This window comes from Glycine soja, chromosome 6 (genome assembly GCF_004193775.1).
Source record: "Glycine soja cultivar W05 chromosome 6, ASM419377v2, whole genome shotgun sequence".
Lineage (NCBI taxonomy): Eukaryota > Viridiplantae > Streptophyta > Magnoliopsida > Fabales > Fabaceae > Glycine > Glycine soja.
In genome coordinates, this window is record NC_041007.1 from 34,755,106 (window position 1) to 34,827,194 (window position 72,089).

General features: G+C 34.4%; 2 protein-coding genes across 3 annotated transcripts; one reads left to right on the forward strand and one right to left on the reverse strand.

Moving 5' to 3' along the window:
- Nucleotides 1–20,322: 20,322 nt before the first annotated feature.
- On the forward strand, nucleotides 20,323–25,754 carry LOC114414148. Of its 2 annotated transcripts, XR_003667134.1 has the most exons (5): nucleotides 20,323–20,758; nucleotides 20,886–20,973; nucleotides 22,147–22,780; nucleotides 22,894–23,005; nucleotides 25,493–25,754. XR_003667134.1 is itself a non-coding variant. In XM_028378483.1 (4 exons), the coding sequence occupies exons 1-3, from the start codon at nucleotides 22,307–22,309 to the stop codon at nucleotides 22,951–22,953; spliced, it is 303 nt and encodes a 100-aa protein (XP_028234284.1). In that variant the 5' UTR covers nucleotides 21,964–22,306; the 3' UTR covers nucleotides 22,954–23,005; nucleotides 25,493–25,754. The 2 variants fall into 2 exon arrangements, 1 of the variants encoding a protein (XP_028234284.1); XM_028378483.1 differs by lacking the exons at nucleotides 20,323–20,758; nucleotides 20,886–20,973 and having other exon boundaries at nucleotides 21,964–22,375; nucleotides 22,607–22,780.
- Nucleotides 25,755–34,621: 8,867 nt separating this feature from the next.
- Nucleotides 34,622–44,225, reverse strand: LOC114416822 (probable aminotransferase TAT2). Its single transcript, XM_028381849.1, has 7 exons — nucleotides 43,896–44,225; nucleotides 39,846–40,185; nucleotides 37,494–37,712; nucleotides 36,978–37,037; nucleotides 36,396–36,551; nucleotides 36,160–36,253; nucleotides 34,622–35,009 (listed from the first exon to the last, which is right to left on the reverse strand). Exons 1-7 carry the CDS (start codon nucleotides 44,165–44,167, stop codon nucleotides 34,876–34,878), a joined length of 1,275 nt encoding a protein of 424 aa, XP_028237650.1. The 5' UTR covers nucleotides 44,168–44,225; the 3' UTR covers nucleotides 34,622–34,875.
- Nucleotides 44,226–72,089: the final 27,864 nt, after the last annotated feature.

A 72,089-nucleotide genomic window follows, 5' to 3' on the forward strand; every position in this document is an offset into this window, starting at 1 on the left:
CAAAAGATCCACTTAAAGATGTTACAAGCTATTTTAAATAGATATGAAATTGTATTATTTTTTTCTGCCTCATCAAACTTTTGTTGTAGTGAGTACACTACTCACTACAACGAAACTTCATCAGTTACAAGAGACACTTCACTTGATTCTTTATGCTTCTTACCCATTGTCAATGTGGCAAGATTTATACTCGTTGTGACGAGTTCTTGCTCAAATCATGGTCTCCATCCTTTAGATTCACTATGACTATGTGAGCTTTGCTATGGGGAATCTTCACATTCTCCCACTTGATCATTGGTCCTCTTTTGTTGTGGCAAGCTTTAGTCTGCAACTCATTATTCCTTTAATCTAAAAATTGCCTTGTAACATTAAAACTTCACAAAATCATTAAAAATTATCTTTTTTATTTTTTAAACTGATTTAATACAAGTTATTTACAAAAAATAACAATTTGTTCACATAAATCCTAGAAAAACTATTCACAAAAATAAGGTGTGAGAAGCAATTATAAGTATCCATTTTAGTATATTCTATTAAATCATTTACTTAAGCTTTCTAAGTCTGCCTATATGGACCAGTCAAGAGGGTAAATAGTCACTTTTGTCCTTGAATGTGTAATTCGCTGACAAATTCAAAATTCCCTGAAAGATGAAAATACAAAATTTAGACCCCGAAAATGTAAAAAGTGCGACAAATATATCCAACCATTAATTTTCGTCTATCACCATTAATAAAATAGCCTACATGGTACAAAGGGACGAATTTGTTACTAAAATGATTGTCGATGTGGCTATCTATAATTTTCAACATAGGAGCATATTTGTCATATAATATTTTCTTCACCTTTTGTCTTCCCACTCTCTGGGAATAGGAATGGGTAAATAATTAATTTTGTCCCTGAATACGTAATTCATTGACAAATGTGTCCCTGAAAAATGAAAATATAAAATTTAGTCCCCGAATGCGTAAAAAGTGCGACAAATATATCCGACTGTTAGCTTTCGTCCTTCACCATTAATAAAATAGCTAAGATTCAAAGAAGTGAAATATGGAATATACTTATTTTTTTATTTATAGTAGATTATGACTAATTATTATAATTTGAAAAAATTTGTAATGATTGGTACACTAGTACAATGTTTATTTTGGATAATTTCTGTTGTGACAGACAAATTATGGTTGATAATTAATATTATCGTTATTATTATGTTTGTTTTAAATTATGTTTACCAATATATTTTTTTAAGTGATTATTATAATGTTATGCTTGTAACGATAAAAAATGATGAAAATTTATCCTAAAATTATATTTTATCCTTATATGAAATGAAATTCCGAATCTAACAAATTAGTCCAATAGAAACGTACTAATATTTAGGTCCAATAAAAAAATTACTGACATTTTCATCCAATAGTGATAATTTATTGACATTTTAGTCCAATGGAACGTACCGACATTTATGTAAAAAAAAAATACTAACATTTTCCTCCAATAAAAAAATATTGACATTTTCGTCTAACAAAAAATTACTGACATTTACGTCCAAAAATGGTATCTTACTGATATTTTTGTCCAATCTAGTCAGCATAGCTACGTTGGTAATCATTTCAGTGACAAATTTGTCCCTCTATGCCATGTAGGCTATTTTATTAACGGTGACAGATAAAAGTTAACGACTCAATATATTTGTCACACTTTTTACACTTTTGGGGACTAAATTTTGTATTTTTATCTTTCAAGGAAACATTTTTATCGAATTACATATTTAGGGATAAAAACAATTATTTACCCAATATTAGAACTGAGTAAACCAGTCGATTTCTGAGACTAAACAATCTATATCCCTAACTTTTTAAGGGATGACTATACTTGGAACGCAGAGTACCCATAGACCAAATAAACTTAGTTATCTGACTAAACGAACTGAGTTATTTGGTTAACTAAACACCAAATAATCTACGATATTCGGCTAAAGGAACTAAGTTATTTGGCTAAATGCATACCAAAGGAAACTAAGTCATTTGGCTAGCCATAAACCAAACAAATCTCATTCATCCTTAAGTAGGATCTTGAGCCTTGAGAGTTTGGTGTGAGCCTTTTCGAAATCGTTAATTAACCAAAATTTGACATTTCCCAAAAGATCGTGCTTCAAACAATTGCATCCATAGAAGCCCTAGGACCAACATCCCTCAACAAGTCCCGATCAGCTTAGCTAAGCATGATGCAATCCTACCCCCAAGGGTATCGGATAGAAGACTCCATGAAGATTGGGCCAGAGATGCAAGAGAAGGCCCTAGGGTTTGTAGAAGCAAAGCTTCATGGTGAATCAAAGGTGATTCAAAGGTGTTTTGATGATAACAATGATGATAACAAAAGATGATGACAAAGGTAATGACAAAAAGCTCAAAGATAAATCAAAGAACAACTAAAGTGAATCAAAGATCAATCAAAGAACAACTCAAGTAAATCAAGAACAAGTCAAGAGTTCAAGATAAGAATCAAGAAGAATTCAAGACTCAAGAATAAATTCTAGAGTCAAGAATCAAGATTCAAGGTTCAAGATCTCAAGAATCAAGATCAAGATTCAAGACTCAAGATTCAAGAATGAAGATAAGACTCAATCAAGATAAGTATTAAAAAGTTTTTCAAAACTTTGAATAGCACATGAGTTTTTGACAAAACCTTTTACCAAAGAGTTTTTACTCTTTGGTAATCGATTACCAGATTGTTGTAATCGATTACAAGTAGCAAAATTGTTTTGAAAAAGTTTTCAAATTGAATTTACAACGTTCCAATTATTTTCAAAAAGCTGTAATCGTTTACAATGTTTAGGTAATCAATTACCTGATGCAATCCTATCCCGCAAGGGCATTGGGTAGAAGACTCCAAGTAGATTGGGCTAGAGATCCAAGGGAAGGTTCTAGGGTTCTCATGAGCCTTAGGGTAGATTTCGAGCCCATGAGCTAAGCATGAGCCCCCTTATTTTTGTAAATATTAGAATAGGTTTTTCCTTCGTTTGGGCCTTGTATTTTGGCCATTCTAGTAGTATAGAGTTTTAGCCTTGTATTTCGAGGCATTTTGAGTAGTCTTTGTAGTAAGGACTTTTTTTGTATTTTCATGTTTTTTATCATGGGGGTGAGCTTAGCTATTATAGGGGGTGTGTAGCTAAGCTCTAGCTTCTCATCTCAAGGAGGTGAGCTTAGCTATTAGAGAGGTATGTGTAGCTAAGCTCTAGCTTCTTTAGGAATCTTCTTAAGAAAGCTTCTCAAGGAGGTGAGCTTAGTTATGAGAGGGGTGTGTGTAGCTAAGCTCTAGCTTCTCAAGGAAGTTTTCTCAAAGAAGCTTCTCAAGGAAGTTTTCTCAAGAAAACTTCTCAAGGAAGCTACCTAGTCTATAAATAGAAACATGTGTAACACTTGTGGTAACTTTGATGAATGAGAGTCTTGTGAGACATACTTTAAAGTTCCACTTCTCTCCCTCTTTTATTCCTTCAATTTCGTGCTCCCCCCCCCCCCCCCTCTCTCTTTCTCTCCCTCTTTCTTTTCCTCCATTGAAGCATCCTTCCAAGATTCTTATCCAAGGCTTATCTTGGTGGTGAAGCTCCTTCTTCCATGGCTTATTCCCTAGTGGATGGCGCCTCCTCTCACCTCTTCTCCTTTGTCTTCCGTTGCATCTCCATGGTGGAAAATCACCATTAAAGGACCTCATTTAAGCTCAAAGATCCAGCCTCCATAGAAGTCCCACAAGCAAGCTTCCATCAAGTGGTAATCAGAGCACAAGAGCTTCAAGTAGGTGCTCCTTAAACCTCCATTAATTTTTTGCTTTACCTTCTCTTCCACTGTTGTTTCTTCATTTTTTTTCTCCATGTATCTCCTCACATGTCTTGTGCTAAATGTTTTTAACATGATTCTTTAGAGTTTCCACCGATTAAACTTGCTATAGAAGCTAGATTTGATTTTCTATGGTTCAAATTTCTTGTTCTTGTTCTTGAACAATGAATTGTGTTGATTTTAGGTTCCTTTGAGTTTTGTCTTGTTATTTTTTGTGGCTGAAACCTAAACCATAAAATTCTTACAAAAATATTAAAGTATAAGAAAACCTCAAAAATCTAGAGTGACTTGTTCACCTATTATAGTTTTGTCATAGAAGTCATGTCTAGTCATGAAACTTGTCACATAAGATTTCTTATGTTGTGCTGAATTTTATTTTTCTTGTTTCTTTGTCTAACTCATTTGTTCATGAGTGTATGAAATTCTCTTAGCCTATTATTTGATTTGAGTCAAATCTTTCATGTTAACTAGTCCTTAACATGTTCATGCAAAATTCTTAGAGAGTCTTTGATTGTGAACCTTTTCTTGAACTTTTAGGTTTCCTTATGATTGTGTCTATTGTGAATTTGAGTTTTGGTGATTGAATTGCTGGCTGAAATGTTGATCCTAAGTGAATATTGAACTCCTAAAACTTTGGTAAACAATACTAGTGAGTTCAACATACATAGGAAGGTTGAAAGTAAGCCCAAGGCAATCAATATATCATGCTTAAAAAAAAAAACAAAATCGCTGGTGCTAGCAGCTTGGACATACAAACTTGTAAAAGTTATTGAGAATTGGTTACTTCGAATTTTGAGCTGAAATTTTTTCTGAATTTTCTAGACATCTGGAAAAAAGTTAGAAAAAAAGAAACAAGTGATTTGGATAAAATAAAAAAATACTAAAAATCACACAAGTTGGCAGGAAATTTAGTATCTAGAAAAAAAAAAGGTGAAAGGTAAGTGTGCTTGTTGTTTTGGCTCAAAATTTATTCTATAATTGGAAATTTCAATTTAAAATTAGTGTGAAGACAAGTGCCAAAGCTAGAGGTTTGTTGAGTCTTTTTTTTTAGTTTTTTTTTACTCTACTCTAGAGCCATTCTAAGTTTCTCTTTTAGTCCTAGCTTGCTTCTATGTCCTTTTCATTGCTTTAATTGTTGAATAATCCTTGAAAAATTGTCTTGTTAAAACTCCATTGATTTAGCTTTCATTTCATTTTTTTTTTGGTCTTTGGTTATTGCTTGTCTCTTTGTTTCCTTGTTTGTGAGTTGCCATATAGGGAATTGGAAAGGAGGATTGGTGTCATCCCTTGAAGAATTTGAGTCAAGAAGCAAGGGGCCAACCACCTTAAGAGCTATTGGACTAAGAAGTACTCCAAATTGAGTGAATCACCAAAGAGAGAACAACCACCAAAATTGCGGACATTTTGTAATTTTTTAATTTGCAATTTACTTACCTTCATTGCTTTCAAGTTTTGTAACAAAAGGCCTTTCATTGGAAGTGTGTTGGGAGCCTCCAATAGGTTACCAAACTTCCAATTGTGTGTAATAATTTTAGGCAATTTTTCCTTAGGATAGTGAGTGTTTTGTTGGGAACCTTGAATGTGGTCATCCAAACACTCTTACGATTCACCTAGTTTACTTTTCTTGCTTACTTTCATAGCTTATTTCCTTTACCTTCCATTGTCCAACCGCCTAGATAGCTTGCATTTTACCAATTAGTTTTTTCCCTTATCTTTCACACCTCTTTTAGTGTTTATTTTGGCTAGTTTCAACCATAGTTTCTTTTACCATTTGTTTTCAAACCTCCAACAAGAAAGAACCACAACTTAGGAACCAACATGAGTCATCATTCATCTAGTGTTAATGGCGAGGGTACTAGTCATAAAGACCCTTTATCTAGAATCTTAGATGAGTTGAGTTCCCTCAAGTTATGGAAAGAAAAACAAGAGAGAAAAGAAAAAGGAAAAAAAAGAGTGGAAGAAATAAGTCAAGATGAAAGAAAGAAAATAAAATAGGAAGAAAGAAGAAAAATAATGAAAGAAATGAAAAGAGAAAAACATGCCTCCTATAGTAGTCATAACTCTTGCAAAAGCCTAAGTGAAGAACTTCGTGGCTATTATGAAGGAAGACATAGGTCACATCTTAGACCTCACTCCCATAGAAGAGAAAAGGAAAGAAAGCCTCAAGAGGCTAACATTAAACTCTCATACTTCCATGGGAAGGACAATGTAGAGGCTAACTTAGATTGGGAAATAAGGGTAGAGCAACAACTTAAAAAGAAGTCTACTTCAAAATCTTATGGCTCTCACTCTTATCCAAAGAAAGACCAAGGTCAAGGCATCTTAGGGGTGACACCTTCTAAGCCCAAAGATGATAAGGGGAAGACAATAGAAAAGCAAGCCCCTAAGGCTAGTATGCAAGAGAAAACTAGCTCTATAAAGTGCTTTAAATGTCTTGGAAGAGGACACATTACTTCTCAATGCCCCACCACAAAAACCATGATTATGAGGGGCCAAGACATTTATAGTAGCCAAGATGAGGCTACTACTTCACCTTCCTCTAGTGAAAGTGAAAAAGCAAAAGGGGAAGAATCTAGTGAAGAAATCTACCCCCAAGAAGAAGGACAACCATTAGTGGTTAAAGAGAAGTGTAAGGAGGTAAGTGTCTCCTCCAAGAGTTTAGCTAAGAAGGAAACTCATTTTACAATAAAGACAAACATTAAAGAAACTTTCCCTCTTAGACAACCTCCACATTTTCTCTTTTGTAAAAAGGCACTTGCTAGCATTGCCACACCTCTTGGGCTTGAGTTTATTCCTCAAGTAAAGAAGTTGTTGGATGAGGGTTTGGTTCGCAAGAGCTTAAATCCTTGTGCTTTGTTGGTGCCCAAAATAGGTATTATTAGACACCAAGTCCCTAAAATAGGTGGTATGATGAATGTTTTGAGTGGTGCATCCCTCTTTTGTAAAATCACTCGTACACCTAACATCTTCATGGTGTGTGTACATAAGGACCCATTAGGTAGGTTTGTTCTTATTTTTAGTTTCAATACAAACTTAGGTACTCATATGGGACACCTTAGGTTTGTCATACTTTTTGGTAGGAATAATCAACATGAAAATACAGAAAAAGGTATGTTTTATTGCGTTACTTTTCTTAATTTTTCAAATAGTGATCAAGGGGTTCCCATGAACCCTAAGAGAATAAAGGTCATTCCAGAGTGGCCCACTCCACCAAGTATAAGAAAAATTTGGGGCTTCCATGACTTAACAAACTTTTACAAAAGGTTTGTCCCATATTTTTCTATATTTGTAGCACCACTCATTGAGTTGGTGAGAAACCATGTTCCTTCATGGGAAGATGCCCAGGAAATGGGTTTTCAGACCTCACCTTACTTCAACATACCAAACACCACTAATACATATGTTTTTGTTCTTTTTACAGGTGTTGAGGGAAGGAGCCCAAAGTATGAAGAACCTCGGGATTTGAGGTCAAATCCTTTCCAAGGTGGAGGGAATCATGCAATCCTATCCCGCTAGGGCATTGGGTAGAAGACTCCAAGTAGATTGGGCTAGAGATCCAAGGGAAGGTCCTAGGGTTCTCATGAGCCTTAGGGTAGATTTCGAGCCCATGGGCTAAGCATGAGCCCGCTTATCTTTGTAAATATTAGAATAGGTTTTTCCTTCGTTTGGGCCTTGTATTTTGGCCATTCTAGTAGTATAGGGTTTTAGCCTTGTATTTCGGGGCATTTTGAGTAGTCTTTGTAGTAAGGACTTTTTTTTTTTGTATTTTCATGTTTTTTGTCATGGGGGTGAGCTTAGCTATTATAGGGGGTGTGTAGCTAAGCTCTAGCTTCTCATCTCAAGGAGGTGAGCTTAGCTATTAGAGAGGTATGTGTAGCTAAGCTCTAGCTTCTTTAGGAATCTTCTTAAGGAAGCTTCTCAAGGAGGTGAGCTTAGTTATGAGAGGGGTGTGTGTAGCTAAGCTCTAGCTTCTCAAGGAAGTTTTCTCAAAGAAGCTTCTCAAGGAATTTTTCTCAAGAAAGCTTCTCAAGGAAGCTACCTAGTCTATAAATAGAAGAATGTGTAACACTTGTGGTAACTTTGATCAATGAGAGTCTTGTGAGACATACTTCAAAGTTCCACTTCTCTCCCTCATTTATTCCTTCAATTTCCTGCTCCCCCCCCCCTTCTCTCTTTCTCTCCCTCTTTCTTTTCCTCCATTGAAGCATCCTTCCAAGCTTCTTATCCAAGGCTCATCTTGGTGGTGAAGCTCCTTCTTCCATGGCTTATTCCCTAGTGGATGGCGCCTCCTCTCACCTCTTCTCCTTTGTCTTCCGCTGCATCTCCATGGTGGAAAATCACCATTAAAGGACCTCATTGAAGCTCAAAGATCCAGCCTCCATCGAAGCCCCACAAGCAAGCTTCCATCATTACCAGTACCTTTGAATGTTGAAATTCAAATTCAAATGTGAAGAGTCACATCTTTTCACATAAAAGCTTTGTCTAATCGATTACACTTATTTGGTAATCGATTACCAGTGACTGTTTCTGAATAAATCAAAAGATGTAACTCTTCAAAAGGTTTTTGACTTTTTCAAATTGGTTTTAAGTTTTTGTAAAAGTTATAACTCTTCTAAATGGTTGTCTTGACCAGACATGAAGAGTCTATAAAAGCAAGGCTTTGTTTTGCGTTTTAAATCGATTCATTATTTTCACACTTTTACTTTTCCAATCAATCCTTTACAAGCCTTGAATCTCTTTGAACTTCTTCTTCTTCTTAGTACCAAAAGCTTTCTGAAGTTTTCTGGTTTTCTAAACCTTGAAAACTTGTGCTATTCATCTTCTTCATTCCCTTCTCCCTTTGCCAAAAAGAATTCGCCAAGGACTCACCGCCTGAATTCTTTTTGTGTCTCTCTTCTCCCTTTTCCAAAAGAACAAAGGACTAACCGCCTGAATTCTTTTGTGTCTCCCTTCTCCCTTGTCAAAGAATTCAAAACGACACAGTCTGAGAATTCTTTTGATTCTTCCCTTTCCCTAATACAAAAGTGTTCAAAGGACTAACCGCTTGAGAATTCTTTTGTATCCCAATTCACAAAGTATCAAAGGTTTAACAGCCTGAGATCTTTGTCTTAACACATTGGAGGGTACATCCTTTGTGGTACAAGTAGAGGGTACAACTACTTGGGTTTGACTGAGAACAAGAGAGGGTAGATCTCTTGTGGATCAGTTCTAGTGAAGGGTACATCCAGTAGGTTCAAAGAGAACAAGGGAGGGTACATCCCTTGTGGATCTTTGCTTGTAAAAGTATTTTTACAAGGTTGAAAGAAATCTCAAGGACCGCAGGTCGCTTGGGGACTGGATGTAGGCACGGGTTGTTGCCGAACCAGTATAAAAACTCTTGTGTGTTTGTTTCCTTCTTCCCTACTCTTTTACTTTCCGCTGTGCATTTAATTTCCGCTTTTACTTTCTGATAAGTTTTTCTTCTACTCCTCATTCTCTTAACAATTTAGTAAAAGCCTTAGAAGAGTAATTTTTAATTAGTAAAGGTTTAGGAATAATTAATTCAACCCCCCTTCTTAATTAATCTGAGGCCACTCGATCCAACAGGGTTCTCATGAGCGTTAGGGTAGATTTTGGGTCAATGGGCTAAGTATGAACCCACTTATCTTTATACATATTAGATTAGGATTTCATTATTTTTGGGCCTTGCATTTAGGGCTCCATAGTGTATGAAAGGTATTCTAGTAATGTAAGATTTTTCAGCCCTTATATTTTAGGGCACCTAGACTAGTTTTTGTATGAGAGGTAGTTTTGTAATTTCACATGCATTAAGTTTGCTATTTGATGTGTGTTGGGAGAGAAATTTAATTGAATTGGGAGAAGCTCAATCCAATTAAATTTTGGTCTAGCCTAAGGGAGAGGTGAGCATTTGCTTGCTACACCCCATTACCACATCATATAGTCACACTTTGTGCATGTCCCTCATGCTTTACATGCCTCATGACACCTAAGCACACTTAGTGGAGAATCTTGGACTTGATCTTGGATTAGTCGACTGAACCATAGCTAAAATTTACTAATCATAATTAGTGAAATTTTGGCTACAAATTTGGCTCCACAAATTCAAATTCAAATTCAAGTGAAATTTGAATAGAAATTCAAATTTCCTCCAATTTTGTGTGACACTTAGGTTATAAATAGAGGCCTTGTGTGTGTATTTTTTCAACTTTGATCATTTGAGAATTACACTTCAAAGTTCAGACCTCATTTGAGGTATAAAATTTCGTGCTCCTTATCTCCTTCTCCCTCCATTCATCTTCTCCTACCTTCAAGCTCTTATCCATGGCTTCCTATGGTTGTGAGTTTGTTCTTGACTCATCTTTTCCTTGAAGTGGCGTCTCTAATCATCTTTCTTCCTTCTCCTTTCCACTGCCATTGATCTTCAAGAACCAAAGGACTCCATTGATGAAGAAGATCCAAGGCCTACAAGCTCCACATGAAGCTACATCAAAGCATGCCGCCACTAATAAGAGCCTGGGGGTTGAAGTCCTTGCACAAAAGACAAGACTTCCTTCCTTCATAGAAAGGAAAGTCGGATGCTTGTTAATGGATGAAGGAGTAACCACTTGAGTAAGAAGGGAAACCCTTGTTCTTTTTCCTAGCAAATTTTTAGTTTCTAGGGCACTATACGAACTAAAATCTTTTCTCTTTGGAAGTAATAGGAGGCAGAGGGGTATGAAGAGGATTGACTTGATTGTTCTCAGTCACTTAGTCCTTATTCTTCTTCTTCTCGGTTTGGGCCTTCTTGACATTCTTGTAGTCATATTTCCCAATGATCCTTGAAAGAGAAAATACCAAAGTCAGTAAAATTAGCACTAAAAAAAATAAACAAGAAACCAGAAGTATCAGAAAAGCACATGAGCCTAATTCTCCCTTTAAGTTTAGGAGAAAGGAATTTCTAGGATAGTCTTGCAGTGCAACTGCTGTGGAAATTTTTATACAAACACCTTGTCCTCTTGATTACTAGGGTACATGTCTACTACCTAACCCCGAATATGATTATTTAGTGTCTGAGTCCTACAGCAAAGGAACAATGAAAGTTCTCTTAAGGTGAAGAATTTTGGCATGGCTTCCTGACCAAGCTAAACTCCGAAGAAACCACCCTTAAAGTCCTTATGTATAGGAAATGGTGTATGAGCTCAATATAGATCTCTTGGGTATACCAATAAGAGAAACCAAACACCCATTTTTTCCTTTGTTTTACATTATAGTGATGTAGAAATGTAGGGATATAGGGGTTAATAAAGAACTTGTTGCACAAATAGTCAGTGCCTCAACATTCGGGTGCAACTGGGTAGGGGCAAAGTTTAACTCTTGAAGAATATCGACCTCAAATTTGTCGAAAGGGACGATAAGCCCAAGAATGGAAAAAAAAGCCTCATGCATATAAATGAATCAAGACTAACATGGAAGAGCTCACACAAAAACATGGTCACTCGAACTACACAACTCGACCTAAACAACATATGGTCGATGGGCATGACAAAACTCAATTCTCCAAAAGGAAAGACTTGTCAATTTGATATGGGGAAAAGTAGGCATTGACCTCACCATGAGCCATGGAATATTCCAGATTGATGATGGGAGGAAAAGCTTTAGACATTTTCGTCATTGGAGGTGGGGGAACGCAGGCCGAACAGGAAGAGAAACCAAAGGTTGTACGGTAGTGGCCTCAAAATCCTTTAGATTAATCACACACTTGAACATGAATATTAAAGGGTTACTCGACCTCTTGTTCAATGACAAGGCGAACCACATCGTCTCCCGCAGGCAGTGATATGATTGGCGTGTTTTGCAAACGCGTTGTTGTTGACATCATCAAAATGGCCATGGTGGTGGGAGGGTTCATCATAAAAAAATTTCTAATAGTCTGAATCTTTAGTGAAAGCATTCTGCCACCACCAAAATGCCTAGAACCTTTACAAGAAAGACATTATGAGAAATAGGTGAAGAACATACTTGGACTTTTGGAGAAGAAGACCGAAAGAAAAAAAAAAGGCAGGGAGGATTAGAGAAGGAAAGCTTTCTCACCAGAAAAAGAAGTGGGAAAGAGAGAAAATGAAAGAAGAAAGAGGTTCAACCCCTTTTATAAACCTCTAGGATCCCTTGGAAACCAAGGGATGCACCAATCAAGGCATTTGGAAATACATGACCCTCGAGTATCCCAAGAACGTTTTGTAATGAAAAGACACAATCAATGTGTTACCCTTGAAAATGCCAAAAAAACATTTTCATGTGTCTGAACAAGTGTAACTATTGACTAGATGCCTCTTTGAGTGCTCATCCACTTAGACTCGACACCAACGATCCCCATTCGCCTTGGCGCTTCCACCTAGACTAGACAAAATGGATATGGATTCGGCTAGTGAAAGTCGCATAGTAATCTAAACTCTCTATAAAGCTCCTACAACCAACTTTAGAGTTTAGGGAGCATAGGTGTGCTACACAGACTCAGGAAACTTCTGTACTCGATAGTGGAGCGAGTAGGTCTCTTATTCTAGTCCATGAAACCCACCTAACATTAATCAGAAAATATGGAAAGTATATCTTTATTGATTTATATGGAGAAATATCAAGATCACTTATAGATCCAAAACATAATTATCACATAAGATAAGACTATATCTTATTACTCACATAATCTAATTAGGGAAATTAAGCCTATGAGGAGAGCAAAGAAAAGTAACATCATAATAATACTATATCTTATGGACTTAATTTCACTATTATAAAAGGGATCACAAGAGATTTCATGTAACTAATTCAATTCTGATCTACTATTGATACATGATTCATATTTATGCACTTTTAACTTGAGGGTCAAGAGTGTCTTCATAAATACACTTTACCATTATACTAGGAGGAGAGCAAAGAAAAGTAACATCATAATAAGATTTTGCCAAACCTAATTGTAATAATGATAATAATAGTAAGAAACAAACATTGTGGCAATCACTACTATAAAACAGTGCTACTACGACATTGTATCAAGGAAGGTCCTAGAAAAACCATCATCTTCAAAGATGAGATGGTAATTTTGTAAATAATCATAATTTTTTAAAGACGATTTTACAATAATCGTCTATCTTTGAAATATCTTTTCAAATACGGTTTTTGTCAAAACCGTCTTTAAAATAAGACATTCCAAGTTGGTCTTGAAAAGGAACTCTTGTAGGCCATTTTTTTCATTTACACTCAGCGCTTATTCCTCTCCACATTGCGTCCCTTCCCATCCTCTCGAGTTTACATAGCAATGGTCTGCAACATGTTCTTCCTCATTCCCCTTCTTCTTCTCAAACCCTAACTTCTGCAATCTCTTCCCCTAAATGTGTTGTTTCGTGAACCACAATAGATGTGTGCCCCCATCGTAAGAAACCTATGGACCCTCAACAACTTCTTCCGCTCGAAGTTGTTAACTCGCAAACGCAACACCAATGTTGCCCCTTTCACAAAACCTTCTCCTGAATCCGAAGACGAAATGCACCTCTCCTCAGAACCTGACCTCGCTCATGACACTTCCGAAGGTGTTCCTTTTTTCAAGTTTCAATTTTTATGCCTACCCATGTTTTCATTTACGTTTTTGTAGAGGTGCCTTGTTGCATTAATGGGTTTTGGTTTCTGGAGCTAAATGAGTTAGAAGAGTGTTGGGCTTTGTGCTGGCAAATGCTGGTTTCAGTTGTTTTGTTTTGTTTCCTTGGTGGCTACTTTGGTGTCTTGTTGGGGTATTTGGGTGTGTAATCATGTTGTCTTTTCAACATTTTGGTGTAGGGGATTCGGTTGACGAAAATGAGGATAGGAATGAGCATTCTGATATATTGTGTTGTAAGTGTTTGTTAAAATTACTATGTGTTGAATATCCTTGTAGTTTAGCCATTTGTAGTAACTTAGTTGGTAGCCTTTTTCAGAGGGCAACAGTGCATTGTCACTGTCATAGCCTCTCTCTTCTCTCTCTCTCTTTTGTACTCTATATATATGTACTATTTTGAATTCAATAAAGTAAGGAAGAAAGCTTTTATTCTGGTCTCCTTCAACTTGGCATTAGAGCGGGTTGCCGCCGTCCACCACCGCGCCGTCCACCGTCTGCCGTCGTCGGCCGCCATCAACTCCGGCGGTTTTCTCCAGCGAGACCAGGGTTCGGATCACCTCGAAAAGCACGACCCACCCCTGGAACTCGCGTCGTCGTAGGCTGCCGCATGCGCCGCCTCTCCTTCGCGCGATTTCCAACTCGTGCAGCTCACACGCCGCCGTGCCGGCGTCGGGAGCTGTCCCATCCGGTCCCGGCAGCTTCATCGTCACCTCCTGGACCTGTTTCAGGCTTCAAGTCCCGCTTCCGGCAAGCCTTTTGGTCAGCCCTTGTGTGTTTGCCTCTCTTGTGTGTTAGGGTTTGCTGTTTTTTCCTCTTAAATGGCCTCCTCTGGACCTGTTTTTTCCTTTTCCGAGACCCCAACCATCATCACCACTGCCAAGCTGAACTGGAAAAACTACCCTTCATGGTCTGCTTCCGTGGGGTTGTGGTTCCTTGGTCAAGGACACCATGACCACTTGGAAAAAACCTCCGATTCTGTTTCAGATGATAAAAGACCTGAATGGGAGAAGCTTGACTATCAACTATGTGTCGTGTTATGGCAATCAGTTGAGCCGGATATCTTGGAGATCCTCCGATCATTTAAATCATGCCGTTCTTTTTGGAAGAAAGCCCAGGAAATCTTTGCCAATGATATTCAAAGCTTGTTTGATGCAACTATTAAAGTTACAGCCCTCAAGCAAACCGGTCATGACATGATCGCTCATGTGGGTAAGGCTCGGGCTGCCATGGAAGAACTAAGAAAGTTCCTTGTAGCTGATTCATTGGAAGAAGTGAATAGGAAACTTGACAAGTTCTACATGGTTCTTATTTTGAGGAGCTTACATTCAGACTTTGATCATGTGCGTGATCAAGTGCTTGTTGGGGACCAGATTCCATCAATGGACTCTCTCATCACCAGACTTCTCTGTGTGCCTCATTTATTGAAGGATGAGAATCCTACTGATGGAGTGGAGACGTCAGCCATGGTTGCGTCTAGAGGGAGAGGAAGCGGCCGCAATAGTAGAGGAGGTCGCAGTGGAAGGGGTGGACATCCTCATTGCACCTATTCCAAGAGGATAGGTCACACCCAAGAGACTTGCTATTCATTACATGGGTTTCCTGACAAGGTCGCACAGGTTTCTAAATCAGAGAAAGCAGAGTCCAGATTCTCTGATGAGGAGTATCAGGAGTATTTGAAGCTCAAATCCGAGAAGCCCAACAACCAAGCTCAACCCTCGTCTATACCATGTTTTTCAACAGCGTGTATCTCTCAATCCATTGAAGGTCACAGCCCTTGGATACTCAACTCCGGTGCCTCTGATCATATTTCTGGTAATAAGTCCTCCTTCTCATCCTTTTCTCTTCCAAAAATTCCTCACCTCGTTACTGTAGCAAATGGCTCCAAGGTAGCTTCTCAAGGAAGTGGTCAAGTTTCATTGTCTCCCTCTATGAAATTAAATTCTATTTTATTTCTTCCTCAGTGTCCCTATAATCTAATCTCATTAAGTCAATTAACTCATTCGTTAAATTGTTCAATAACCTTTACTGCCAATTCTTTTGTTATTCAGGAACATGGGACAGGGCGACTGATTGGAGAAGGACATGAATCACGAGGGCTTTATTACTTTGAATCCAGTCCACCTGGGTCTTGTTTTGCTATCTCGAGACCCAAACTTTTGCATGATCGTCTGGGTCACCCAAGTTTACCAAAATTGAAGATTATGGTTCCTGGTCTTAAGAATCTTCGGGTCTTAGATTGTGAGTCTTGTCAACTAGGAAAACATGTCAGGTCATCATTTCCTCAAACTGTACAAAGATGTGACTCGGCTTTTTCTACCATTCATTCTGATATTTGGGGACCAAGTCATGTCACATCTTTTGGTTTTCGATATTTTGTAACCTTTATTGATGAATTCTCCATATGTACTTGGGTTTATTTAATGAAAGACAGATCTGAACTTTTGCCTATATTCGTGTCATTCTACAATGAAATTGAGAATCAATTTGGAAAAACAATCAAAATTTTCAGAAGTGATAATGCTAAAGAGTATTTCTCTCATGATCTTTCTTCTTTTTTGTCTTCCAAAGGTATTATACATTAGTCCACATGTCCACACACACCACAACAAAATGGTATAGCAGAAAGGAAGAATCGACATCTTCTTGAAACTGTTTGTTCCCTAATGCTAAATTCGAATGTTCCTACACATCATTAGGGAGACGCGGTGCTTACTGCTTGTTTCCTAATCAATAGGATGCCCTCTTCTTCCCTTGAAAATCAAATCCCTCACTCAATTGTCTTTCCTCATGATCCACTTTTTCATGTCTCTCCTAAAGTGTTTAGTTGTACCTGCTTTGTTCATGATTTGTCTCCTGGTTTAGACAAGCTTTTTGCTAGGTCAGTCAAATGTGTCTTTTTGGGTTGTTCTCGTCTTCAAAAAGGTTACAAATGCTACTCTCCCACCATGAGACGGTACTATATGTCGGTAGATGTCACCTTTTTTGAAGACACACCCTTCTTCTCATCCTCTATGGACTACTCTTCGTCTCTCCAGGAGGTTCTTCCTATCTCTTCTCCTTGTCCTTTAGATAACTCATACCATAATGTTAGTGTTGTCCCATCTCCCTCACCAACTTCACCTGACGTTATCTCTCCACCTCTGGTTACCGATCAACCCAGGACAAGGTAGATTGGATCTCCAGTACCTGAAGCCTCTCCTAGTGATTCTCGTTCTTCTTCAACCAGTCCTCCACTCATGGATCCTTCCTTTTCTCCTACTCATTCTGACTCACATTGGCCCATTGCCATCAGGAAAGGTACTCGTTCTACTCGTAATCCTCATCCTATTTATAATTTCTTAAGTTATCACCGTTTGTCTCCTTCATATAGTTCTTTTGTTTTCTCCTTCTCTTCCCTCACTGTTCCTTCCACTGTTCGTGAGGCACTTGATCGTCCTGGCTGGAGACAAGCAATGGTTGATGAAATTCAGGCTCTTGAAAATAATGGTACTTGGGAGCTCATTCCTCTCCCTCCTGGTAAGACGACTGTGGGTTGCAGATGGGTCTACACTGTTAAAGTTGGGCCCAATGGTAAGGTTGATCGGCTTAAGGCTCGCTTGGTAGCTAAGGGCTACACACAGGTATATGGCATTGATTACTGTGATACTTTCTCTCCTGTAGCCAAGCTCACCACTGTTCGTTTGTTTCTTGCTATGGCGGCCATCCGTCACTGGCCCCTTCATCAGCTTGATATTAAGAATGCCTTCCTCCATGGTGATCTTGAGGAGGATATTTATATGAAGCAACCTCCTGGGTTTGTTGCTCAGGGGGAGTATGGCCTTGTGTGCAAGCTTCGTCGGTCTCTTTAAGGGTTGAAACAATCTCCTCGAGCATGGTTTGGTAAATTTAGTCATGTTGTTCAAATATTTAGACTAAAACGAAGTGAAGCTGATCACTCTGTATTTTATTATCATACATCTCCTGGAAAATGTGTCTATCTAATGTGTCTATCAATGGATTCCTTTGCTTCTTGGAAGATGAATGGCAGCAGAATGGAGAAAGGAAGAGAGAGAGGAGACGCCACTTCAAGGAGAAGATGAGTCTAGAAGAAGCTCACCACCATAGGAGGCCATGGATAAGAGCTTGGAGGAAGAAGGAGATGAATGAAGGGAGAGGGAGAGAAGAGCACGAAATTTTGTGCTCTAAATGAGCTTTGAAATCTGAAGTTTAATATTCAAATAATCAAAGTTGAAAAAAATGCACACACATGACCTCTATTTATAGCCTAAGTGTCACACAAAATTAGAGGGAAATTCAAATTTCACTTGAATTTGAAATTGAATTTGTGGAGCCAAACTTTGGAGCCAAAATTTCACTAATTATGATTAGTGAATTTTAGTTATGGTTCAGCCCACTAAACCAAGATCAATTCCAAGATTCTCCACTAAGTGTGCTTAGGTGTCATGAGGCATGAAAAGCATGAAGGACATGCACAAAGTGTGACTATATGATGTGGCAATGGGGTGTAGTAAGCAAATGCTCACCTCCCCCTCTAAAATTTAATTGGATTGGGCTTCTACCAATTCAATTAAATTTATTTCCAACCACACACATCAAACATCCACTTAGTGCATGTGAAATTACAAAACTACCCCTAATACAAAAACTAGTCTAGGTGTCCTAAAATACAAGGGCTGAAAAATCCTATATTTCTATGGTACCCTACCTACATTATGGAGCCTTAAATACAAGGCCCAAAAATAATGAAACCTTAATCTAATATTTACAAAGATAAGTGGGCTCGTACTTAGCCCATGGGCCCAAAATCTACCCTAAGGCTCATAAGAACCCTAGGGCCTTCTCTTGTATCTCTGGCCCAATCTATTTGGAGTTTTCTATCCAATGCCCTTGCGGGGTAGGATTGCATCATTGATGATATAGTGATTACAGGGAATGATACTACTAAGATTGTCCAGTTGAAAGAGCACTTATTCAGTCATTTCCAGACCAAAGATCTGGGATCTTTGAAGTATTTCCTTGGTATTGAAGTGGCTCAATCAAGAAATGATATTGCGATCTCTCAGAGGAAGTATGCTCTTGATATTTTAGAAGAAACAGGTATGCAAAACTGTAGACCTGTTGAAAGCCCTATGGATCCTAATCTGAAGCTCATGACAGATCAAAGTGAAGCTTATCCTGACCCCGAGAGATATAGGAGGCTTGTGGGAAAACTCATTTACCTTACTATCACTAGACCTGATATCTCTTTTTTTGTGGGAGTGGTTAGCCAATTTATGCAGAATCCTCATTTGGACCATTGGAATGTTGTCATGCGTATTTTGAGGTATGTTAAGAGAGCCCTGGACAAGGGTTGTTGTATGAAGACAAGGGTAGTACGCAACTATCAGGATATTGTGATGCTGATTGGGCTGAATGTCCCATGGATAGGAGATCTACATCAGGTTATTGTGTCTTCATTAGAGGAAATCTTATCTCTTGGAAAAGCAAGAAACAGACTGTTGTCGCTCGATCCAGCGCATAAGCTGAGTATCGATCTATGGCTATGGTTACGTGTGAGCTCATATGGATCAAACAACTTCTTCAAGAATTGAGGTTTTGTGAAGAGTTGCAAATGAAGTTGTATTGTGATAATCAGGCTGCTCTTCATATTGCCTCAAACCCAGTCTTCCATGAGAGAACCAAGCATATAGAGATTGATTGTCATTTCATTCAAGAGAAGCTTCTGTCCAAGGAGATTGTCACTGAGTTCATTGGTTCTAATGATCAGCCAGCGGATATTTTGACTAAGTCCTTAAGAGGACCCAGAATTCAGACTATATGTACCAAGCTTGGTGCATATGATCTATATGCTCTAACTTTAGCGGGAGTGTTGAATATCCTTGTAGTTTAGCCATTTGTAGTAACTTAGTTTGTAGCCTTTTTCAGAGGGCAACAGTGCATTGTCACTGTCATAGCCTCTCTCTTCTCTCTCTCTTTTGTACTCTATATATATGTACTATTTTGAATTCAATAAAGTAAGGAAGAAAGCTTTTATTCTGGTCTCCTTCAACTCTATGAAAGTACAAGTCTTGTGTTTTTCTTTGGATGATGTGGAGGAGACTAAGGAATTGAAATGTGCCGTCTTGGCTTATGTTGTTGTCTTATATCAATGTTGAGTATGTGCTGTTTTATCTTTTGGCAGCTAAAGAGGACATGAGGTGTGCTTTAAAGGAAATTGATGTTGATGAGGAAAAGAGGAAACAGGTCATTCTTTTTCCAGGAACTAAATATTGAGCTGAAACAGGTCATTCTTATACATGCTTGCAGGTGACATGTTTGTTATTTTCCTTAAGTTTGAATCACCAACCAGTTTTAATAATCTCTGTAGGGTTTCAAGTCAAGAGTTGAAGATGTTAGGGAAGAAATATTAAGGAAACGTAGAGCTAGGAAATTATCACCAACCAGTTTTAATAATCTCCTGCATCTTTTTATTAATATTTTGGCAATTTATTTCATGTTTCTTTGAAATCAATTAATTCTTTGAAACCAATTTAATTTATGATGTTGGGTGTCATTGTTTTTGTCTTCGTAGAAAAAGATTCTGGTAAAGAAATTGGTGTTGAAGCTGAAATTAAAGATGTAGATTGAGTCTTCACAGCTATAACATGTTGGTAAGTGTGAAGTAATTAGCAAATTTTGAGTTGAATACAGTTAATTAAGCCTCTCATGATCTCTTTGGTATTGTAAAATATTAAATATAAACACTTAATTAGAGGTATTTGTGAAAAAAATATTTTTTCATAAATTTTTCAGGGCATTTATTTGTCTTACTTGTATAGTTGTATATAGGTTCTTGCTATTTTCTTTTAACTGCATATGTAGTGATTTGCAGATGCATTTGGGTTGGGGTTCCTGGTGATTATTGCCTGTGCTGTTTTTCTTTGGATGAGAACGAGTTATAATAATCACTGTGAATCTGGGCATTCTGGATGACAAGGGTTCTGCAAATGAGTGTTGATGGCGACAACAAAGAATTGAAAGAACTGAATCGACGCTTATTTGAGATGGGAAGAAGATTGCTGGTGGGGAGAGTGGTTTATGCGAGGAAGTGAAATGTAATGGAGTTGCTGAAGAAGTTAAGGTTGAACAAGGGGGGGACTGTGGAGTCCTCCTCTGTCCAGCAGCATATACCACAGTCTCAAGGGGTAATAATTTGTTGGGAGAGGTTTTTGCATATTAGATCCCTTAAGGTCTTGCTTGTGGAGATTGATGACTCTACCCCGTCATGTTGTCACTGCACAGATTGCAATTTTAGTTATGAAGGTTAGTTATTCTCCATTTATAATGGAATTACTTATTTGTTTGGTTAGGTCTGGACACTAACCTTTTAATAATTACTGTTTGCATTGTCAAATTTTATGTTGCTTACCTCCTTTTGTATGTTGGTTAGCTATACATACCAGTGCATGCCCAAGATGATAGGTGTATTTTTCAAGAGGTAAACAATTGAGACTCCACCTCCATTACCAACTTTTAAGGTACTGCAGTAATATATTCTATTTTCCATTATCAAAGCTTTTTTTAATATATATATATATACATATATATATATATATATGAGACTGGTTAACTTTCATTTATAATATAACTTTTAAGGTACTGTAGTAATATATTCTTTTTTTTTAATTTATGAATTTATGTTTCATAATTAATCAGAGACAAAGGTTTGCAAGTGAAGAAGAATAAGCAGCCTTGAATTTTTATTTTTTGTTTGTATAGTTTTTTGTGTTTTCTGCCTTCTGTGTGTGCTATGACTGATTTACTTACCTATCACTGGTTTAATTCTATCATTATTATTAGTACATAATATTTGTGTTAATTAACTCTTGAGCTATTTAATTTGCAGTTTAGTGTTCTGCAATTCAAGTTAATGTCCTCTTTGTAGTGCATCGTTAAGTGAGATACGATCTTTTGGGAGATGCTTTTAAGTGAACAACTTGACATGATGATGATTTCTTAAACTTTATTTCCTTGCAAATGATGAAAATTTTGGATTAAATTGAGAGCAATGTGTTGAGTTCTTCTGCCCTGTTATGTGGTTCTAACTCTAATGCGAATTAAAACTGATGAATTGATGATTATATTATCATGGAGACTGACTTCAGTTATCTACACATGTTGTCTACAATCCATGCATCCGACAAACTACTTCCATTCTTTTAAAATGCTGTTAAGAAAATCATGCATTGTTGCTCTGGTACAACCTATAATGGAAAATAGGGTTTATTTCTAATGTAGTGTTCACTTCAGCCTTTTTGGGCTTGTCTTCTCCTTAAAAGGAAAAATTAGCCCAAACAATTTTTTAAGGTCTTAAAAATAAAAATATATTTTTTAGCGACTAAAAAGAAAGAAAAAAAAAATAGACCTTCAATAGAAAGCTAACTGGAGGAGTTTTATCTTTAAAGAGAAGAAATGCTTAAAAAATAATGACTTGGACCCAATGTTAGCACATACAGTTTTATGGTTTTACGGAGGCATAAGCTGATCAGTCTCCTACTTTTCCATCTTTGATCATTTATTTAAACATGCTCTTAATTGCTTATGCTTACAAGTTCAAGAAATCTCTATTTTATTTTCCTTTCCTTGTGAAAATGATATTGTGGAAACCCTCAGCCTTGCAACTTTGATAATATATATCTGTGTGTGTGTAGGGTGGTTCAAAGTCAGGAGGAGAAAGCACTTATTCAGGTCTTTCTAGCAAAACTGAGCAGGAAGCAAGAATCTCCCATAAGTAAAAAGGCATATTCTTCGGATCATCATCAGGATTTTGATCAGCAACATCTGCACCATAGACAACAACTTCAACAGGAGATGGCCAGGAATGCCCCAAGAGCAGCCTCTTCACAGAATCAATCAGCAGGAAAATCACCTCAAGAAAAGGTCTCACTCTCTTTGACGGTCTTTTCCTTTTAAGTTTTATTTATGTCTCACACAAGTAATTTTTTCAAACACAAGTTTTTATTCAAAGATTAAATGTGAACACTTCTCTCACTATCAGTCTAAACATTAATTCACCATATTGTGCAAGACTAGTCTCTTCTAGTAGAAGCATTTGAGTTGGGGTTCCTGGTGATTATTGCATGTGCTATTTTCTTTTAACTGCATATGTAGAGCTCTTTCACCTTTCCGTTAGCCCAAAAATCGAAAGCTGGGAATGCACGAAATGCCATAGAGTCTCAAAAAGCACCAAGAGCCGTTTCACCTTCCCGCTTCCCCAAAAATGGTACCGGTCACAACATGAAGCCTGAAAATTGTCAAAGACCCATGGATGATAGAAGCTTTGAGGTTATTGCATGGTTATAAAAACTTTAATGATAAATTTGTGTAAAATTATATTAGGAAATTGTATCACAATGAAGTGTAATTTGTACTCTCTAAATCTGAAATTATATTTACAGGCTAAAACTTGGCCAAGAAATGACCATGGAGGCACCTCGGAAAAACGATTCTTTATTTGACAGGTGTAGCTCTGAAATTGGGAAATTAACAACTTGTTATGATGATTTCACGGTAAGTGAAACTAACTTTTTGTATTCATTTGACTTCAGATTGTACTCGATTTTAAAACAGATATTGAAATAGTCTTATTTTCAATTTTTGCTGGATAGTTATTTTATTTTTTTTCTTATTTATTTGTTTAATCCATTTTAATTTCTTGTCAATTAAAAGAAGTATAGATTCTTAGTTATATTGGTGAAGATACTATATAGTACCGTGTAGTACATATTGATAAAAAATTGATTGATATTATCATGAAACTTATTGATAAAAAAAATACTTGACAATGAACCTGAGAAATTTGAATTCTAGGACTGTTCTAAGTATTATACTATGCCTATGGACCTGAGAATGTGCTTTACAATTTATATTATCAATAAATTTTAATTTAAAACTAGTAATATTACTATCTTTTTTGTTAGAAATTGGTATATTTTACAAAATTCATTTGTTGCCCAATTTGTTTAGGGAATCTTTTAGTATTTAGCATTTCATTTCAATTAACTACATATCAGAATGATTCAAACATTTATTCTCGAAAATGATAATGAACTTTTATGTTATTTTATTTTTGTTACATTGCTTAAAATTCAATTGAAAGACAAGGTTAGCAAGAAACTATGACATCAGTTATGGCATTGTCTATCTTCCTTTGAAAATGGTTTCCAATTGTTTCTGCACTGGTCTGCAGTTTCACTTCTCTGGAATAATTTTAGATGACTTGAAATCAATAGAGATTCTCAAAGGCTTTAGCACTATTCTCAATTTGCAGTTATTTGGTGTATCTAGTTGGAAAGAAATGCTACAATTTTAACTGGTTGATTGTTGCCTCTTAAGTTCGTTTGGGAGCAACTAGTTCACTTAACTTTTTTGTGGTGTTCTGCTAATGGTCCTTTTTGGGAATGTCTTTGTTAGATATATAGAGATTGACATGTTGTATTACATATTTTGTGTTCATAGTTTTTTTTTTTTTTTGTTTCCTTTCATTCTTGGTGGATTTTCTTTAGGATTGGTTGTCCTCTTGCATTTGCATCTCTCCTTTTCTTTGTAATTTCTTTGTTTATAAACAAAACCATTAATAAAAAAATTAACGTAGAAGGTTGCAGTTACTGGTCCCAACTGTTACATATTGGATAAAATGGTAGGCCAATATGTCACTGAGTTTGAAAGTAATAAGGTATTTGAGTCTTACTAGACTCCTCTGGTTTTCAGGAAAGATTAGGACATGTCTATAGCTTGTAGAATCAATGTTCCTTGTGACTAAAAAACCATTGGCTAAAAGAAAGATATAGTCTTTCTGCTCTTTCTTTTAGCATCAAGAATCTAGCATCCCCATTTCTCCCCATGATAATTATTTTTGTGTTGTGACTGCTTTTGCTTGGATCAACAACAACAAACACCACTGCCACCAAGCCTTATGCTATTTTGTGGGGTAGCTACATAGATCAATTGATGCCACGAGGCTCTATCTATATATGCTAGAATCAAGAATATTTTAAATTAGCCTTATGCCAAGAGGCTTTCATTGCCTTGGATTGGGGCGCCATCCCCTCCTCCTAAATTTTAAGTATAAAAAAAAATATTAGACATGATTAAGCGAAAAGGACTTGTGCTATTGTTTTCATAATGTATCATGTATCTTCTTTTTCCTTATTTGATACATTTGGTGCACTTGTGAATATGATTGTATATCTTGAGGAAAAGCCTACCTAATTTGATGTTATTGGTAGAAATGTTCATAAGTTTCTGTATATTCTATTCTAGGTAAATATTTGAATATGCATATTCAATCATATTTAATTGGCCATCTACAATTTCTTCATTGATCCACTGTCTAATCATTTCATTAGTTAGTAGTTACAATGAATATTCATTGAAATGCATTGTTTTGGTATATCATTTTACACGAAACTCTTAATAATTAGAATCAATGATAAAGAATGAGTAATCAATCCTCCGGTGTACATCCTGTACTTTATATTCAGTATGTATGATTAACTAAAGCTATGGGTTATGACCTGCTGGCATGTGACCTTGGATGTCTATATTACATGGCATCAAATGTTAATGAATGTACTTTTCATGGATGGTCCATGATCCTTGCTATCATATAGTGCATCATGGTTAAATTGCTACAAAGAAACTGAACGTAAAAAAGTTTATGATGAACATTAGTTTGATTGGGAGCACATTTCAATTCAATAGAGACACATTTAGGGCCTATTTAATTTGAGAAAATATTTTCTGCTTTAATTTTTTGTTTTTAATAATAATTACAAATTTGAATATACAATAAATAAAGTGAAAAATAGTGATATTTTTGTAATTATTATTGAAAACAAGAAATGTAAATAGAAAATATTTTCTCGACCAAAATAACTATTTACTTTTCTCATTCTTGTTCAATTATTTTATTCTGTCTTTTGCCATTTACATTATTGATGACTGTGATGTTGAATCATCTAAGCTTCTCTTAACTTGAAGATTATATATTTTCAGTTTTTTATGCTAGTTGCTTAACTGCAAATGTAGTGGAGCGGCTTTGGAATTTTGCTTGGCCTTCTGCCATTGCCTTGATTCATCCAAGCCTTTTGCCCGTTGTTGTGATGGGTTTCTTCACCAAAGTGGCTATAATTGTTGGTTGTCCCTTGGTTGGCAAACTTATGGACCATTTTCCAAGACTGTCTGTATATAAACTATAAATTCAAGAGTGTTTGCATATAATTGCTTAAAACTAGTAATATTACTATAGTTTTTGTTAGAATTGGTATATTTTACAAAATTTATTTCTTGCTCAATTTGTGTTGATTTGACAAGAAATTTTTATTTTAAAATAATATGAAATTTTTATATGTTGTTGTACATGAAATATGAAATATCTTGGTTTAAAAAAATATAAAGAAAATAATATTTATATAATTTTTTAATAATAATTTTTTTATTATTTTAATTTTTTTATTTTTAAAAAAGACATTATAAGACGGTTCTCTGAAAATCGTCTTAGAAGGATACCCTTTTAAGGTGATTATCAGCCAACGACTATCTTAAAAGATTACCCTTCTAAGATAGTTCTTGAAAAACCATCTTAGAATGGTACACTCCTAAGATGATTCGGTTCTTAGCTAAGAGCAGTCTTAGAAAGATACCGTTTTCTAAGATGGTTCTTTAAGGAACTGTTGTCGGAAGTCTTGACTTTAAACGATGTTAGCTTTAAACACGATTCAAATTCGTCTTTGAATGACTTTTATCATTGTCGTTGTTTGTGACTTTTGCAGTAGTGAATAGCTTTCAGCGGCAATAGTTGTCGCATTCAAATTCAAGATTTCAAGGTACAACTGTACAACGGGTCCCAAGTGAGATCCATTGGGTCCAAGCAATGGTTTGGTTTAAAGATTCATGAGAGTGGATAAGTACATGAACATGCATAAGAGACCAACATGCATGGCATAAAGAAAAACATCCTTAATTATATTATACTATGACAGTATTAAATTAATATATGTTAGAAAATTAAAATAAAATAAAATAAATAAATAAGAACAAAATATAAAGCCTTGAATTAAATAACAATAACTGTAGTAAATAATTGGCAGAACATGAATCAACAATGCATTATATCATAAAATAAGTACAAAGAAAAAATAAATTAGAAGAAAAATAATTAGTTTGGGTTGCAGTGCGTAAATGTTATCCTTAGAGAGAAAATGACTCCAGTGCACTCGTAGGAAAATTTGATTGCGCTCCTCTCTCAAGATATGACAACCTGTTGGTTTCGATTGTGTGCAATGAAAGGATTCCGAAACTTCTAAACACCAATGTTCTTGTTCTCAAAAATAAGTTTTTATAAGAAAAAGAGAGAAAAATCTAGAGAGAAAGAAATCAAAATTATTTTTTTGCTTGTGTTTTCTAGAGAGAAAAAAAGATATAAATAAGCATAGAACCCTTATACAACAATAAAAATTTGATCATTGGAAAGTAACTTACAGATATCAAAACAAACGTAACAAATTGTATTAACCCATTAAAGTAAAATCTTAAAAAATATAGGAAATCTAATTTTACGTAACAGATTCTAAAAAAATATTTTATTTTATAAAATAGAATTAATATAAGTAATATATATTTATATATTTAAAATTATAAAACAAATATTTATTAACATTCTCCCACATAATTTAAAATTTTAAAATATTTTTTAAAATATAATTTGTATAGAAACATAAAAGAAAGAAAGAGCATATAATATTGTATTTTAGTATAAGAAATCTTTCAAGTTTGAGTCTTATACCTAGTATTTATGAACTTCCACCCGAGAAAAATGTAGTAACTTAATTGTCTTGAATTACACCTTCTTTAACCGAACTTTAGTACACAATCCCTACAATATTGGCTTTCAATTAGGTTCTAATCAGTGGTAGCACGTTACACAACCTTGCGCATATATCTTGTTTCGTGAGTGTCACTTAGAGATTAACCCATATCTCACAATGGTGGTCCCACCACCACACTCACTAGGTGAATCTTCAAAGAATGGTTTGTGACCCCACCCCTACAATAATTGTCATCGGATTCATTAAGAGGCATTTATTTTTACCAAAAATACACATATATAAATATATCAACCTTAATATTGATACAATTTTATTTTAGTGTACTTTAGTCAACAAGCAATTTCGTTGTTACCCATTGAACTTCATTCATGGGATCACTAATCACACGGAGATGAGTGTCCATTGTTGTAACTAAATAATGGACTCTAGTCTCATTCCCCTCGACGACTCAAGTACTTGTTGACGCGTCAACCATTTTGTAAGCGGATCCGCAATATTATTTTCTGACCTAACAAAGTCAAGATAAATGACAACATGAGAAATCAAATTTCTGATAGACTTATGTCTCACTCTTAAGTGTCTTCTTTTTTCATTAAAATTTTTGCTAGTAACTTTAGATGTAACAACTTGATTATCACAATGCATCAGAATTGGAGCTATAGGCTTATTCAACAATGACAAATCACATAATTTTTTTAAAAAGAAACTCAACCTCATTAGTAGTAGTATTTAAAGCAATAATTTATGCTTTCATGGTAAAACGTGAAATAATAATTTGTTTAGCAAATTTCCATCATATTGTACCACCAGCTAAAGTAAAGACATAATCATTTGTCGATTTTGTTTCATCAAAATCAAAAATTCAATTTTTATTAGTTTTAAGAGAACTAATTTCATCATTAATAGCTTCTTTTCAATAAGGTGCATCAATAGACCTCATGGCCTTACCATAAGTTTTAGGATCATCTTCAAGTAGAAAAGAGCAAAATTCAAAATCAAAAATCCTTAACTTTTTAGATCTTTTACTCCTCCTAGGTTCAAAAATATTGTCCTTATTAACATTACTACAAGATGATAAATTAGAACAAGAAGTATCACAAACAGATTTAGACAATTTATTTTTCCAAGGAAAAACATTTTCAAAGAAAGTGGCATCACTAGATTTCATAATAGTACCATTAGAAATTTCGGATACTTCTAAATTAACAACCAAGAATCTATAAGTAGTATTATGCAAAGAATATCCAACAAAAAGATAATCAACAATTTTTGGTCTCATTTTCCTTTTCTTATTAATAGGGATGTTAACATTTGCAAGACACCCCCACACTTTAAGATATTTCAGATTTTGTTCTTTTTTTCTCCATAGCTCATAAGGGGTTTTTTCAAAAAATTTATAAGGTACTCTTATAAAAATTTGACATGCAGAATATAAAGCTTCACCCCTCATATTACTTGGCAAACCAAAACTTATAAGCACAACCATCACCATATCAAGCAAGGTACGATTTTTTTTCGCGTAATACTATTAGATTGAGGAGCATACGGAGGTGTCACTTCATGAATAATACCATGCATTTCACAAAAATTACTCATGTCTAAAGATGTGTATTCTCCACTTTTATCATAACATAAAATTTTAAATTTTCTTTCTAATGGATTTTCTACTTCTGTTTTATATGCTTTGAACTTATCAAACAACACACTTTTGTGATTAACTAAATACACATAACAATATTTGGAGAAATCATCAATGAAAATAATAAAATATCTCTTACCACCACGTGTTAACACATCATTACTATCACATACATCACTATGAACCAATTCAAGCAGGTTAGTTTCTTTTTCAATACATGTAGTAAAACTCTTTCTAGGTTGCTTTGCTTGAATACATGTTTCACATTTTTGTTTTAAATCAATGAAAGCCTTAGGAATAAGATTAAGAGACATCATTCTTTTGATAAAATTCAAATTCACATGTCCAAGCCTAGCATGCCACATTAGAACATTCAACATTTGCAACAAAAAAAGAAATGGTGAATATTTTATTAATAGAAAGAGACATAAGACTTAATTTAAACAAACCATCACAAATGTAGTCTTTACCAATAAAAACACCATGTCTCATAATAACAACTCTATTGGACTCCAAAACAACCTTGTACCCTTGTTGGACTAACAAAAAAGTACTTATTAAGTTTTTCCTAATATCATAAATATGATAGACTTCATCTAAAACAAGAAAATTCCTTGAAAATAGCTTTAGCTTCACTTGACATTCTTCTAACACATGTGTCATACTCTCATTTCTCATGTTCACAGTACATGTACTTGATTCTTGATATAAAGAAAATAATTTTTTATTAGTACACACATAAACATTAGCCCCGAAGTCTATAAACCAATAATTTGAGTTAAAAACACAATTTAACTCAAGGCTAGTGACATGGTACCTGTCAGATGGGGAATCAGAGGCAGCACTAGTGGTAACAACATTAGCCTAAGGTTTAGGGAAAGACGTAAGTTGGCAATGACGTTGAAAACAATTCTTGGCCAAATGATTAACTTGCCCACAAACAAAGCAAAAAATTTCATTTCCCGAATTTTTATCCTTAGGCTTATTGTTGTTATTAAAAGCATTGTTCTTATTTTTAGAAAAAGAAGGTTTTCTACCAAATTTATTTTTGTTAAACCCATGCTTTTTGAAGGACTTAAAGAAAGGTTTGCTAGAGCTCTCAACAAGATAAGCCTTAGAGTGAGAATCAAATTTTTGCAAGTATTTTTGAGATGAACGATATTTATCCTCAATGCGGAGACAAACAAGCAAATCATCAAAGGTGAAACCTTAACGTTTATGTTTCAGGCTTCGAGCAAAATCAGTCCACAAAGGAGACAATTTTGAAATCATGAAAGCCACAAGCATAATGTCAGGCAAAACAATTCCTTTCAATTTCATGTCATAAACAATGTTTTCAAATTCATGGATTTGATCTGAAATAGATTTTCCATTAATCATTTGAAACTCAATCATTTTTTCACAAGAGTATCGACTTAAACCTTTTTCAGTAGATCTATATTTCAATTCAAGTACTTCCTATAACTCAACAGAAGTTTTAGTATGACAAAAAAATTTATATATGTTATCAGCCAAAACACTTAAAATGCGTCCATGACATAAAATACCTTTATCAAAAACATCATGCTTAGTGGTAGAAGATTTGGTTGCATCAATTTGAACTATATCAATAAAGAAAGTTGAAATTTTTATTTCTCTTTTAGAAATCACAAAGTATAAATCCAATTCAATAAGTCAGAATTTCATTTGTTATTCCCAACAGAAAAAAATTTCACTCGTAAATTTTCCAAGCTTACTGGAAAGGAACTTAATCATATCCATGACAGACATTTTGATAAAATAAAATGCTATCGTAGAAAAGACTATGCAAGAAGAAAGTGAATTTTTTCTCTCTAAGACTGTTAGAAAATGAAAATAAAAAAAATAAGAAGAAAATACAAAGCCTTGAATTAAATACCAAAATAACAGTAGCAAAATAACTTTAATTGGTAGAACATGAATCAACAATGCACTATATCATAATAAGCACAAAGAAAAAGCAAATTAGGAGAAGAAATAATTAGTCCGAGTTGAAGCGCGTAAATAATATCTTTAGAAAGAGAACACCCCCACTTGCTAGAAAGATCTGATCGCGCTCCTCTCTCAAGATACGACATCCTGTTGGTTTTGATTATGTGTAATGAACGGACCTCCGAACCTTCTAAATACCAATGTTGTTCATTAAAAAATAAGTTTTTATAAGAATTATAAGAAAAGGAGAGAAAATCAAGAGAAAAGAAATCAAAATTATTTTTTAGAAGGAAAGAGATATATATAGGTATATACCTCAAACAAACAAAAATCTAACCGTTAAGAAACAATTTACAAATTTTAAAACAAACATAACAAATTATCAATATCAAAACAAATATAATAACTTGCAAATATAAAAATAAACATAACAAATCACATTCCTCCATTAAAATAAAATCTTAAAAATATAAAAAAAATCTAATTTTATATAATAGATTCTAAAACAAATATTTTATTTTATAAAATAGAATTAATATAAATAATATATATTTATAAATTTTAAATTATAAAACAAATAAGAGGACATGGGTGGTCCACGTACCACAAAGAAAGAAAGCAACAAAACTTTTGTTACATGTCGGCTCGACAATAATTAAGCACTGGGTTATTTCATGTGATCATGAAAGGAAAAGAGACAAGGGCACTGATACGAGAAAAAAAGTCTCGAAAGAGAAAGATTTGTTGTAACCGTTTTTTCCTGAATCACCGGCATATTTTCAATGGAGACATTAAAAAAAAAGTTGTGAGTGATTCTGAAAGGAGATGAGTACTCCACGCACAACTTTTTTTTTTAGCCTATTGATATCAACAATCAGGGTTCAAATTTTATATCATTAAGAGACATAAATTATTATTACTTGTATTAATAATTGTTAGTCACACATCTCTTCTAAAATAGAAAAAAATAACTAATTATATGCATAAATTTATTTTATTTTATAAGTAATTAAAAAATAAATTAAAGTGATTATACATTACTATTATAGTATTATTGATATTATTGGATATCTCTAGCCAAATGCCAATATGAAACAAAGCAATGAAAGGTTGAATTTGCTCAACCTCCAGCGTTTAAAATTCAGTGCATGAGAAGTTACCGAGCCAACGTGATCAACACCCCAACTGCAGTTTTTGGTGCCTAGGAGCATTGGCGAATCCAGGAATTTTCTTTAGTGGGACAAAGAAATTATATATACTCTCTTTATCTTTGTTTATAAGAATATTTAAAAAAAATTATAATATTCTTTTCTCGTTGTTTATTGTATTAATTATTTTTCCTTAAAATATCCTTAATTAATTAATAATTTTTTAGTCAAAATAATAATTGCAAGAAATTAAGGAGATGGATTATTTCTCTCTTATTTAGGATCGGAAAAAAAATAATAAGTAGCAATCAGTTAGAAAAAAAAAAGTGGAAAGAGAAAGATGATTAATTTTTTTAAAAATAAAGATAATTTTGAAATAATATAAATTATTGACAAATTTAATTTCACCAATTAAATTAACTAATCTTTTTAAAGGGTGTTAATTAGTTGAAATAATCTTACAAAAAAATTACTGAGGGAGTGACATTTTCATAGAAAAAATATTATAAATTTTTACAATATACATAATGTCATGATAAAAAAAATGTAAAATACTTATATTTTTACAAATTATAATTTTGTCCTTGTACTTTAAAAAAAGTAGTAACAAGAACTAAATTTATTTGTTTTTTAAAGTATAGAGGCTAATTTAATTGATAGATATGAAATTAAAAATACTAAAACCAAGTTTGACTTGTACTACAAAGACTTATCATTTTAATTATTTGGTTATTTCCATTATCAAAATTTAAAAAAGATAAAATGATAAAATTAATACTAATTTATTTTCTCTTTTATTTTATTTTTTTATAATTTTTTACATTCGTTTAAATGGGGCAATATCGATATTTTTATAGGGACAAAAAAATAAAATATATGAAATATATTCAAGTAAAAGAAATTATTGTGGGGACAATTGGCCCGCATAGGAGATTTCGCCTTTGGCAATCTGATGCAGCTCCATTAGAGCTTGTAAGCCTAGGATCTTCTTCATCAATGGATTCCTTTGCTTCTTGGAAGATGAATGGCAGCGGAATGGAGAAAGGGAAAGAGAGAGGAGACGCCACTTCAAGGAGAAGATGAGTCTAGAAGAAGCTCACCACCATAGGAGGCCATGGATAAGAGCTTGGAGGAAGAAGGAGATGAATGAAGGGAGAGGGAGAGAAGAGCACGAAATTTTGTGCTCTAAATGAGCTTTGAAATCTGAAGTTTAATATTCAAATCATCAAAGTTCCAAAAAAATGCACACACATGACCTCTATTTATAGCCTAAGTGTCACACAAAATTGGAGGGAAATTCAAATTTCACTTGAATTTGAAATTGAATTTGTGGAGCCAAACTTTGGAGCCAAAATTTCACTAATTATGATTAGTGAATTTTAGTTATGGTTCAGCCCACTAATCCAAGATCAATTCCAAGATTCTCCACTAAGTGTGCTTAGGTGTCATGAGGCATGAAAAGCATGAAGGACATGCACAAAGTGTGACTATATGATGTGGCAATGGGGTGTAGTAAGCAAATGCTCACCTCCCCCTCTAAAATTTAATTGGATTGGGCTTCTACCAATTCAATTAAATTTATTTCCAACCACACACATCAAATATCCACTTAGTGCATGTGAAATTACAAAACTACCCCTAATACAAAAACTAGTCTAGGTGCCCTAAAATACAAGGGCTGAAAAATCCTATATTTCTAGGGTACCCTACCTACATTATGGAGCCCTAAATACAAGGCCCAAAAATAATGAAACCTTAATCTAATATTTACAAAGATAAGCGGGCTCGTACTTAGCCCATGGGCCCGAAATCTACCCTAAGGCTCATAAGAACCCTAGGGCCTTCTCTTGCATCTCTGGCCCAATCTACTTGGAGTTTTTCTATCCAATGCCCTTGCGGAGTAGGATTGCATCACAATCCCTCAATAGAGGAAGTGAAGTGCAAACAAGCACGAGCAAGAAGCAAGATATTCTCACATTTAGAGAGAAAAATTGTGAGAAAAAAGAGTCTTAGAGAAGAAAATTAGTGAGTTAATTTGTGAGAGAGTTGTATCCACAAACTGAAGATGCATTATTATTGTATTGGGTAAATTATAATTTTGACTTCTCTAATTTTTTAAATCGTTCTTTTGAATTTTAATTGTAATAATTGATTCCTAAATTTATAAATTGATGATTTTGGTTAGATTATTAAAAAATAATTATGATTAATTAAGTTATTAAATTTATTATAAACTAATTAAAGCCATCAATTATTAAAAAATAAAAAAAAATATTAATAATCTCATCTCTCCACGACATTATACTCCTCTTCTCCACAAGCACCTCTTCCACCTTTATCCTTATATGCAACTCCATTAACATCATAGGGCTAATATTCTTTTATTAATTTTTTTTATGATTAATAATTTTTATTTAGTTTATAATTAATTTAATATTTTTAATAATTATTAGTTAATAATTTACAAGGGATTAAAAGTAAATGAACGTAGTTTATTTTCTGACTACAAAAAAAAAAAAGCTAGTGATAAACTAATTGGCTAACAATTATCCATACCTGATTAATATATAGCGTCACAAAATTATTTAAAATATATAATTTTTTAGATACAACAATAAACACAAATACCAATTGATAAACACCTAGATACTTGGAGAATCCTTCCTTAAAAGCTAGTGATAAACTAGAGCTGGCGCAAAAAAAATGGATATTTGAGAACCCAATTATTCGTAAAACGATCCAATTTTGTAAAAATTGGATATTTGAGAAGCTAGGTATTCAATACAAAATAGTAGCCGCCTTAATTTGTGGATTTTATTCTGTAGTCATTGACCACTTTCTTGCATGTCTTTCACAAAAAGATTTTACCCTCTTCAAACCCTCTACAAGAGCAACTGGATCTGTAGCGAAAATAATACGAAGCCAATTATTCAGCCCTACCGCAGTTCCTGCCAAATAAATCAAGGTTCCGATTTGAGTTTAGTATATTTCTTTTAACTTATAAGTATAAGATTGTATTTAACTTATTTTTTTAAAATTTAAGAGCTCTAAACTTAAAATTAAAATACCCTTTAGTAATTTTATATTTTAAAATTAAGAATTACTTTCAAGTTAAAATTTATTACATGATATTTTTTATCTTTGAATTCGAAATAAAAAATAGAAGCTAAAAGCTCTTAAAATTATCCTTTTAAAAGTTTTTAGTTAATTTTTTTCGTCGGAAAACAAATTGTGTTTTTAAATTCTTCTATTCTTCAAATTTTCTCTTGATCAATTTCTCCTTTTAAAGAGACGAATAATTCAAAATAAGTTGTGCCAAATATTATTTAATATTTAAAAAATTGTTTAATTGTTAATAATGTATTCATCACAAAGACTATATTCTAGAACTTCTCCATTTATCTTTCAAAAAAAAAAAAAAACTGCTCCATTTATTAATAGTTATGTATATAAAACCACTATGAGCTTCTTCTTTTTTTATTAAAATGGGGTAATTTGCTTTCAAAGTTTCTAAAATGGTATTTATTTTAAAAAATTATCTTTATTGTATGGATCAGCATCTGAAAGTAGACTTCGTCTTGTTTTTCTACTTTCTGACATGCAAATATTGCCACAAAACTTTCGGAATCATCAGAAATTTCTTCGGCAAAACTAAGTCGACTTTCAGAAATCTGACTTGTATCATATTGGTAAATTTTTAAAACAAAATATAATATTATGGTAATTTTTAAAGCAAACCACCCCATTTTAGTAAAAAGAAAATTCCAACATTTCCCTTCTCCTAGCTTTTGTTCAAAGGTCAGCATTCTTTGTTTTTAGAATTTCCTTTTCTTCCTATTGGATCTTTGGAAGGAGGAATATTTATTGATAGATGAACATCAAAATAGGATCGTCCTTTTTGTTTTAAAGTTGAGTATGTAAAATTTATATGGATAATTTATTTTGAATTATTGAACGTAATTGAGACATATATGACTAAATTAATTAATTTCAGTAAAAAAATTTACATTAAAAAATAAAATTTATGTCACGATCGAGGTATTGATTCCAAAGATGCAAAAAAGTATCTAAAGTGAAACATGATTTATGCAATTGTACCTGGAAGAATGATAACAGATTCCTCCTTAGCAAGCTTGAAACAGAAATCAATATCATCGCTAATATCCTCCAGAAGTGAAAGGTTTAGTTTCACCTACATTTTATTCAAGAATAAATAAAAATAGCCTATAAAGAAATTAATTGAATAAATAATGTTAGAGTTCCTTTGTTAAGACATTTTACTTAATTTTCTTTCTCAAAAGAACCTCAATTGCGATATATCCTTAATTCCTCACCATCATAGCCATGGACCCTTCTGGTTTATAAGGGCAAATAATGTATGGAATATCCTTCAACTCTTTACAACATATATCTGCAACATGCCTCAAATTATCAATGGTTTTCTTGAAGAAAACCTTTTCAGTATGCTCAATTATCTGAGGTACAGCTGCCTGCCAATGCCAATCAAGAAAAGCCATCAATTAGATTAAAAAAATAGTAATAGATGTAAGAAAATTCTTCTTAACCGAGAATTTTGGATGAAATTCTAAAATATATCGGCACCAAACCAAAGTAACTTGGATTTGACAATAGACCTTGCACCAACATATGAATACTAGTCTAGTCTTAATTAAGAATGCTAACTTCTAGTCTATTTCATGTGATATATATGCTTTAAAATGTGACATTTCTTATTATTGTTTTTCATACTTCTCTATTTAACTTCATAATATTTTTTGTTTAAAAACTTTTTTCTTTCATTTTTTTCCTCTCAAACCTTTAATGAAATCAAGTTGTATCGATAATTCGATTAGAACAGATATCCATTTCTGTACGTATTTGAAAATTAATTAGCTTGTAAGAGAAAAATAGAAAACCTGGATGAAGGTGGCTGGACCTCCCAAAAGATCAAAGTACTTTTTAAAGCGCTCATCTACCTGCATAGGGAAACATATGGTTTAAGAAATCACATAATGTGTTGAATAATATGAATAACCATTTAGAATTTAGAAGTAGCAACAAAATTTTTCATTTAAGAAATGATTATATTTTAATGTACCAGTCAACTATTGAAACTTCAGTATAGAATACTACAAAAGAATAAAGCAATCAAATAGGAAAAAAAGGAAGTTCAACACAATAAAATAAGCATTACATATAGAGTGGAAGCCATCAACAAACATACTGAAAAAAAGGTTCATTACCATGTCTAAGAAAATAAATCTCAGATCAGAGATAAGACCAGTCAAGGATCTTCTCTGATTAATTGATGAGCTTCTAATTCCAGTATGATTATTCATGTACCATGGGATCAAATATCAATGATCTGAGACTCAAGATGAAAAATATAAAAGGATTCTAAGTTAGTTAAATAGAGTGGGACGGATTAAGACCTTTGGATTTCTAAAAGTGCCAGATGGATCATTTGTCACAAACCAACCAAGCCTCCATCCAGGAACTATCCATCTCTTAGAAAATGAGCCAAGAGTCAGAACAGGAACAATAGAGCCAAAAACTCCCATTGGCACAAAAGGCTTGCCCGCAAATGCAAGATGGCCATAAACTTCATCAGCAATCACAATTGTTCCAACCCGTTTTGCAGTTTCAGCAATCTAAGTCCAATATGCAAACAATTAAGTTAATTATATTAATGTTGTGAACTTTTAGAAACATATTTTGTCAGAATTAATTAGAGTAAATAATGTATGCACTAATAGTTTAAAGTGTCATCTAATCCTAAATGTATGATAAATGTATTAGCTTTTATAATAATTATTAATTATTTTAAGAATGCGTTTGGATGAAATAATTTAACAAGAAATTCATATTTTAAGGAATTTAAAATGATTGATGATAAAAATAGTTTGTTTGAATAAAATATTTGAAAATGTATTAAAATTTTTGGTATTTAAAATAATTGAAAAAAAATGAAAAAGTGTTTACTCTCACTCATGTTATCACTCACGGCTCTCTCTCTCTATATCGATGCTCACAACTAGGGGTGGCCAAGGTTTTTACTGTTGACATTGACACAAGTTATTTTTCACTAGCTTCATGGTTTTTTCGTGTAGGATTTTTTGTAAGAAGTCAATCAAGGCTATTTTTTTTGTTTCTGATGTTAGTTAGGATTTTTTCAGTTGACATTGGCAGGACTATTTTTTGACTGACGTGGGTCATGGGAATTTTTGTCAACATTGACCAGGGATATTTTTTTGTCGTTGTTGCCCAGACTGTTTTGGTTGACATCGGTCAGTGATGTTTTGGCCAACATCGGCTAGGTTTTTTGTTCGACGTCGGTTAGGACTATTTTTTAACCGATGTTGTCTAGGCATTTTTTTTACAGACCTTGACTAGGATTTTTTTACAGATGTCAACTAGGATTTTTTCAACCAATGTCAACTAAGATTTTTTCAAATGACATTGGCTGAGTTTTTTTGGACGACATTAGCTAGAACTATTTTTTAGATGACGTCAACTATGATTTTTCCAGCCAACATCAGTTAGGGTTTTTCGACCAACATCAACCAGAGCTATTTTTTCGGCCGACATTGGTTAAGTTTTTTTTTGCCAAAGTTGTTTAGGGTTTTTTCAATTAACACTAGCTAGAGTTTTTTTACTGACATTGACAATGACTATTTTTAAACCAATGCTAACTAGAATTTTTTCGATCGATGTTGGCTAGCGAGGATTATTTTTTTGGTCGATTTTAGCCGAAAAACATAACCAACCAACATCTGTAGAAAAACATGGACGACGTCAACCAAAAACTAATCACAAACAACATTGGTTGAAAATTAGCTTCAACCAACCTCAGTTGAAAAATATTCTTGACATACTTTGACAAAATAAACCCTTATCAATGTTGGTAGAAAAATAACTATGGTTGATATCGGCCTAAAAACATCACTGATAGTGGTCGGTCAAAGAAACCTTGGTCAAAATTATTAATATTTGCATTTAAAAATTATTAAATATTTAAAATATTTTTTAATTAAATGTTCCAAAAGTAGATAGTGTTTATTGTCTATAAAGTTTAATTAATATTAAAATTTTATCTATTTAAAATATAAAAGTGAAATTTTACATATAGAGAAAATTAAATTTCCTTATCCAAATAATTTAAAATTTTTAAAAAATTTAATTGATTTATTAAAAAAACACTGAAGTAAATTAAAATTAAACCAATTCAAATTTCAAGCATTTCAAATTTCCTAAAATTTTAAAATTTCTTGTCCAAATATAAGATAAAAGTCATATCCACAATATTTTTTATTGGTTAAAAGTACACTTTTTTTACACTTATAATACATAAAAATTAGATCAAATTAATAAGCAGCTCCTAAACTATTTGATAATATATTTTTTAATTAGGTTCATAAATTATTTTTTTTTCAATATAGTCCATAAACATGTATTTATTTCTAATTAAGTCTCTTTTGGAACCTAATTACAGAGACCTAATTATAAATAAATATAGATTCAAAAACTTAATTGAAAAAAAAAATCATTATTCAAAGATCTATTTAAAAATAACAAATAGATCCTCTAAACTTTCTTTTTATCTATTAGGTCCTAAGTGTGTATTTATTTTTTAATTATGTCCCTGCTAGGATCTAATTTAATAAAAAAAATTGACACCCAATTATAAAAACAGTTCAATAACCTCTAAATTAATTTGACCTAAAAACTAAACACATAGTTATTTAATATGAAGTCACATGCATATTAGGCAACTAAAAACAAACCTTCTCCAAATGATGGTAACTGTACACATTCCCACAAGGATTCCCAGGATTTATAATCACCAAAGCAACAGTGTTCTGATCAGCAAGAGCTTCAACAGCATCTAGATCAACCTCCCAACCTTTCTCTGGAAGCAGATCATAATGCCTCACTTCAACTCCTCTAAATGAAGCGCTAAGTTCATAGAGTGGGAAACCTGGTCTTGGAAGAATGATGTTTGCACCGGGGCGAGCAAGCATCGCCACTGAAACATCAATGGCTTGTGTGCATCCACAAGTGATGTAAACATCATCACTTGATAATTGGTAAGGAAGGTCACGAGACAGGTATTCAGCAATTGCACTGTTGCCAACAGGACAATACTAACATCAGCAACACAACACAAGTGATGTGACAAAGTACGCCATAAACAGTGGGTGGCGAATCTTGCTCCAAAATCTTGGGGGAGCAAATGATTAAATAAATATATTTAAAATTATTTATAGCTTTACTTGTAAAGAAAATTATATGCTTATAAAAGGAAAGAAATTTTTTTGAGGAGGTTATGGCTACTCCGCACCCAAGAAGCTCCGCCACTAACCATATCCCGGAAACAAATAATGTATTTCTACTCAAATTTAAAAGAAAAATTATAGATGGACTCAATATGCCAATAGACAGAAGTGAGTGAGAGATAATACTAAGAAAATATAGGTATTATAAATAATATGATTTGATATAAAAAGGAAATGATAGTTGTTTAATAGCTGTTAAAAAAATATAGATGTTTATGTATCATCACTCAATTTAAAAGAAGAGAGATTAATTCTAATGATACTTTTGGAAAGAAAAATGTTTGATAGACATGTGATATCTAACCCTTAGAAAGAGAATATAAATATAATAAGATTTATGTTATGAGAAATTAAAAAAAAGATGTTTATTATTACTCAATTTAAAGATTCTACTCCAATTAATTTATGAAAACATTCTTTGTACAATAAATTTGTTTCGCATGAATGTGTTATAAAGGAGCTCAGCTTCTTCAATAGTTCTTTTTCAAGTGGCACGCATACAACATATATGGGCTCGGGTTATGGAAAACATCTTTCCCTTTTTATCTTTATTTCAATATTCATCTTCACAAAGTTATGCAATAATGCAACTATGAATAGGACTTACAAGAATCCAACACATTTTCAGAGATTTCAGAAATGTGGAGGCAGTTGGACACGTGAAAGAGAGAAAAAAAAACGTACAAGAGATCATTTTAACTTTTTAATTTGTGTGTAACGGACAAAAAAGTATTCTTTAGTGAGTTACGATTTTTCTTTCTTATTTGTCTCTCTTATATGAGTCCCACACTTTTTTATTTTAATTTAAATATTTTTTTTATTTTTCTTCCACACAACCAATCACACTGGGTCCATAAACAGTGATAGTTATCATATGAAGACTCACCTTAGTTCTGGTGATTTATCTTATCCAAGTCATTGTCTATGAGTCATTAGCTCATTATTCTTCAATAGACACACAGTCAAAGTCTCGAGCTTGCTCGAGAGCTTACGGTTTCATGTTAGATTTTACTTCTCTATGTGATTTTTTTTCAACCTTTCCTCACGGTATTACTTTATTATGTCACTCAGTAATATTTAGAGTAAAAAAATAGAATAAAAATTCAAAATTATGGGAATCACACATCTCTTTCTCTCTACTTTAAGTTAAATATTTTTTTATAATTCTATCTGATTCTTTTTTCTTCCAAAAAACCAAAACCACCCTTAAAACAATTTATGTTTTTCTTCCATAACTGAATGGAACCAAATACCAATTGAACCTTATTGGCTCATATGTACCTTATTTTGTCAAGCTACACGTACAATGAGGTTTTTTTTTTAGATAGTTTTACTCTAGGGTCATGGTGTGATGGAGATGGTTTTGTTTTGTAACTTGTAATGGACATCAAGAAGTTGAAAGCGGTGAAACAATAGCGCTAAATTTATTTTAAAAAGAAAAATAACAACGCATACAATTATCATATATAATAAATTTATTAACTTTTCTACTAATTAACTTAAAATTCTTAAATTATTATTGATTTTATACTGATAATACATAGGAGTAAAGAGAAAATTTAAGTTTTCTGGGTATCTAATTAAATTTGTGAGTGTTAGTTTCCTGATTTTTAGAAATAACATTATCGGGAAATAATATTTTTCAAAAAAAAAAATTGAACCAAGTTTCTCACCAAAATATTTTTATGCGAGAAGATGAATATTTAAGGGTGTGTTTGGTTTGCATTTTCATTTTCTGTTTTCATTTCCTAAAAATTGTTTTCATTTTCAAAAGATTAGAATTCTGAAAATATATTTAGTTTGACTTCTTGTTTTCTGTTTTCAATAAATATAAACACTGAAAATGCGTTTTCAGAAAAAAAAATATATTTTTAAATTTTGCTTAAAATTATTTTCTTGCCACCTGTTTTCATTTCACTAAAATGAGATCCCTGGTTTCAACTGAAAATGAGATTTTATTGTTTCGAATTTTTGGTTCTTTTGAAAAAATATTTTTAATGTTTTCAAAAATTCAATCAAACGCATTTCCATCACCATTTTCTATTTCCAGTGAAAATGAAAACAGAAAACAACAAAATCAAACACTCCCTAAATTTTCCGAGTTATATAAAAACAAGTTTAATTAGAATAAATATCATATTATTCTTATTAAATTATTTAATGAGGTAAATAATTAAATATTATAATAAATGTATTATTTTACTTTTATATTTCCAAAAAATTCATATAATAATATTTATCATCAATCAAATAAAATTAATCATTTTTAAAGTTTCATGATTTTCAAGAATTATTCGATGATTGTGGAACATAAAATAAATTTATTTGTATCAGACATCCTGTTTTTTTTTCTTATATTCTTATATCATATTTCACTTTCATATTTAGCAGGATCTTTAAACATGGACTTTGTCTTAATTACTCACATATTACTAAACTTCTCTAAAATGTTGCATCTAACTGCTGTCTGTCCCGTTCTTTTTTTGGTACAGCAATTATTGTCCTGTTTTGTACAGTGTATATTTTTTTTAAAAAAATATATAATATAATTTTTTCTCTCAATTTAAGGATGTGTTCGTTTGGAGTGAAAGAGAATGATAAAAGAAAAAAAAATAAAGAATAAAATAATATGAAACTCAAACTTTCATGTTATATTTTAGTTTAAAACTTTCACTTCAATTCATTTTTTTTTCATTTTTCTTTATTCTACCAAATGGATCCAAATAATTAGCCGTGGTTTTCTTAATCTGATTTGATAAATACTAAACTTAGAACATCGATACAATCCAAACAACCTATTTTGACTTTTAATTCTCTTATGAATGAGTCCTCACAATGACATCATATATAATTAAACAACTCGTGCACATTTTACTTCAATAATATAGTTTTCATGTGTCTGGTTGGGTCTGCAATGTTTACGGGTTGATTTTTTGGGGGGTTTAGGGAGTTTAAGATCTATAGGGTTGTGTAATGGGGTCTGCACTTGTATTAAAGGTGCATTTAGAGAGTATTGAGGTATGAAAAATGTTAAATGGACATGTTAATATATGCACCTAAAAAGAAAAATAAATAATAATAAAAAGTTATATATGTAATAGTACGTTATTTAATGTAACTTTTCTTATGAATGTACTTTATGCTTCTTTGTACTGTTTCTCATCTTGATGAGACATTTCTGATTGTGGATTACTCTAATAATATCTATTTTGTCGACAAAAGAAGATATTATATTTTTAATTATAAGTAAATATTACTTATAAAAACAAGCAAATAGATCTCCTCTAATACTAAAAAGAAATACACTAAACAATAGTGTTTTAAAATGAACATTAGTTCAGCAACAAGCTTTAAAAATACTTTTAATAGCTTAATAATGAAAAAGTGAGAAGAAAAAGAAATAAAGAAAGGGAGAATTTTATTTTCTGAAAGGAAACAACGTGTATAACATGCAGCACAAGAATATGAAATTCGAGACAGACAGAGAGGAAACTTTACATCCTGGCCTGGGGAAGACCTGCAGTGGGAGCATAGCCACGAAACCTGTGTGACTGAAGTGCTTCAGCAACAGCTTTTTCAGCTACATTTGAGATGGGAAAATAAGTGGTGAGAGTTGGGTCACCCATACCCAGAGAAATAACTCTCTTGCTACCATCACCATTCTCATCTACACTTTTCATTAGAAGGCTCATGAAACCCTTAATGGTAATGGTGGAAGTTGCTTTGGATTCTTGATTTTTGCTATTTACAGCCACACCAACTTTTTCCATGATCTCAGGCTTACTCTCTATTTCTGGGGTGGGTGTGGTGCTTCCTCACCTTCACATCGTTATGCTTATATATAACATTTTAATTACAATGTACCGTTACCGTCACTGTAAGTTTTTTTTTTTAATATATATTTGCAATTTATTTTTTAAATTAGTGCATTAAAATGAAGTTATATATGTAGGTACGTTTTAGGCACTGGCCTTGTACGATTTTCACATGTTTTTTATGTGATACGCAACATACTATGCTTTGTTCAACACGCTGTATTAGGTAGAAGGACAATAATTGGGATGGTTTGAAAATAGTAAAAATACTTTTGTATTGTTTGGTAAAAAAATAATAGAGAAGATATGTTTAAAATTCTTGAAAAAATTTTAAAAACATTAATTTTGTCTTCATAATTTTTTTATTAATATCGTCCCAATAAAAATAAAATATTTTTTTTTGTTAGTCATTGATAATAATTGTATTGATAATAATTTTTTTATTACCTAAGACGCTGTATTAGGTAGAAGGACAATAATTGGGATGGTTTGAAAATAGTAAAAATACTTTTGTATTGTTTGGTAAAAAAAAATAATAGAGAAGATACGTTTAAAATAATTGAAAAAAATTTAAAAACATTAATTTTGTCTTCATAATTTTTTTTATTAATATCGTCCCAATAAAAATAAAATATTTTTTTTGTTAGTCATTGATAATAATTCTATTAGAGGATTATCTGATATAGTTAACGGAAAACAGAGAATCAACTCAGAATCCATATCTCAGTTGGCAGCCGGGCATCACCATCTCCTCCAAAACCATCACCAAACACCAGATCTGGTTTTGGTTTTGAACTGGATGTGCTCGGGTTTGAACGTGGATCTAATTCTTAATTGTGGTTTTTGACATTGCAATGTTTTAGCATTTGAATTTTGATTCTCCTTTTTGTCATTTTTTATTTCATTTGCTGTTGTTAGATCAGAAATTTTGGTTATGGTTTCAGATCTAAATCACAAAAGGCAAATTGCAATTTGGGAGGAGGTTAGCCACCCGAAATTATGTAATTTATTTTAGCAAAGTAATTTATGACAATTTTAACGGTCCGGATATTTACACGTATAAATCATTAGATTATTGTTAACAGAGCAAAAGAGGATCTTAAAATATATTTTATTTTTACATAAATGAAATCAATATAAAAAAATTTATAAGTATCAAATTAATATTTTTTTTTAAATTTAAAGGGACCATAGATATATTTTATAAAAAAAAATATGGATTTAATATATTTTTAGTCTCTTAATTATTAGAGTGTTTGTTTTTTTAATCCTCAAATAGAATTTCATGTTATTTAGTTTCTCAAATTTGAAAAATGCTCATTTTGATCTCATTCCTCAAATGAAACATAAAATTTTATTTGAAAGACTAAAAAAATAGGTCTTATAATTAATTTGAAGAACTAAGAATATAATTAAGTAAAAAATATAAGTAAAACTGAGAAAAAAAATTATATTGAAATTTCTTTTAAACTTATTTTATTTACTGTCACAAAAGAGGAGATAGATGAAATTATTGATGGAAAAGACTGTATTATATAGAAAAATAGGAGGAACTGTGTTACCCCTGTACTAATTTTCAGTAGGTGCATAAATATTACTCTGAACACCAACCATCACCTGAAACTATTAATTATTAATTATTAATTATTAATAATAAAAAAATTAGGCATTAATAATAAAATATGAAAACACAGAAAATGGCTTTTGCTGCTGTGCTGATTCGAGTAGTGTTGTATGACAAAAGCGACGGGCATGGAACAACAACGTATACAGGGAATCAAAAACAAAAACCGATTAGTAAATGGAAGAGAACTGATATGTCCCTCATCATTAGAATCGATTTTGGCTTTGAAAGGATTATTTAGGGAAAGCTTAATAATTTCCTTGATTTTTATAATTTGACAAATTTTACCTTTTAACGGTTATACTTAAAAAGTATTTGGTTCGGTCTATAAAGAACTTTCAGTTTTCTTTTGGTCTTTGTCATTGAAAAAATTTAGGCTAAAATACAAATTCTTTATTTAACTCAATTCATAATTATGATCATCCAATAAAAAAATAGAGACATTTAATTTTTTATTTTTAAAATAAAGAATTTTGGTTCAATCCTCAATTTTAGGGTATTATCATTAATAAAAAATATTGACAACTAAAATTACGGATTGAATAAAATAGTATAACCAAAATTATATTTTAGTCTAAAACTCAACATGTGGTTAATGTGATGTTGACCTGTGTTGCATGTGTTTTACGTTTGATTCTTATACTTATACTATTTTTTTCGTCTCTATACTTGTAGAATCTTTACTTTTAATCCATACACATAGAAACTATTCATTTTAGTTCCTATACTAGATGTTTTTATGTTTTAGTCCCTAATAACACCTCTTCCCTTTTTTCTTCTTTTTCTTCTTCCTCCTTCTTTTCTTTTTGATAATGGTCTTATATCCTTGCATTTTGTAGTAGTTTAGGGAAATTATGTGATACCTTTCATGCTTTTGACCTTTGTTAAGTTCATTTTAGTTGAGTTTTTAATAAAAAATAGCTTTTCTTGGTTAGGATTTTTAGTTTATACCCTTTTACACTTGATCTTTGGGTTGTTTTCTAGTGATTGTAGGAACTTAATTGAAGCCTGGAGTGAGCAACCTAGATGGCTCGAGAGTGATTTGATGAGTTAAGGATTGTTTGGGTTGAAGTCTATAGCCTTGAAGGTCTTGCGTGGACAAAAGATGTTTATGGGAAGTTCGGCGAACTTCGCACACCTTATGCAAGTTCCAATTTGTTGAACGTGAAATGCAAGAATTGCACATCTTGTGCAAAAATTTGTACCCTATGCATTTGACCCTTGTGAGAGTTTCCTTTTTATTTTATTCTTATTATTTGTTTTAAACTATATCTAGCTTATAATTTTAAGGCTTAAATATGTTTTTGGTACATGTAAGCTAGTGCTTTTTCATTTTTGGTCCTTGTAAATTCATTTTTCTAATTTTAGTTCTTGTAAGTTGATGTTTTTCTAATTTTGGTCCATGTAAGATATTTTGCTCTTTTTTAGTCCCTGTAAGTTTGCGTTTTTTCAATTTTGGTCATGTAAAATTCTATTTTTTTTCATTTATAGTCTTCATAAGTTTGCGCTTATAGGGACCAAAATTGGAAAAAAATATAATTTTCTACGCATACCAAGTATTTGACAAAATTCTTCAAAAATTTACTTACTTTTCTCATTTAATTTCGTAGTCTAGAAGTTATACTATCAATTACCCAATTGTCACACAAGTCCATGTGGAAACGATACTTACTTATCACTTTGTGTACTCCCATGATTTGATACTCTTGCTAAAATTCTAAAAAGTTTTTGGCATCGTTGTGAGGGACTTGTGTCTCAGTGATTGGGAAAATGTTTAGTATCTTTTGTGAACTTTAAACATTCTTTTCTTCTATTGCATTTAATTTTTTGTCTCTCACCAAGGAGCACCATCTGCACAGTAGAGCATAAGTCTAGCCTAATTGCTTTCCTTGGCCAACAAGCATTTGCTAGCTTAGCTAATGAAGACCCAGACAACCATTTGCCCACATTTTATATCCTATATGGCACAACAGGGGTGACCTAGACTAAAGAGGAGAATCTTTATGAGTATTTTTCATTTTTCTCTCATAGGAGATGCCTTGAAGTGGTTCAATACTTGTACATCTCATATATACAATAAATTTACCATATACCTACATACACTTTTAGTGGCAATCATTGAAAGTGTGGGTATAAACATCATATACCTAAAGGCATATGATAAACCTAAGGCATAGGTATCATATAGCTACAAGTTTTTTTTATTCCCATCACTACTTATTTGTTTTAGTTATGGATTTGAAACCATGAGTATAACCAACATATAGCTACAATTTTTTATTTATTTCATCACTATTTGATTTAGTGATGGATTTGAAACCATGGGTATTGGTAGCATACAGCTACAAATGTCTTATTCCATCACTATTTGTTTTAGTGATGAATTTTGAACCATGAGTATAGGTAGCATATACCTACAATATATAATTTTGTAACTGTTTGTTTTTTAGATGAATTTGAAACCATTGGTATAAATTATACAAACCTATACTTTTTTTATTAATATTCCTTTTAATGATTGGTCCAAAAATTATAAGGATAAATTATATTTTTTTTGTTGTATTGAAGGGGCAAAAGCCCGAAAGGAAACAAAACCAAAAAACACTGGAAAAACATAAAACTCTACCTTAAACCTATAGAATCAGCCTGGATAGCAAATACTAGAAAGTTAGGTATCTTCAAAAATGACATCAAACTCTTTTCTAAGAAGAGGCCATGTTTTACAAGGATATCTGCAACAATATTACACTCCCTAGTAATGTGATAAAACTTTATTCTCATATTAGGACCAGTGGTTGCCTTAATAGAATCCACTATTACCTTTTCAAGACTTTAGAAGCCTTTAAGCCTCAAACTCTTTGAAAAGCTTCTTCAAAATATGAATGCTCTTACATCGCCATGAAACCAGGCTCCCTAGCCATTTTAATGGCATGAAGAATAGCCCATAACTTTGACTGAACAATAGAGCATGTTTTCAGCCTACATGCAAAAGCTCCTTGTAATTTCCCAACATGATCTCTTATAATCCCTCCACATGTTGCTTTGGGACAAGAACAATCCAAGCTCCATGAGCATTCAGACACACAAAACAAATATTAGGAGGCCTCCATCGCAACATAGAACCTAACATTTGGTGATAATTATATACGCTAGACTTGTATAGGATGGTTCCAAGTAGCAAATTAAGCAATATGCTTCTTATTCCCTCAACAATCCAAAGGATGTTTGAAAAAGATGACGGAACTCACAATCCATGAAGGGGTGAATTGGTTTTGAAATCAAATCAAACTTAAAAACAGAGTTTTGAAAAAAATTCACTTCCAAGGATTGTATTACAAACTTTTTCTTTAAAACCAATATCTAATCAATCACCCTTACACCAAATCTTTTTGTTAAAAAGAAGTTTCTTTAAACTCAACAAGTTGATCAAGAATACAATGAGAGAGAGAGATATAAGATCAAGAGAAGAAGTACACCAATTTATATTAGTTCACTATCTATCTCTAGAGAAGCTACTCTAGTTATCTAATTCAATCTAAATTGGATTTCCACTATGCACTTTGAGTTCTAACAAGCAATCATAATCAATTTCAGTTTCTACCCAGAAAAAGAGACTATGGTACCCAACCCTAGGGTCCTTTGTGAATAAGATTCTAAGAGACACCTACCCTTAGACCATACTAGAAAACCTTATTCTAGAATGCCTTCGGTAAATCATGCATATGCTAACAACATGTAAAAACACATGAAAAAATTGAGTCAAGGAGAGACACAACCTACTCATTCAAATGCAAGAACTAATGCTTGATTGAATGAATGTCTTCTTGATCTCACAAGATGTTAACAACTCACTTTAACCATGAACGCTTCAGAAATAAAGACTAGAATGTGTGAGTCACACAAACTTATTCTAAAACACTTATTCTAATTCATTGAAAGTGAGAAGACAAGGTGATTATATATAGGGAAAACATTTATGATCATCTGTAATTGATTAAATTGTCAATGTAATTGATTATTTCAAAGAAGTAATCGATTAGAAACACATGAAAAAACTGAGTCAAGGAACCTGGTCATTCAAATGCAAGAACCAATGCTTAATTGAATGGATCTCTTATTGATCTCACAAGATGTTAACAACTCACATTTACCATGAATGCTTTAGAAATGAAGACTAGAATGTGAGTCGCACAAACTAATTCTAAAACACTTATTTTGATTCATTGAAAGTGAGAATACAAGATGAGTATATATAGGGAAAACGGTTATAATCGCCTATAATCGATTAAATTGCCAATGTAATCAACTATTTCAAAGAAGTAATCGATTAGATTATCATTTTAATCAATTAAAGTGTTCTTCCTAAACCTAGAAAACATTCAAGAACAATGTAATCGATTAGATTTTTTGATTTAATCGATTAAAATGTTCTTGATCACTTATAGGAACACTTTCAAGAATGAAGTAATCGGTTATGATCAACTGGTAATCGATTAAAGCAGAGACTCATGAAAAACCAGACATGGTCTCAACTTAACTATCTAATCGATCATGAATAGTTAGTAATCAATTTAACCAGAACAAGGATCTCTCTGCAAGGTTCAAAAACTTGTGTAATCGGTTACAAATAGTCTAGTAATCGATTAAAATAAAGAGTTTTATGCACTAAAGAAGTTTCTAACTTTAGAAACAATCTTCCTATCTCTATATGATGATGCATGATGTACATATGGAAAAATAAAGACTAAGATGCAATAATCAATACAAATGTCACTCAATGAGTTAGGCATGTACAAGGACAAAACTTCTTCAAACTTCAAAGCTTAATCTTCATGTTGCTCTTCCTATCTCTAACAATGTTTTCAAAGATGAAAGCGTTCCTCCTTTTCCAAATCAGATCCAAGAAAATGACAAATCTACTTTGCCACTAAAAACATTGCATAGATGAAGAGCTAATATTCTAAATTATCCACTATTCAATTGTGCCTATGTTTGACCAGAATACTTGTTTACTCCCTCTTCCAAATTGATATTACTTGTTTTTATATAGGATTGGTCTTACCGGCAAGTGCATCGGGTCGCCAAGTAAAATAATTAAAACAGAATGAACCGAGTATCGAACACAGGAAACTTGTTCATTTAGCAAAGTTTTGTTAAGTAAGCAGGCATTTGCAAATAGAAATTAATGATTCTGAATTAAAGCAAAAGTATGTTCTATCCTAAGTAAAAGCAATAAACGAGAACAAGTAAGTGTGAAAATAGATATCTAAAGGTGTTGGGTCCTCCTATTGAGTAAGTTGATGCAATTAAAGATGTTCCTGTGTTCTATGCTGAGGACAAAAATATCAAACACCGATTCCTCCAGAGTTTGGACTAATTTAAATCAAACTTCATTCGCCGATCCCTCTTGTTGAACTTAGCCTAATTTAAACAGCATTATACTCGCAGCATAATAAAGAAAACTAAAACCTTGCACACTATCCCTAGCAATGCAGTTATTCAGTCCCTACTCTATCAAGTTCTAAGGAAATAATACATTTCCTAATGCTAAAGTCCCTAACAGCACACACAAATGGGTGATCAAGCCACAAGCATGCATACAATAAGCATAGATAGAAGCAGTGAACACATAAAACAACCTTAATTAGATATGAAAAAGAGTTAACATCAACTACTCAATAAGAATCCCCAACTGAGGGTTTTATCCTTTCATGGCAAGGAAACTCCTTTTACACTGAAGAAGAGGAATCAAGAGAAATTGCTTGCTTACAAAGGAGTAGGGATGTCTCCTCCACCTCTAGGAATCTCACAATCACTCAAAAACTCACTAATCTCCTTAAAAGATGAAAACTTGGCCCATTGCTTTGCTCTACGCTCTCTGAAATCCACACTCTTCAGGCCTTTGAGTAGTGAACAGTTCTCTTGTCTCCCCCCTCAATTCTGTGCAAATCAGGATTAAAAAGGGTTTCCCGATCTCGACGTCGCCCTTAGCGCCATTCTTGTGCTTAGCGCGAGTAAGTGAATTTGAGCTTAGCACCAATCTCGCGCTAAGCCTGGAAAGCGATAGACGACTTGCTTAGCGAGCTGATAACGCGCTAAATGCGTGCTTGCATAGCAGATGTCTTTTCAGATTCCCCTTTACTCGCTAAGCACGCTGGTGCTGAGCTTAGCCATTGATGCGCGCTAAGCGCATTGAGCTCGCTTAGCGCGATGACTCCTTTGACACTTCTTCAAAATAGCTCCTTTTTGCTTGAAATTAAAGAAAATTTAACATTAATTCCATGTAAAGAGGCTTATACTGAGCAAAGATCACAACAAAGCAATTTTATTTACAATCCTACCAAAAAGAACCATAAATTGGGAGATTTATATACATTTTGGAAAAAATTTCTATACAAAAGTTAGTCATAAACGACGACTAACAAACTCCCCGAAATTTATAGTTTTGCTTGTCCTCAAGCAAAGAAAGAACAGTTCACTTGTCCTCAAGTGACAAAAAATTCATAGTGGTTCTTCACAAATGTGTTTATTCCAAAGAATTCAATCACATGACATGAATGGCATTCAATGTTTCCATCAACAACTTCTCACAAGACATGCAGTTTTTCAAAGACATGAACATGATTATTAAGAAACACAACTAAGATAAGTTAGTAGGAATGACGGATATAAAGGAAGGATCATCAACCAAAGCCTCACGGTCACTGTTTCACTCAAGCACAAGTGTTTAGGCTATCCATCAGTCAACAACCAACATAAGTCTCAATCTTTGCACTTCATCTCATACCATATAGTCAAGAACACACAAACTTGAATCCGAAGGACTTTTACTAGGCTTGTAATGAGGCTGGGCTGCAAACAAATCATGGTTTTTCTAGGATGCAAAAGTTTAAGTTCTAGGAGAGCATTCATCCATAGATTAACCTCTTTCTTTTTATTCCAGCTCTATTACTTGCCTTTCCACACTTAGCTTTTCTTTTTCTTGAATAAAAACATACATTTTTATTTTTATTTACTACTTACAATTTTTTTTATTGAACACATTGTTGTGCTTATTAACTTTTGTGCGTGCTATTATTTCTCACTGTTGGAAGCTTTCACCCAATAAACTCCCCCAAATTTGGGGCAAATTGCTTTGAACCAAATTTTTCCTTTCATGAATGATGCTCTCCTAAAACCTAAGACAAGGTAGAAGGAGATAAACTGTACAGGCTCAAGGTTCAATCAAACAATCATACTTTCAGCTCAAACTGGGTGCAAAGGATAAATCATTCATACACAAGGTAAGCTTTTTGGCTAAGTGGCTACTTTCAATTAAAACATGCCCTTCATCATCTTCAAACTCATGCATTCATTCCATATTCAGAGATTCATGCAAAAAACCATTACTTACTGCTAGTCGTTCTCTCACAATTAAAGATCACACTCTTACCGGGTTGTGGCTAACTTGTTGCTTCACAATCAACCTGACAAACCAACTAACATTTTCAGTCATGATCCTAATTCCATGTTCTTTCTCTTCTAATGATTGCATGCTCATTCAAAGCATATGATTTATGCATTTCAATTCACTCACATCATACAATTGATCAATTCAAACCAATCACAAACACTGAATTCCAAAATCAAGAATCAACCACTAGATAATATAAATGCACTGTTTAATCAAGCTTTGTACAAGCTTTCAACCAAAATAAAAATTATAAACTGAAATTTAAAAGTTGAAACATAAAGATAAATATAAAGACTGAAACATAAACATAAATCTAAATTATAAAATGTAGTAAAGACGAGATAATAATAAAATTGTTCAAAAAGTATGGAAATAAAAATCCTGATCCTGTCAATGATCCTATGCATGCTCATTCAGGTCCAGTGCTGGTGCAGATGATGGATCCTAAGAAAGAGGCAGGTCCAACACTGGTGCAGATGGCTTAGGCTCAGGCTGAGGATATGGCTCTAGTAGTACAAGATCCTCCTGAACAATAACTGAATCAGTCTCAAAAATGAAAGACTCTGGTGGAGTGGGCTCTGAGGCCTCTAGAATGTCGTCCTCCTGGTCCTGCTGAGGCTCCTAGGCTGTAGAGGCCTCACCCCCTCCCAAAGGAGAAGGCTGGACTCTTGGCCAGGCCACCTCCTGAAGAAACTCCTCGACACTCATAACTTGCCGCCGCTAGACCACATCTTGCAAACTCTGCATGATTAGGAGTTGGCCCTGATGCAGGCTTTGCAGCATAGACAAGGAAAGCTCTGAGCTCTGAGCAGAGGGACCTGGAAGAATTGGAGCTGGTGGTGGTGGAGGGAGAGGAGAGGTAGAAGGAGCTGATATAGAAGGAGATGAGGTAGGGAGAGCTAAAGTAGATGGTGCCTCAGATCCTCTGGCCCTAGATTTGCGGGTTCCCTGAAAAGTGACCGAAGGGTCATCTAGGTTCCAGCAATTCTTTTTAATATAAGCCAAATTAATGGCTGGGCTCAGGGATTCAAAGGTCAGAGAATCAGATGTAACTCCTCAAACCTTGCATAAAGCAGTAATAAGGGCTGGAAAACCTAGCCTCGAGGAGTCATGTTGTGCTATAAGAGAGATCTGACCTGAGATGAGGGACCCCAATTTAATATCCATCTTCATGACGAGCCCGTATATCAACTTAGCCATATCTAGAGTAATGTCAGAAGTGTGGGATGTTGTGGCTAAGTTTGAAAAGGATAGAACACTCCAGGTCTGGGCCAGAGTAGTCAGATTCTTCCTCAAGATCTTCAGAGGTAGGCCGTCTGCATTCAACTCAAATCCTCTCCCAGGGAGACATAGATGGGCTGCAAGCTCTTCAGGAACAGGCCTCTGATTAGCAAACCTGGAGTAGGCGGGCAAGCTCTCCCCTTCCTCTATGACCACTGGTGTCTTCAAGATGGTGTTGAGGGCGTCAACATCAAATTTAATTAGGTGCCCTCGCACCCTTACCTGCTTAAGCGATTTGTCTTCAGGGTCATAGAGGTTAGCATAAAATTCTTTAACAATAGCAACATCAATGCTTCCCTCTGAGAAGTTGGTGAGCTCCTTATGCCAGTTCCTCCTCTCAACTTCCCTTCTCAATTCATCAAATTCAGCATAGAACAGCTTCACATTCCTTTCCGGAAGGATTTTCCGGCCAAGAATATTGTCTGCATATCTGTCCCAGGCATCTTGTGATGTGAATTTTGATCTATCATATCGTGCCTGGGACACTGAAGCTGGTGACTTCCTTTTACGAGAAGCCATCTGCAAAACAAAAGAATTAAATCACAAGATTAGACAGGAATTATTCAAATTGAAAAACAGAAAATAAAACTGAAATTAAGGTTGGGCGCTTAGCGCGCCTTATGAAATTTACTCATGCGCTAAGCGCGATAGACACGCGCTAAGCGTGTGAACACAAAAAATATTTTTTTTCTACAGAATGGGCTTAGCGAGCAGGCTCGCTAAGCGTAATTCCACAAATTTTTAAAACAAAGAAAGATTAGTGCTTAGTGCAACTACTAAACTAGACAGCACAGGCTTAGCGAGCAAGCTCGCTAAGCCCAATTCTAAGAAATTTAAAAACAGAGACATAATAGCGCTTAGCGTGACATGCACGCTTAGCGCCCAACAAAAACACAAAAACCCTAAGTGTCTGATACACAATACTCGCTTAGCGCACAACCGTGCTTAGTGAGTTCAACAGATAACTCAACAGAGAAGATGAACGCGCTTAGCGCGATAGTTGCGCTTAGCACGTTCATCTAGAAATCCAGAATCTTCAACAGAAGCGATGAACTCGCTTAGCACAGCAAGGCGCTTAGCGCGATCATCGTGATTTCCAAAAAACTAGGGGCTTCTCACCCCTTCTCATAGGCCCCTATTGGGCCATCAAACCCTAATCAAAACAAGCACATTGTGACTATAGTACAACCCTAAAGCTATTCTAACTAACAACTAACCTAACACTAAGAATAAACAAAAATTCTACCTAACAATCACTAAGTTATCTATCCTAAGGTTGAAAACTTAGAATGAAAATGAAGTAAAGTAAAGAAACTTGGATTGTGTAGATGAATGCAAAGAATAGCAAAGGTGCAGGAATGCAGGGAGATGAAGCAAAGTGAGGGCAGATGTAGTGAATGGCCTTAATGCACAATAAGAGTGAAATGGTAACTGCCTAAGGCAGTTACCTTATAATTTTTGGCATTTTTGTATGGTGCGCTTAGCGCACAGTTGCGCTTATCGTGTCCATATGACGTTTGAGTTTTAAAAGCCCTTGCGCTTAGCGCATCTGCTCGCTAAGACCAATTCAAAATGTTAAAATTCCAAACAAGCTTTTGGGCTTAGCGCGCAAGGTCGCGCTTAGCGGGTACTGCAGCTTTGATTGGTCCTACAACTTGCGCTTAGCCGCCAAAGGCTGCACTTATTGAATTAATGCTCATTAAATGCAATAATGGCCCATGCTTAGCATGTCGCTTGCGCTTAGCGCAATTCTAATAATTGTAATTCGAGAGAAGGAATTGTGCTTAGTGAGCGTTCACGATAAGCCCAATTCGAAAGAATTAAAATCCATAGAGGTTTTTAGGCTTAGCGCTAAGCACTCGCTTAGCGGGACCATCCAGCCAATGATCAGGGATCAAGTCGCTTAGTGCGAACAACAGCTCACTTAGCGCGTGAAGGAAATGGCGCTTAGCGTAAGGGTTGTGCTTAGCGCGTGGACCATAGAAATAAAGTAAAAGGATTGCTTGGATAGTCTTTTGTGGTGGTGAAGAGTCCCCAAATACCTCCTCTAGTATATCTTCTGGCAACTAAGCTCTTAGGCTATATGATCTTTGATGGACCAATGCACATTCTATGAGAAGAAGACACATGTTTTCTTCTAACTAACTATTTGCCCTGAGGTTTGACAAAAGAGATCTATTTACATATTAATATCCTTTGTTTTCTCCACTCTAGCCTCTGCGGATAAAAAGAGATCGATGTGAAAGTCCAATGAGAAAAAGATGGGTCATCTTTAGAAAGCTTAATAGGCTACCATAGCTTTTGGTCCATTTCCTTAGAAATTAGGTGAAATGGTCTCTCAAAGCATAACACCAAAAGCTAACAAGAGATTAGGTCCCCTTGCCTACTACCTCGAGAAGAGACAAAATGATCCAACATCTCTCCATTACCAACATCTTCATCTTGGGCGAAGAAATACCATGGAAAATATGATCGACAAAACAATTGGCCAATTCAATATCCTAAAAGGTATCACTAATGAACTCCCTTTTAAGAAGGTTATATGCCTTTTCCGAATTAAATATAATTGTCATTCCCCATACTCTTCCTTTTTATTTATCATGGAATGAATAGCTTCTTGCACGATAGTAATATTATCACAACTATTTCTGTTTGGTATGAAACTACTTTGGCACAATTGCATGACTAAGATTTTGGTGAAATTTATGTAGGACACATTACAAAGAGTAATCAACCTAAATTTCTTCATAGACACCACTTGATCCACCTTAGGAAGGCTAATAAGGTTTTGTTTGTTTAAACTTATTTTAAAAGAATAGTGAAATATGAAATTATCTACTTTTTTGTGTTTGTTTATGATGTTGTTTTTTTTTCTTAAAAATACAGTTTATTTGTTTCTATAAGAAGCAAATCTTACTTGTTTCTTAAAAAAATATTTTTTTGAGTACTATTTTTTTCTAAATTTGTATTTTTTTAAGTTTTAACAATCTGACCCTAAGAGTTTTGTTAAGTTATAAGACGATTCAAGACCCTCAATAATTTTTATTAGATGCAAATAATTACAAAGGTTAAAAGTTGTATCTTATATTCAGTTAGACGAAAACATTATATTTGCATCTGATACATCAGACGAGAGCAGACAAATGTTAAAAACATTTAAGGCTTCATTTAATACTTCGTGTCTGAAATTCGTTTTGCAGAAACTATATTAAAAGAATTCTTCCTATGATTTTTTGAATTCCTAAGAGGTAAGAGAACAATAAACACTTGTAAGTTCAAACATCTCGAAAGACGTCCCCTCTTACACCTGCTTTGAGCAAAAGCACAAGGTTTTGGGCTGAAGTGTGCTTCAAGAAATCTAAAAAGAGTGGTTTCTTAACACAGGAATATGTGCATTTAATGCAAGAATTAAATTCTCCAATGGACACTTCTTCAAATGCAAGCCTTCAATGAATAAATTAAGTCATTTAGACACAACGAACACTTGCTAAATATGGCCTATAAATACAAGAAGTTTTAAAGAGTTGAAGTTACAAACTAACACACAAAGAATTCAAATATTTAGTTCCCTCTTCTCAAGCTCTATCTTTGTATATTTGAAAAGTTGTACAGCTCTCAAAACACCTTGTGCATGTATTATGAGAGAAAAGACTAAGTGCTTCATTTGTATAATAGTCTTTGAGATGTTAAGAACTAGTCAGTGAGCAAATCAACCAACAACAAATCTATTGATTTGTTTAGAGCCAGTAGCGGATTGGTAGAACAACAATACTAGGTGGCTTAGGTTGTAAGATCCAAAAGTGGCATTGACAAATACTTGTAACTTTATTTATAATTAGTGGAACTTGGTGGGTTGCCAAGAAATGGACACAATCTTAGTGGTAGATGAAGTGACAAAACTACCACAAGAAGGGGGTCGAATTGGGATTTTAAAACTTTTTATGTTTCCTTTGGAATCAATGGCTTCTAATGTTAGTTTCGAAAGAACTAGTTCAAAATCAAGAAGTGTTTTGAGCTCATAATAGATATTCAAGTTGCTTAGAATGAAAATGCGACTAGTTCTAGGAATAAATTCTTTTACAATTTAAAGTTGTTAGATCAAAGCTTGAATGCCAAACATACTTAATAGATGTGGCATTTTTATTGAATGTTTTTAGACTACGCATTATGTGGTATAGTCTAAGTCTTTTTCATGCTTAGTGTTGATCAAATATGAACTGAATGAAGTATTCTAATTCTCTATGTTTCCTAAGAACTTACTTCTACTTAAATTTGGATAGAAGCATTGAATTAGTCGATTGCCTAACTTGGTAATCAAGTGCCTAGGCCAGTTTTAGAAGAAAGAATGATATGTAGCTTAGGATAATCAACTGCCTCATTTGATAATCGATTACCCAACTCCTAGTGTAACATCTTGATCGAATCACACCAAAATGAGAAATATCTGGAGGCTGTGCAAGTATGAGGTTGTACAGTTGAGGATGGCTTAAAGGAATTAACTGGTACTACCTATACCAATAAGATGCACCTACTTTTCGGTAGCCCATCACTTATGAACTTCATAGTTAAGTGTGCTTGTCCTAGATAGTTATGGGTTGGGTGACCTTTGTTAGTCGTTACTTACGACTAACTTTTGTAGTGAATAGTTACATGAAACTAGCATCTTTCCTCCAATTTATGGTTCTTTTTGTAGGAGTTGTACATAATTTCATGTTTAGTTTGATTTTATACAGTAGATACTCCCATTTTGTGAATTAATATTGAAACCACTTCAGTTTTAGGCTAAAAGAATAGAAGATCAAGCAGCTGGTGTCTCGCTAAATGAGGCATATGCGCTTAGTGAGTAACATCCGCTAAGCAAGGCACTCATCTCACTTAGCGTGTTGGGAAACCCTAGAAGAGGATCAGTCAGAGATGTGTTGGCTCAGCGCGCCGCAAGCTCGCCCAGTGAGTCGTTTGTCTCTTCTCATGCTCAGCGCGCCTAGCTTGCTAAGCAAAATTTCACTAACTCGCGCTTAGCGAGCCAATCTCGCTAAGTGAGCCTTCAGAATCTAAAAGATCAAGGAGCCTTTAAAACACTGAAGTTGGCAGAACTAAAAAAAAGGGAGTCGAAAAACAAAGCCAAGGAAGAAGCTAGAGCGACAGAAACAAGCCTCCAAGAGAGTTTAGGTTAGAGGAGTGAGATTAGGGTTCTAGAGGTTAGAGGAGACATCCTCAACCATTCTTAGCCATTTTCTTCCCTTAAAATCTATCCTTTGTGTTGAAAGTTTATTACTTGTAATGGAAGGCTAAACCTCTTGTTGAGGAGTTCTGTTGAACCTTTGATGTAAAACTCTTTTACTATCTATTTAATGTTGTTTTTATGTGTTCATTGTGTCTATCTATGCTTATTTTTGCATGCTTGTGGCTTGATCACCCATTTATATGTATAGTTAGGATTTTTAGAACTGGGAAGTGCATTAAAACCATAGAACTTGATAGAGCAAGCTAGAAAACTGTATGTCTAGGAATGGAGTGTAGTGATTTAGTCCTTGTTATGTTGTAATCTTAATGCAACTCATTTAAACTAAGTTTGTTGAGGGATCAAGGACGAGGTTTAAATAGAGTTAGACCTATTCACTCGAGGGATCTTGGTTTGGGTAATTTTTCAGCATAAGAGCACTAAGATAACATTAAATAGAGAAAAATACATAGCAACATCAAAGTAGATTCAGTGGAACGACCCAACGCATTTTACTTGGAGTGAATAGGCATTTTGGTCCCTGTCTTTGTAGCCATTTTGCAAATTAGTCCCTATCCTTTTGAAATGTAAAAAATAGTTCCTATCTTTACATCCGTTATGCAAATAAGTCCCTACTGTTAAAATCCAATTTCCACTATTAGTCATATGTCTATGTAGCAAGTCTTTGGACTGAATTGAAAAATTATGATAAGTTAGGATGTATAGAAACATGAACATAACTTATGAGACCTCATAAACCTAGCCACCCACTCAGAAAAGATATGTATCCAAGCACCACCAACAAGAGGACTAGCAAAGCCGCAGCTGCAGCCCATATCAGGTAATTGTTAAACTTCTTCCGCTTACTAATAGCTTTTGTAATCGAGTCTGAGCCTCTTGCTTGGCCCCTAGACCTGATGCCACTCTCCTTTTGGACCTTTTCCTTCACAGGAAAAAAAGCAAAAAAAAACAGCAAAAAAAATGCAATTATTATTTGGTAAATTGCATTAATAATGAGTATATAGTTGCAAATTCGTTCAAAAATACTTTGCAGGAACAGTGATGTTTTCCTTGTTATGGTGGCTGAATGTTGTGTGTAGGATCAAAATAAAAAAGACCTCTTTTCATAATTTTCAAAAAAATCGAATGTAAGCCTTATGAACTCTTCAGGACCATTCACATAAGTCATATAGTCATCCATTATTAGAAATGAAATTAGTACCTTCTGATTCATGCTTGAAGTAATAAAACTTGTAATGCTCTAACAGATGGAACTAGAACCAATAGCCACTAGAACGACAGCGGCCATGTGGCTAGCGCGACAACCAACGGCAGCGAACGGGACTCCAGTGGGAGGCACGACGGTGCAGCAGCGGAGGTGCTTCCTTGTGCGACGGTGGCGGGAGACGACCGAGCTTCGTCGACAGCAGCAGTAAGTAGGGACTCTTAATCTAGTTTCTCTATTTTAGACTTTAAGTTTGAGATCTCGTGATTTCGTGCATGAACCCAGAAGAAGATTTATAAACACACACTTTAGTGCCACGTTGGATAGTCTACGTGGCACTAAAATTGCCAACAATGCACCTCGCTAACGGCGTTACTTTTAAATTTAACGGCAAGGACTATTTTGCAACACTTATGCAAAGATAGGGACTATTTTATACATTTCAAAAGGATATGGACTAATTTACAAAATGGCTACAAAGACAGGGACCAAAATGCCTATTCACTCTTTTTACTTGACTATTTTTACTTCTCAATCTCCAGATATTTTAGTTTGTATTTAACTAGATTTTCACACAAAAATCCAACTTGACATTTACTTTGCTTTCAATGGTGTACAAATGTTTGCTTATTGAACATATATTTTCTGAGTGAAACAAGTTCCATGTGGATTTGATACTCAGTTCTTACCATTTTATATTACTTGTGCAACTCGGTGCACTTGCCGATTAGCATCGCAGAGGAGCGAACAAGTATTTTGGCGCTGTTGCCGGGGAATTTCTTTCCACTTAGATAGTATAGTTCAGTTTGTAGACATTTATTCTTTATTCTTTGATTGTTTTTTTTAATAGTTAGTTACAATTTACTTTCTCTTGATTTGGTTAACTGCTGCTCTGTTTAGTGCTTCTTGTATACGAGGTAACTCTTCAGTAGGTAATTTAGTTCCACTAGATTTGGAAATATAAGCCACTTGCAAGAGAAACGACATAGAGAGAAGGAGAAAAATTTTGCAGGAAAGGACAGTACAACCAAGTTTTGAGGAAGCTCAATCATCTCAGTCATCTTCAGCATTCCCAGAGTTAAGAGAATCCAAAGTAGGTGCATCAGAAGCTCATATCATGGTTGAAGATCAACCACAGAGGGTTACTCTTGAAGATTATTCCAGCTCGATCGTGCCGCAATTCTTTACAAGCATCATGCGGCCGAAAGTTCAGGCTCACAATATCACATATCCCCATTCCTTGATTCAGCTGATCCAAGGAAATCTGTTTCATGGATTGCCAAATGAAGACCCTTACGCACACTTGGCTACTTATATTAAGATTTGCAACACAATGAAGATTGTCGGTGTGTTAGAAGATGCAATGAGGCTCAATTTGTTCTCATTTTCTTTGGCTGGAGAAGTCAAGAGGTGGCTGCACTTGTTTAAGGGAAACAATTTAAAGACTTGGGAGGAGGTTGTAGAGAAGTTTTTGAAGAAATATTTTCCTGAGTCTAAGTCAGCTGAAGGCAAGGCAGCTATCTCCTCATTCCATCAATTTCCAGATGAATCCTTGAGTGAAGCACTTGAAAGATTCCATAACATGCTGCGGAAGACATCAACTCATGGATTCTCCGAGCTGATTCAATTGAATATTTTTACAGATGGGTTGAGGCCAAAGTCCAAGCAATTATTGGATGCTTCTGTTGGAGGAAAAATTAAATGGAAGACCCCTAAAGAAGCTATGGAGCTTATTGAAAATATGGCTGCTAGTGATCATGCTATTTTGTGTGATCGAACTCACATACCTACAAAGAGAAGCCTGCTCGAGCTTTCTTCATAAGATGCACTATTAGCAAAGAACAAGCTGCTAGCTAAGCAACTAGAATCATTGACGGAGAAACTTAGTAAGCTGCCAACCCAATTGCAAGCGACTCAACCTTCACATTCAGCAATTCTGAAGGTTGGAGGTTGTAGCATATATGGAGGAGCACATGAATCTGGTTGTTGTATACCCCTCGATGATGCTGCAAAGGAAGTGAATTATATGGGAAATCAGCACAGACCAGGGTTTAATGCAGGTGGATTTGCAGGTTACCAGCAAGGTTCCATTTTTAATTAGAATCAAGGGAAATGGAGGTCTCATCTTGGAAATCAATTCAAAAAGACCAAGGTGGACCATCCAACAGGCCTCAAAATCAAGGGCCTAGCCTTTATGAGAGGACAACTAAGTTGGAGGGGACTTTGGCTCAGTTCATGCAAGTTTCTATGTCCAATCACAAGAGCACAAAGTCTGGTATAAAGAACCTAGAGATTCAAGTAAGACAACTAGCTAAGCAGATAGCTGAAAATTCTTTTGGAGGTTTTGGGGCGAATACTGAGAAAAATCCCAAAGAGAGTGAAAAGTTGTCATGACTAGAAGCAAGAAGGTAATCATGGAGGAAGATGAAGGGAGGACTAGTGATGAGTAAGAGTTAGTAGGTGAAGGATAATACAATCCTCCCTAGGAAGGGACTAGTCACTAGAGCCAAGAGCAAGAGGCTCCAAGAGGATTGGGCTAGAGCTACTGAAGAAGACCCTAGGGTTCTCATGAACCTTAGGGTAGATTTCTATGCCCATGGGCCAAGGTTGGGTCCAATTATCTGTGTACATATTAGATTAGGATGTCATTATATTTGGTCCTTGTATTTAGGGCTTCATAATGTAGGTAAGGTACCCTAGAAATATAGGATTTTTCAGCCCTTGTATTTTAGGGCACCTAGACTAGTTTTTGTATTAGGGGTAGTTTTATAATTTCACATGCACTAAGTGAATATTTGGTGTGTGTGCTGGGAAATAAATTTAATTGAATTGGTAGAATCCCAATCCAATTAAATTTTAGAGGGGGAGGTGAGCATTTGCTTACTACACCCCATTGCCACATCATATAGTTACACTTTGTGCATGTCCTTCATGCTTTACATGTCTCATGACACCTAAGCACACTTAGTGGAGAATCATGGAATTTTTCTTGGATTAGTGGGTTGAACCATAACTGAAATTCACTAATCATAATTAGTGAAATTTTGGCTCCAAAATTTGGCTCCACAAATTCAGTTTCAAATTCAAGTGAAATTTGAACTGAAATTCAAATTTCCCTCCAATTTTGTGTGACACTTAGGCTATAAATAAAGGTCATGTGGGTGCATTTTTTTCAACTTTGATCATTTGAAAATTAAACTTCATATTTCAGAGCTCTTTTAGAGCACAAAATTTCGTGCTCTTCTCTTCCTCTCCCTTCATTCATCTTATTCTTCCTCTAAGCTCTTATACATGGCCTCCTATGGTGGTGAGCTTCTTCTAGATTCATCTTCTCCTTGAAGTGGCGTCTCCTCTCTCTCTCTTCCTTCTCTATTCCGCTGGCATTCATCATCCAAGAAGCAAAGGAATCCATTGATGAAGAAGATCCTAGGCCTACAAGCTCCAATGGAGCTTACATCATGTGGTATCAAGAGCATCTTCATCTAGGTGATGTTCTTTTGCTTCCTCTATCTTTTTGTTTGGTGAATTCTCTTTAATTCCTTGTTCCTCATCTTATTCTCCATGTATATCCTCCATTGTCTTGTGGTTTTGTGCTATTAAGAGTAAATTCAAAAAAAATAAACCGATTAAATCTTAGATCTACACTTGTTCTTGCATTTCTATGGTTCAAATTTTGTAGATCTACTCTTGAATCATGTTTTTGTGTTGATTTTAGGTTCTATTATTTTTCATTCATAATATTCTTGTGCTGAATCTTTAGATCTAAATTTTCTTCCAAAATATTGATTAGAAAAAAAAAACACAATAATCTAAGTGTAAATCACTTAATCCATGTTGTCTTAGAGTCATGTTTAGTCATAGTAATTATCACATTATGTTCTAAGTTTTTGTTGAATTTTTATTTTGTTTATTGAATTCTATATACATTTGTTCATGTATTCTTGTCATTCTTAGTCTATCTTTTGAATTTTGAGTCTAATTCATGCATGTTATTTAGTTCATAACATGTTCTAAATCAATTCCTAGAAGTAGTCTTATTGTTGAACTTTTTTTTTTTATTTTCTAAGTTTCCTACATGATGCCTATGATGAAGTTGAGTTGTGGTGCTGAGTTATTGCTGGATTTGTGAATCAAAATAAGTCTTAAGCTCTCTTGAATTGTGTTATTCAAGATAATTGAGCATAAGCAAACACAAATTGTAACTATCCAAGCCTTAAGCAACATAAACACTACTCTTGATTTCTAGGTTGAAATTGCTGGTGCTGGCAGCTTGAACATACGAACTTGTATAAATTACTAGGAATTGGTCACTACGTGTTTTGAGGTGACATTTTTACTTAATTTTCTAGACATATGGACCAAAATTATTAAAAAAGAACCAAGCGATTTGGATTAAAGGAAAAAATAAGAAAAATCACACAAGTTGGCTGAAAAGTCAGTGTCCAGGAAAAAGAAAAGTGAAAGGGAAGTGTGCTTGTTGTTTTGGCTCAAAATTTATTCTATAATTGGTGCCTATTTTATACCAATCCTAGTTCTGAAATTTTAATTGAAAATTATTGTGAAAACAAGTGCCAAAACTAGAGGTTTCTTGAGTCTTTTTTTTAGTTTTTCTACTCTACTTTAGAGCCATTCTAGGTTTCTTTTTGAGTCCTAGCTTGCTTTTGTGTGCTTTTCATGGCTAAAATTGTTGAATAATCCTTGAAAATTTGTCTTGTTAAAACTCTATTGGTTTATCTTTCATTTCATTTTTTTTTGTTCTTTGATTATTGCTTGTCTCTTTGTTTCCTTGGTTGTGGGTTGCCATATAGGGAATTAGAAAGGAGGATTGGTGTCATACCTTGAAGAATTTAAGTCAAGAAGCAAGGGGCCAACCACCTTAAGAGCTATTGGACTAAGAAGCACTCCAAACCAAGTGAAACACCAAAGAGAGAATAGCCACCAGAATTGAGGACTTTTTTTTGTAATTTTATAATTGGCAATTTCCTTTGCTTTCAAATTTTGTAACAAAAATTCCTTTCATTGGAAGTAAGTTAGGAGCCTCCGATAGGTCACCCTACTTCCATTTGTGTGTAATAATTTTAGGCAATTTTCCCTTAGGATAGTGAGTGTTTTGTTGGGAACCTTAAATGAGGTTATCCAAACACTCTTAGGATCCGCCTAGTTTGCATTTCTTGCACTTTAATTTCTTGCTTACTTTTATAGCTTATTTCCTTTACCCTCCATTGTCAAACCGCCTAGATAACTTGCCTTTGACCAATTAGTTTTTACCGTATCTTTCACACCTCTTTTAGTATTTATTTTGGCTAGTTCAACCATAGTTTCTTTTACCTTTTGTTTTCAAACCCCCAACAAGAACGAACCATAACTTAGGAACCAACATGAGTCTTCATTCTTCATCTAGTGTTAATGGTGAGTGTTCTACTCCTAAGGATCCCTTGTATAAGATATTAGATGAGTTGAGATCCCTTAAGTTATGGAAAGAAAAACAAGAGAGAAAAGAAAAAGGTAAAAAAAGAGTGGAAGAAATAAGTCAAGATGAAACAGAGAAAATAAGAAAGGAAGAAAGAAGAAAAATAATGAAAGAAATGAAAAGAGAAAAACATGTCTCCTATAGTAGTCATGACTCTTGCAAGAGTTTAAGTGAAAAACTTAGCAACTATTATAAAGGGTGTCATAGTTCACATACTAAACATCACTCTCAGAGAAGAGAAAAGGATAGAAGGCCTCAAGAGGTTAACATTAGCCTCCCATATTTCCATGGAAAAGATAATGTTGAGGCCTACTTAGATTGGGAAATGAAGGTTGAACAACTCTTTGTTTGCCATCATATTAGCGAAGAGAGAAAAGTTCCATTGGCTACCCTTAGCTTTCAAGGGTATGTCCTCTATTGGTGGAATTCCCTTGTTAGGGAAGGAAGGATTCATGGGGATCCTCTAGTAGAGTATTGGAATGATCTTAAGAGTGCCCTAAGGAAGAGGCACATTCCCTCCTACTATGAAAGGGAGCTTATGGACAAGCTCCAAAGGCTTAGACAAGGGAGTATGAGTGTTGAAAAATATAGACAACAAATGGAACTACTCTTTTTAAGAGCTGGACTTATGGAGCAGGAAAGAACAAGCATAGCTAGGTTCCTTAGTGGGCTTAATATAGAAGTGAGGGACAAGGTTGAACTCCTTCCATATAGGGACCTAGATGAGCTAGTCCAAACTTTGGAGCCAAAATTTCACTAATTATGATTAGTAAATTTTAGTTATGGTTCAGCCCACTAATCCAAGATCAATTCCAAGATTCTCCACTAAGTGTGCTTAGGTGTCATGAGGCATGTAAAGCATGAAGGACATGCACAAAGTGTGACTATATGATGTGGCAATGAGGTGTAGTAAGCAAATGCTCACCTTCCACTTTAAAATTTAATTGGATTGGGCTTCTACCAATTCAATTAAATTTATTTCCAACCACACACATCAAATATTCACTAAGTGCATGTGAAATTACAAAATTACCCCTAATACAAAAACTAGTCTAGGTGCCTTAAAATACAAGGGCTGAAAAATCTTATATTTCTAGGGTACCCTACCTACATTATGGAGCCCTAAATACAATGACCAAATATAATGACATCCTAGTCTAATATGTACAAAGATGATTGGACCCAACCTTGTCCCATGGGCTCAGAAATCTACCCTGAGGTTCAAGAGAACCCTAGGGTCTTCTTCAGCAGCTCTATCCCAATCCTCTTGGAGCCTCTTGCTCATGGCTCTAGTGACTGGTCCCTTCCTAGGGAGGATTGCATCATCCCCTTCCCCTTGAAGAGGATTTGACCTCAAATCTGTTGGTTCCTCCTCCTCAATATTAGCTCCACCTGCAAAAGGAATTAAATCAGAAATGTTAAAAGTGGTGTTGACTCCATACACTTGTGGAAGGTCCAACCTATAGGCATTGTTATTGATCCTCTCCAAAACCTTAAAAGGTCCATCCCCTCTAGGGCTAAGCTTGGATTTCCTTTTAGTAGGGAATCTATCCTTCCTAAGATGGAGCCAAACCCAGTCACCCTAATTAAGAACTAGCTCTTTTCTTCCTCTATTGCCTTTAGTTGAATACACCTTTGTTTGTTTCTCTATTTGGTTCATAACCCTCTCATGCAACTTCTTTACAAACTCTAACCTAGATTTCGCTTCTTTATGTATAAAAGAAGTGTCCAGTGGGAAAGGAATAAGGTCTAACGGTGTTAGGGGATTGAACCCATAGACAACCTCAAAAGGGGACTGCTTGGTGTTTCTATGAACCCCCCTGTTGTAGGCAAATTCTACATGAGGAAGATACTTATCCCAAGACTTATGGTTGCCTTTCAGAAGAGCCCTTAAAAGGGTGGATAAAGACCTATTCACTACCTCTGTTTGCCCATCAGTTTATGGATGACAAATGGTAGAGAAAAGAAGTTTAGTTCCTAGCTTGGCCCATAAGGTTTTCCAGAAGTGGCTAAGGAACTTAGCATCTCTATCTGACACAATGGTCCTAGGCAAACCATGGAGTCTCACAACTTCCCTCAAAAAACGTTTTGAGATGTGGGAAGCATCATCCACCTTGTGGCATGGTATAAAGTGTGCCATCTTGTTAAACCTATCCACCACCACAAAGATAGAGTCTACACCTCTTTGGGTTCTAGGAAGCCCAAGGACAAAGTCCATACTAATGTCTACCCAAGGTGCAGAGAGGATGGGTAAGGGTGTGTATAGCCCATGAGGCATCACCCTAGACTTGGCTTGTAAATAAGCCACACACCTAGTGCAATGCTTATGGACATCTTTCTATATATGGGGCCAATAAAACTTTTCTTTGAGTAAGACAAAGGTCTTGTCTATCCTAAAGTGGCCCATGAGCCCACCCTCATGGCTCTCTTTCACAAGTAATTTCCTTATGGATCCTTGGGGTATGCAAAGCTTTCTCTCTTTGAACAAATACCCCTCAACCAAATAGAATCCATCTTGGGCCTTTTTCCCACAACTCCCATAAATGGGAGAGAAATGTTCATCTAAAGCATACAAGTCCCTAATATTATCAAATCCTAAAATTTGAGCTCTTAGGGAGCAAAACAATGTGTGTCTCCTAGAGAGGGCATCAGCTACCACATTTGTTTTTCCCTTTTTGTATTTGATAACATATGGAAATTGCTCTAGGTACTCTACCCATTTTGCATGCCTTTTGTTTAACTTGCTTTGCCCTCTAATGTACTTAAGTGATTGATGATCACTATGAATGACAAATTCCTTGGAAACAAGGTAATGTTCCTAAGTTTGGAAGGCTCTTATTAAGGCATAAAGCTCTTTATCATAGGTGGGGTAGTTGAGGGTGGCACTATGAATTTTTTCACTAAAATAAGCAATAGGGTGTCCACCTTGTAACAATACAACTCTAACTCCCACTCTAGAGGCATCAGATTCTAGCTCAAAAGTTTTAGAAAAGTCAGGAAGAGCTAGAACAGGTGCCTTAGTAAGCTTTTCTTTTAGCAAAGCAAAGGCTTGCTCTTGTTTTTCACCCCAGGTAAATGCCACATTCTTCTTCACCAGCTCATTGAGAGGTGATGCAATTGTAGAGAAATTAGGAACGAACCTTCTATAGAAGCTTGCTAACCCATGGAAGCTCTTAATATCTCCCACACTTTTTGGGGTGGGCCATTCTTGGATGGCCTTGATTTTCTCAGGGTCCACTTGGACCCCATTTCTACCAACTATAAAACCTAAGAAAACTATATTATCTACGCAAAAGGTACACTTCTCTATATTTGCATAGAGGGTGCTTTTCCTAAGGACTGAAAGAACTTGCCAGAGATGTCCTAAGTGATCATCTAGGCTCCTACTGTACACTAAAATATCATCAAAATAAACAACTACAAATCTACCTATGAAATCCCTTAAGACATGATGCATAAGCCTCATAAAGGTGCTTGGTGCATTAGTGAGCCCAAAAGGCATCACTAGCCTGTTGGATCAAGCGGCCTCGGAATAATTAAGAAGGGGGGTTGAATTAATTATTAATGAACCTTTACTAATTAAAATTTACCCTTCTTAGGCTTTTACTATGTTGTTAAAAAAATAAAGAACAGAAATATAAACTTAACCAAAAGTAAAAGCGGTAATTAAAGTGCACAGCGGAAAATAAAGAGTGTAGGGAAGAAGAAGATAAACACAAGAGTTTTATACTAGTTCGGCAACAACCCGTGCCTACATCCAGTCCCCAAGCGACCTGCGGTCCTTGAGATTTCTTTTCAAACTTGTAAAATCCTTTACAAGCAAAGATCCACAAGGGATGTACCCTCCCTTGTTCTCTTTGAACAACTTAGTGGATGTACCCTCCACTAGAACTGATCCACAAGAGATGTACCCTCTCTTGTTCTCAGTCACAACAACCCAAGTAGATGTACCCTATACTTGTACCACAAAGGATGTACCCTCCAATGTGTTAAGACAAAGTTCTCAGGCGGTTAGTCCTTCGAAACTTTGTGAAGGGGGAAACAAAAGAATTCTCAGGCGGTTAGTCCTTTGAAATCTTTTGTTTATGGGAAAGGGAAGAATCAAAAGAATTCTCAGACTGTATCGTTTTGAATTCTTTAACAAGGGAGAAGGGAGACACAAAAGAATTCAGGTGGTTAGTCCTTTGTTCTTTTGGAAAAGGGAGAAGAGAGACACAAAAAGAATTCAGGCGGTTAGTCCTTGGCGAATTCTTTTTGGCAAAGGGAGAAGGGAATGAAAAAGATGAATAGCACACTTTTGTTTTCAAGGTTTAGAAAATCAGAAAACTTTCGAAAGCCTTTGACAAAGGAAGAAGAAGAAGAAATTCAAGAAGATGTTCAAAGAGACTCAAGGGTTGTAAAGGATTGAAATCAATGTATTCAATGTGTGTAAAATGCAAGTTAAGGTCTTGCTTTTATAGACTCTTCATGTCTGGTCAAGAAAACCATTAGAAGAGTTATAACTTTTAGAAAAACTTGAAAACCATTGGAAGATTCAAAACTTATCACTGGTAATCGATTACCAAATCATTGTAATCGATTACACAAAGCATTTTTGTGAAAGGATGTGACTCTTCACATTTGAATTTGAATTTCAACGTTCAAACACACTGGTAATCGATTACCAAAATATTGTAATCGATTAGACCATTTTGAAATTGATTGGAACGTTGTAAATTCAGTTGAAAGCTTTTTGAAAACAAAACTTGCCACTGGTAATCAATTACAGTAAACTGGTAATCGATTACCAGAGAGTAAAAACTCTTTGGTAAACGCTTTTGTAAAAACTTCATGTGCTACTCAATATTTTGAAAAACTTTTTTGTACTTATCTTGATTGAGCCTTTTCTTGATTCTTGAATCTTGAGTCTCGAATCTTGATCTTGATTGTTCTTGATTCTTGATTCTTGAAAACTTGAAACTTGAAACTTCTTTTGAATCTTTCTCTTGATTCTTGAATTGTTCTTAACTCAATCTTGAAATCATTCTCATGGGCTTTTTGTCATCATCTTTGTTATCATCAAAACACCTTGAATCAATCTTGATTCATCATCATGAAGCAATGAAGCTTGCTTCTACGTAGCCATTCATACAAACCAAACTTGGTCTTGAAAGCGGTTTTCCACTCATCACCCTTTTCCATCCCGATTTGGTGATAACTGCTTTTAAGATCAATTTTTGAAAAGATATTGGCACCATGCAACTCATCAAGCAAATCATCAAGTCTAGGAATAGGGTGCCTATACTTTATAGTGATGTTGTTGATGGCCCTGCAATCTGTACACATTCTCCACATACCATCCTTTTTGGGCACCAACAACACTGGCACAGCACATGGGCTTAGGTTCTCTTGGACCCAGTCCTTCTCCAATAATTCTTTAACCTGAGACTCTATCTCCTTAGTCTCCTGAGGGTTAGTCCTATAGGCTGGCCTATTAGGAAGGCTTGCTCCTGGGACTAAATCTATTTGGTGTTCTATTCCCCTTAAAGGAGGTAGCCCAGGGGGTATCTCTTTGGGAAATATATCACCAAATTCATGTAAGAGTTCTTGGACCTTTGGGGGTA

Bases quoted from the DNA above. Each gene is read 5' to 3' on its own strand.
- LOC114414148 (XM_028378483.1), top strand. From the start codon at position 22,307: ATGGCCAGGAATGCCCCAAGAGCAGCCTCTTCACAGAATCAATCAGCA. The intron at 22,376-22,606 runs GTCTCACTCTCT...CTGCATATGTAG, and splicing joins GAAAATCACCTCAAGAAAAG to AGCTCTTTCACCTTTCCGTT. The intron at 22,781-22,893 runs GTTATTGCATGG...TTATATTTACAG, and splicing joins TGGATGATAGAAGCTTTGAG to GCTAAAACTTGGCCAAGAAA.
- LOC114416822 (XM_028381849.1), bottom strand. From the start codon at position 44,167: ATGGAAAAAGTTGGTGTGGCTGTAAATAGCAAAAATCAAGAATCCAAA. The intron at 37,038-37,493 runs GTCTTAATCCGT...TTCCCTATGCAG, and splicing joins GCACTTTTAGAAATCCAAAG to GTAGATGAGCGCTTTAAAAA. The intron at 35,010-36,159 runs GTACAATTGCAT...TTTATTTGGCAG, and splicing joins ATCTGTTATCATTCTTCCAG to GAACTGCGGTAGGGCTGAAT.